This window comes from Oncorhynchus tshawytscha, linkage group LG29, assembly GCF_018296145.1.
Source record: "Oncorhynchus tshawytscha isolate Ot180627B linkage group LG29, Otsh_v2.0, whole genome shotgun sequence".
Taxonomy (NCBI): Eukaryota; Metazoa; Chordata; class Actinopteri; order Salmoniformes; family Salmonidae; genus Oncorhynchus; species Oncorhynchus tshawytscha.
The window spans coordinates 36,000,787-36,072,875 of NC_056457.1; the positions used below are offsets into that span (position 1 = coordinate 36,000,787).

At 43.6% G+C, this 72,089-nt stretch overlaps 2 protein-coding genes across 2 annotated transcripts; both read right to left on the reverse strand.

The window, feature by feature from the left end:
* Nucleotides 1–27,669: 27,669 nt before the first annotated feature.
* Nucleotides 27,670–60,366, reverse strand: LOC112240730 (probable ubiquitin-conjugating enzyme E2 W-B). The gene is made up of 6 exons (XM_042308583.1): nt 60,260–60,366; nt 59,390–59,481; nt 37,224–37,326; nt 30,733–30,888; nt 29,344–29,419; nt 27,670–28,957 (listed from the first exon to the last, which is right to left on the reverse strand). Exons 1-6 carry the CDS (start codon nt 60,290–60,292, stop codon nt 28,944–28,946), a joined length of 474 nt encoding a protein of 157 aa, XP_042164517.1. The 5' UTR covers nt 60,293–60,366; the 3' UTR covers nt 27,670–28,943.
* A 6,227-nt stretch (nt 60,367–66,593) lies between these two features.
* Nucleotides 66,594–69,232, reverse strand: LOC112241013 (elongin-C). The gene is made up of 4 exons (XM_024409203.2): nt 69,109–69,232; nt 68,626–68,659; nt 67,512–67,655; nt 66,594–67,012 (listed from the first exon to the last, which is right to left on the reverse strand). Exons 2-4 carry the CDS (start codon nt 68,627–68,629, stop codon nt 66,822–66,824), a joined length of 339 nt encoding a protein of 112 aa, XP_024264971.1. The 5' UTR covers nt 68,630–68,659; nt 69,109–69,232; the 3' UTR covers nt 66,594–66,821.
* Between the last annotated feature and the right edge of the window lie 2,857 nt (nt 69,233–72,089).

Genomic DNA, 72,089 nt, shown 5'->3' on the forward strand with positions numbered 1-72,089 from the left:
CTGTGTACCAGGGAGCTAGTTTCTTATGAGAAATGTTTTTAGTTTTTAGGGGTGCAACTGCATCTAGGGTATTGCGCAAGGTTAAATTGAGTTCCTCAGTTAGGTGGTTAACTGATTTATGTCCTCTGGCGTCCTTGGGTAGGCAGAGGGAATCTGGAAGGACATCAAGGAATCTTTGTGTTGTCTGTGAATTTATAGCACGACTTTTGATGTTCCTTGGTTGGGGTCTGAGCAGATTATTTGTTGCAATTGCAAACGTAATAAAATAGTGGTATATACACAATGTAATATCTTGGCTATATCCACAAGATAATAACGTGGCTATATACACAAGGTAATAACGTGGCTATATACACAAGGTAATATCTTGGCTATATACACAAGGTAAAATCTTGGCTATATACGCCGTAATAACTTGGCTATATACACAAGGTAATATCTTGGCTATATACACAATGTAATATCTTGGCTATATACACAATGTAATATCTTGGCTATATACACAATGTAATATCTTGGCTATATACACAAGAGAATATCTTGGCTGTATACACAAGGTAATATCTTGGCTGTATACACAATGTAATATCTTGGCTATATACACAATGTAATATCTTGGCTATATACACAATGTAATATCTTGGCTATATACACAATGTAATATCTTGGCTGTATACACAATGTAATATCTTGGCTATATACACAATGTAATATCTTGGCTATATACACAATGTAATATCTTGGCTATATACACAATGTAATATCTTGGCTATATACACAATGTAATATCTTGGCTATATACACAATGTAATATCTTGGCTATATACACAATGTAATATCTTGGCTATATACACAAGAGAATATCTTGGCTAAATACACAAGATAATAACGTGGCTATATCCACAAGAGAATATCTTGGCTGTATACACAAGGTAATATCTTGGCTATATACACAATGTAATATCTTGGCTATATACACAAGAGAATATCTTGGCTGTATACACAAGGTAATATCTTGGCTATATACACAATGTAATATCTTGGCTATATACACAATGTAATATCTTGGCTATATACACAATGTAATATCTTGGCTATATACACAATGTAATATCTTGGCTATATACACAATGTAATATCTTGGCTATATACACAAGATAATAACGTGGCTATATCCACAAGATAATAACGTGGCTATATACACAAGGTAATAACGTGGCTATATACACAAGGTAATATCTTGGCTATATACACAAGAGAATATCTTGGCTATATACACAAGGTAATATCTTGGCTATATACACAAGGTAATAACGTGGCTATATACACAAGGTAATATCTTGGCTATATACGCCGTAATAACTTGGCTATATACACAAGATAATATCTTGGCTCTATACGCCGTAATAATTTGGCTATATACACAAGATAATATCTTGGCTATATACACAAGGTAATAACTTGGCTATATACGCCGTAATAACTTGGCTATATACACAAGATAATATCTTGGCTATATGCAATGTAATATCTCTGCTATACACACACACCATGATAGATCCTTAGTGACGTGGACACCGAGGAACTTGAAGCTGTCGACCCGCTCCACTACAGCCCCGTCGATGTGGATGGGGGTGCGCTCAGACATCCGTGTCGTGCAGTCCATGCTCAGCTCTGTCTTGCTGACGTTGAAGGTTGTTTGCTGGAACCATTTGGAGTTTAATTTGCTTGTGTTTCATATAATTTTTTTTGCCCAATACAAATGAATGGTAAATAATATATTGTGTCATTTTTGGAGTCACTTTTACTGAAACGGCAACGTATTGTATTGTCTACGTATTGTAATAAACGTTACGGAAATGAAACGCTAGCAATTATTGTCGTATTAGACGCTATAAAGATTTACCACACACATTTAAATGTGTGAAAGCAACAGCCAACCGTTTGGAGAGCGGAGGTGAAGAACCGTGGCAATAATTCATTTTGAATCAATTCCAAATGCTTCAGTAGATTAATGACCCAATTAAAGTAATTGTTACAAACCAAAATATCCGTAGGTAATTTCCCATCTGTAAACAGCCCATCTGTAAACAGCCCATCCAACTACCTCAAGCCCATCTGTAAACAGCCCATCTGTAAACAGCCCATCCAACTACCTCATCCCCATACTGTACATAGCCCATCTGTAAACAACCCATCTGTAAACAGCCCATCTGTAAACAGCCCATCCAACTACCTCATCCCCATACTGTACATAGCCCATCTGTAAACCACCCATCTGTAAACAGCCCATCTGTAAACAGCCCATCCCAACTACCTCATCCCCATACTGTACATAGCCCATCTGTAAACAACCCATCCAACTACCTCATCCCCATACTGTACATAGCCCATCTGTAAACAACCCATCCAACTACCTCATCCCCATACTGTACATAGCCCATCTGTAAACAACCCATCCAACTACCTCATCCCCATACTGTACATAGCCCATCTGTAAACAGCCCATCCAACTACCTCATCCCCATACTGTACATAGCCCATCTGTAAACAGCCCATCCAACTACCTCATCCCCATACTGTACATAGCCCATCTGTAAACAACCCATCCAACTACCTCATCCCCATACTGTACATAGCCCATCTGTAAACAACCCATCCAACTACCTCATCCCCATACTGTACATAGCCCATCTGTAAACAGCCCATCCAACTACCTCATCCCCATACTGTACATAGCCCATCTGTAAACAGCCCATCAAACTACCTCATCCCCATACTGTATACAGCCCATCTGTAAACAACCCATCCAACTACCTCATCCCCATACTGTAAATAGCCCATCTGTAAACAACCCATCCAACTACATCATCCCCATACTGTACATAGCCCATCTGTAAACAGCCCATCCAACTACCTCATCCCCATACTGTAAATAGCCCATCTGTAAACAACCCATCCAACTACCTCATCCCCATACTGTACATAGCCCATCTGTAAACAGCCCATCTATCTACCTCATCCCCATACTGTATTTATTTATTTATCTTGCTCCTTTGCACCCCAGTATCTCTACCTGCACATTCATCTTCTGCCGATCTACCATTCCAGTGTTTAATTGCTATATTGTATTTACTTTGCCACCATGGCCTATTTATTGCCTTTACCTCCCTTATCTTGCCTCATTTGCACACACTGTATATATACTTTTTCTATTGTATTATTGACTGTATGTTTGTTTTACTCCATGTGTAACTGTGTTGTTGTTTTTGTCTCACTGCTTTGCTTTATCTTGGCCAGGTCACAGTTGTAAATGAGAACTTGTTCTCAACTGGCCTACCTGGTTAAATAAAGGTAAAATAAAAATTGCGTGTTAGGAATATGGGACCAAAATCCTACCGTTTAACTATTATATCTCATTTTCTTTAGGAGTGTCAATAACTTTGACCCCTGCCTTTTCGAGATAAAAAATATATATTATTTGTTTATCAAATTCACTTTCTCTGAGTAATTACATTACTATAAAATAATACCATTTATAATTTTATTGGAATATAGCTCAGTGTATCAATGATTTATTTAATACAGTCATTACTGCTCATCTTTATCAAGGCTGTCAATTTGGGATTAGGGACTGTACATACTGCTCTACTGTACATACTGCTCAGTGTTAGAATGTAGTGGGCAAGGCCATCACAGACACGCCCTAAATCAATCAATGCCTTAGTAGGCATGGCAACGACTCCCTTTGTCCACTCTTCGCAAACGGTGTTTCCATTCAAGGGTCTGACGAACCATCAGCAAACCCCTTACCTGAAGAAAATCAACATTCACCAAAACCAAACGTTATTAGATGGACTGAAGACAAAATGGATGAATAGAAAACTGAACATGGATAACAAACACTTTCCAGACCACTTCTTTACAATCAAGAGGAAACACGGATACACATACATCAATGTACAATATTGAAATATTGTCCACAATATCAAATCTTAGGAAAATAATCAAATAACCAATTAAAATCTCAAAAGAATTGCGGTTTGACAAAGAATGTATCTCCTCCAGAAAAGTTCAAAGAAATTCAGCTATATAAACTATATATGGACAAAAGTATATGGACAACCCTCCAGATTAGTGGATTTGGCTATTTCAGCCACTCCGTTGCTGGCAGGTGTATAGAATCGAACAAACAGCAATGCAATATCAATAGACAAAACAATTTGCAGTAGAATGGTCCATTCTGAAGAGCTCAGTGACTTTTAATGTGGCACCGTCATAGGATGCTACCTTTCCAACAAGTCAGTTCCTCAAATTTCTGCCGCAGTCAACTGTAAGTGATGTTATTATGGCACACTATTCCCTATGTAGTGCACTACCAATAAGGCTCTGGTCTAAAGTAGAGCTCTACATATAGGGAATAGGGTGCAATTTGGGATGGAATCACAGATCCTTTAGACCAGAGCCCTATGGCACCCTATACCCTATTTAGTGCACAACTTTTCACCAGGGCCCTGTAGGGTGGCAGTTGGGACGCACACCCAGTCAGTATCAGAAGGATCACAGCAGGAAATGTCAGGGGACTGGAGAAAGGGGAGAGCACCTGTAGGATGATTACAGAGCCTGTTATTCCAGCTGACATAATGTTACGGTCATACCCAAATCACCAGGAAAAACACCATCCAAATTCCAGATCCAGACGGCAGGAAGCAGTCGCGCATGGCTCACTGAAGGGGAGAGGAAAGCTGGGAAAGCTCCGGAATGACTCATCGGAATCAGGTTCTGTTCCAATGAGGACAGAGGAGACACCGGTATAGAATGACTCATCAGAATCAGGTTCTGTTCCAATGAGGACAGAGGAGACACCGGTATAGAATCAGGTTCTGTTCCAATGAGGACTGATGAGACACCGGTGTAGAATCAGGTTCTGTTCCAATGAGGACTGAGGAGCCACCGGTATAGAATGTCTCATCAGAATCAGGTTCTGTTCCAATGAGGACAGAGGAGACACCGGTATAGAATCAGGTTCTGTTCCAATGAGGACTGAGGAGACACCTGTATAGAATCAGGTTCTGTTCCAATGAGGACAGAGGAGACACCGGTATAGAATCAGGTTCTGTTCCAATGAGGACAGAGGAGACACCTGTATAGAATCAGGTTCTGTTCCAATGAGGACAGAGGAGACACCGGTATAGAATCAGGTTCTGTTCCAATGAGGACAGAGGAGACACCGGTATAGAATCAGGTTCTGTTCCAATGAGGACAGAGGAGACACCTGTATAGAATCAGGTTCTGTTCCAATGAGGACAGAGGAGACACCGGTATAGAATCAGGTTCTGTTCCAATGAGGACAGAGGAGACGCCGGTATAGAATCAGGTTCTGTTCCAATGAGGACAGAGGAGACACCGGTAAAGAATGACGCTACAGTAGAATGATAAAACTAGGTTTCTTTATGGTGCCGATGCAGACGGCTGCTATACAGACATGGAGACTGATTAAATACCTAGCCTACTAAGCGTTATTGACAATTTCAGAGGAGAACATTGTGTGTTAAAGAAATAATTTCAACTTCGATCACAATATTTCTGAATTTAAGGCCTTCCCATATACTGTCCGTAGGATTCAGTCTTTTACATTATCACATCACACTGTGATGTTACCAGATTAATATCCTGATATCAACCTGGCCAGATTAATATCCTTATATCAACCTGGCCGGATTAATATCCTTATATCAACCTGGCCGGATTATTATCAACCTGGCCAGATTAATATCCTGATATCAACCTTGCCAGATTAATATCAACCTGGCCAGATTAATATCCTGATATCAAATTGGCCAGATTAATATCAACCGGGCCAAATTAATACCCTGATATCAACCTGGCCAGATGAATATCCTGATTGATATCAATCTGGCCAGATGAATATCCTGATTGATATCAACCTGGCCAGGTTGTTCCATTTCCTTCACATACTACCATTGGTTTACAAGGCTCCTATAGGTCCGTCATTGGGATCGGCTCGTAACCCCAGCCCGCATTACACACAATAAAGGGTCAACAGTTCTGCCACTGACAGAACTCTGTGGGAGCCTACGACCGTACGTAACGGTACTTTATCAGCAGACCTAGACCCTGTCACACTGAACCAACCAACACCTCCGACAATCATCTACCAACCAAGAATTTGTCCACGTCGTGGACATTTTTGTCTGGGACGGCAAAATCGTAGCATACAACGGCCAAAATTATACAGTCTGTGCAGGCCTGAACCGAAACAGTTGTCCAACAGACAGCTTGAACAGTCTGTGCAGGCCTGAACCAAGACAGTTGTCCAACAGACAGCTTGAATAGTCTGTGCAGGCCTGAACCGAGACAGTTGTCCAACAGACAGCTTGAACAGTCTGTGCAGGCCTGAACCGAGACAGTTGTCCAACAGACAGCTTGAACAGTCTGTGCAGGCCTGAACCGAGACAGTTGTCCAACAGACAGCTTGAACAGTCTGTGCAGGCCTGAACCGAGACAGTTGTCCAACAGACAGCTTGAACAGTCTGTGCAGGCCTGAACCGAGACAGTTGTCCAACAGACAGCCTCGATACGCTTTGGGAAACAAATTGAACAATACACTCGAAGTGATCACAGTTGACCCGTTGATTAAAAGGATGACATAGCAGATGAGAAATCAGGCCCAGGTACATTAACCATAAACAAGATGAATTACGACCACCGTGAATGAGCGGCTTCACTTAATTACCATTTCCCCCCCATCAGGGTTCCTTTCTGTATTAATCAATACTGTTCTCTACGGCGATGATAAACATGATGGATCATGGGTATGACTGCCCTCTTAATGATACCGTGTTCCATCAACACGGCTCTTTATCCATCAAATTACATCATGACAGGAGGACTTCTGGACCATCACCTCCCCCCTGTCTGTATCAAAGTGATGGATCTGACCATCACGATGGTGCATCGTCTATCAGAGGAAGTAAGTGATTATGATTCAGTGGGCCGCTTTCTCTAATCATCCTCCTCTATCTATCTCTAATCATCCCCCTTCTCCTCTCTCTCTTTCTAATCTGTTCTGTTATAATCTCCACCCGGCACAGCCAGAAGAGGACTGGCCACCCCACATAGCCTGGTTCCTCTCTAGGTTTCTTCCTAGGTTTTGGCCTTTCTAGGGAGTTTTTCCTAGCCACCGTGCTTCTACACCTGCATTGCTTGCTGTTTGGGGTTTTAGGCTGGGTTTCTGTACAGCACTTTGAGATATCAGCTGATGTACGAAGGGCTATATAAATAAATTTGATTTGATTTGATTTGATTTAATAATCCCCCTCTCTTTCTCTCATCATCCCCCCTACTCCTCTCTCTCTAATCATCCCCTCTCCTTCTCTCTCTCTAATCATCCCCCTCTCCTTCTCTCTCTCTAATAATCCCACTCTCCTTCTCTCTCTAATCATCCCCCTCTCATTCTCTCCTTGTCTCATCATCCCCCTCTCCTCTCTCTAATCATCCCCCTCTCCTTCTCTCTTTCTCTAATCATCCCCCTCTAATTCTCTCTCTCTAATCATCCCCCTCTCCTTCTCTCTCTCTAATCATCCCCCTCTAATTCTCTCTCTCTAATCACCCCCCCTCCTCTCCTTCTCTCTCTAATCATCCCCCTCTCCTTCTCTCTCTCTATCTAATCATCCCCTCTCCTTCTCTCTCTAATCATCCCCCTCTCCTTCTCTCTCTCTAATCATCCCCCTCTCCTTCTCTCTCTCTAATCATCCCCCTCTCCTTCTCTCCTTGTCTCATCATACCCATCTACCTGCAATAGAAAACACAGTGACCTTCATGTCTTATAGAATATCTACTATTCTATATAACGTCTGTATTTCTGACATGGCTTGGCTTCCCCTCTCCCTCCCGTCCCCTTACTCTATACCCTCGCTTTGTCTCTTTCTCCCCCCCTTCCCTGCCGCACCCCCCTTCCCTGCCGCACCCCCCCTCTCTTCCTTCAGTGGGTCTCTGCACCAAAATGATGTAACGAAAAAGAAAAAAAGAAAAAACTAGGAGAGGAGAATTTTGCTACGGGCTCCGTAGAGTCTGAAGCTGCTCATAACCAAGACTGAATGCATCGACTGAAAACACACCTGGTGTTTCTTTACTTCACACAATCACCTGGTGTTTCTTTACTTCACACAATCACCTGGTGTTTCTTTACTTCACACACTCACCTGGTGTTTCTTTACTTCACACAATCACCTGGTGTTTCTTTACTTCACACAATCACCTGGTGTTTCTTTACTTCACACAATCACCTGGTGTTTCTTTACTTCACACAATCACCTGGTGTTTCTTTACTTCACACAATCACCTGGTGTTTCTTTACTTCACACAATCACCTGGTGTTTCTTTACTTCACACAATCACCTGGTGTTTCTTCTTCATCAAAGTATGGGAGATAGAAGTTAAGACATCCAAGAGATGCATTATTTATTTATTCACAGTAAAATATTATATATATATATTCACAGATTACCAATCACCAGTACAATAAAACAACTATGGAGAAAAGGAAAGTAAATCTGTTGATAAATAGCATAGATATAAACTCATATAAAGTACAATATATTGTCTTCTGATATATATATCTGTTCATGTCGTCAGTTACTTTGTGGTTGCAGAGCTTTTCAATCGACCACGTCGTATAAAGCTGTATTCCCAATGCTTTACTACAGTCAGAAGACTTCCACTGTAGGCTACCACACGTACCACTATTCATAACTTGCTACAAAATGGGTGCTCAATCCGTGTCCTTACACAAGCACATCTAGGGATGGTTTTAGAATTAGGCAGCACTGCCACCTAGTGGTGACATTAAAGGAAAACAGCCATCTGTTGGGGCGGTATGCGGATTGGAGTAGGGGTCTCGGGTGTCTGGGATGATGGTGTTGATGTGAGGCCATGACCAGCCTTTCAAAGCATTTCATGGCTACAGATGTGAGTGCTAAAGATGTGAGTGCTACGGATGTGAGTGCTACGGATGTGAGTGCTACGGATGTGAGTGCTACAGATGTGAGTGCTACCAAAGCCCTTCTACCCCGGAGAGAAGGGCGGCCAGCTCTAGGAAGACTCTTGGTGGTTCCAAACATATTCCATTTAAGAATGGTGGAGGCCCCCAGGCTGTGTCACAGCCGGCCTTGACCGGGAGACCCATGAGGCAGTGCACAATTGGCCCAGTGTCATCCGGGTTAGGGGAGGGTTTGGCCCAGCGTCGTCCGGGTTAGGGGAGGGTTTGGCCCAGTGTCATCCGGGTTAGGGAGGGTTTGGCCCAGTGTCATCCGGGTTAGGGGAGGGTTTGGCCCAGTGTCATCCGGGTTAGGGGAGGGTTTGGCCCAGTGTCATCCGGGTTAGGGGAGGGTTTGGCCCAGTGTCATCCGGGTTAGGGGAGGGTTTGGCCCAGTGTCATCCGGGTTAGGGGAGGGTTTGGCCCAGTGTCATCCGGGTTAGGGGAGGGTTTGGCCCAGTGTCATCCGGGTTAGGGGAGGGTTTGGCCCAGTGTCATCCGGGTTAGGGGAGGGTTTGGCCCAGTGTCATCCGGGTTAGGGGAGGGTTTGGCCCAGTGTCATCCGGGTTAGGGAGGGTTTGGCCCAGTGTCATCCGGGTTAGGGGAGGGTTTGGCCGGCCGGGATTTCCTTGTCCCATCGCGCTCTAGTGACTCCTTGTGGCAGGCAGGGCGCCTGCAAGCAGACTTTGTCCGCCAGCTGGACAGTTTTTCCTTCAAAGTATTGGTTCAGCTTCAGTGTGTCAAGAAGCAGTGTGGCTTGGCAGGGTCGTGTTTCGGAGGACGCATGGCTCTCAACCTTCACCTCACCCAAGTCCGTAAGGGAGTTGCAGCGATGGGAGAAGACTAACTACCAATTGGATATCACGGAAAACAGGTAAAAGTACCAAAACACTTTTATTGTAATTTTATTAAAGAAAGATGGAGGCCACTGTGTTCTTGGGGACATTCAATGCTGCTGACATTTTTTGGTAGCCTTCCCCAGATCTGTACCTCTACACAATCCTGTCTCGGAGCGCTACGGTCAATTCCTTCGACCTCATGGCTTGTTATTTTGCTCTGACATGCACTGTCAACTGTGGAACCGTAAGTAGACAGGTATGTGCCTTTCCAAATTGTGTCTAATTAATTGAATTTACCACAGGTGGACTCCAATCAAGTTGTAGAAACATCAAGGATGATCAATGGAAACAGGATACACCTGAGCTCAATTTTCAAGTGTCATAGCAAAAGGGTCTGAATACTTTTATGTAAATCTGTATTTTTATTTATAATACATTTGCAAAACAAACGTTAAAAAAACCTGTTTTCGCAAAGTCATTATGGGGTATTGTGATGTCATTATGGGGTATTGTGATGTCATTATGGGGTATTGTGATGTCATTATGGGGTATTGTGATGTCATTATGGGGTATTGTGTGTAGATTGATGAGGAAAAAAAAATATTTAATCCATTTTAGAATAAGGCTGTAACGTAACACAATGTGGAATAAGTCAAAGGGTCTGAATACTTTCAGAACGTACTGTACATACATACGGTCACCGTGGGGACGTCGTCATAGACACGCTTACTAACAACAAAGCCTTTGACTGATGGGAATGGTGGGATGGTGGCGGGATGGTGGGAAACTCCTAAAGGCTATCGGATTAACCCTGTTCTAGCGAAACAGCCCTGTCGCTAAGCGTCCGCTTCATCAGACCACTTCCGTATTGAGCGCGTCACTGGTACTTCCTGTTTGAGTTGTTGTTTGAAAGCAAGCATCAGGAGGATAGAGTTATGGTCAGATTTTCAAAAGGGAGGGCGAAGGAGAGCTTTGTAATGCGTCTCTGTGTGTGGAGTACAGGAAATCGAGAGTGTTTTCGCCTCTAGTTGCACAGGTGACATGCAGGTAAAAATTAGGTAAGAAGGTTTTCTGTTTTCCTGAATTAAAATTCCGCAGCATCTGGATGAGCATTTTCTTGTTTGCTTATGGCCTTATACAGCTGGCTGAGTGAGGTCTTATATCCCTATACAGCTGGCTGAGTGAGGTCTTATATCACTATACAGCTGGCTGAGTGAGGTCTTATATCACTATACAGCTGGCTGAGTGAGGTCTTATATCACTATACAGCTGGCTGAGTGAGGTCTTATATCACTATACAGCTGGCTGAGTGAGGTCTTATATCCTATACAACTGGCTGAGTGAGGTCTTATATCACTAATATCACTATACAGCTGGCTGAGTGAGGTCTTATATCACTATACAGCTGGCTGAGTGAGGTCTTATATCCCTGTACAGCTGGCTGAGTGAGGTCTTATATCACTATACAGCTGGCTGAGTGAGGTCTTAGTGCCCTGTACAGCTGGCTGAGTGAGGTCTTATATCCCTGTACAGCTGGCTGAGTGAGGTCTTAGTATCAGCATCGGTTTGTGATTAGAAATAGACAGCTACAAGAAATCTAGAAGAACACTCCTTTGGTAAGTAGTGTGGTCTACAGCATATCATGAGGTATTCTATCTCAGGCGAGCAGAACCTCCAGACTTCCTTAATATTAGAGATTAGCTGTTGTGTAACAGAGACACAACTCCTTCCTTGAGAATACCCGACGCTGTTGTTCTGTCCTGCCATAGAGAAACCAGCCACATGTATTGTATATAATCCACGTCCTTTGTGAGGAAAGACTCTGTGAAACAGGATATTACAGTTCTTCAGGTCGATAGGATAGTCTTGAATGGAGCTCGTCCAGTTTATTCTCCAGTGATCGTATGTCCCCAAATAGAACGGAGGGTAGAAGCGGTTTATGTACTCGAACAAAGTCGTTTCGTCACTTTTTCTTTTAGGTCTCTGGAATTAGGGCCTGGTTCGGGGTGAGCAGTCCTGCGCCTCCGATTCGTTGATGTAGAGATCTTCATCCAAATCGGGGTTAGGAATCGCTGTTCTGATGTCCAGAAGCTCTTTTTTGGTAATAGGAGATAAGCTCTTAACCCCCAAAAAATGTTTTTTAATTTTGTGACTAGGGGGCAGTATTTTCATTTTTGGAAAAAAAACGTTCCCGTGGTAAACGGGATATTTTGTCAGGACAAGATGCTAGAATATGCATATAATTGACAGCTTAAGATAGAAAACACTCTAAAGTTTCCAAAACTGTAAAAATATTGTCTGTGAGTACAACAGAACTGATGTTGCAGGCGAAAGCCTGAGAAAAATCCAATCCAGAAGTGCCTCATGTTTTGAAAGCTCTGCGTTCCAATGCATCCCTATTGAGCAGTGAATGGGCTATCAACCAGATGACTCTTTCTCCATATTCCCGAAGGTGTCTACAGCATTGTGACGTAGTTTTACGCATTTATGTTGAAGAATACCCTTAAGTGGCTACATTGCGCAAGTGGTCACCTGATGCTCTCAGAGTGATTCTCCCGTAAAATTCAGAGGTAGCCATTATTCCAATCGGTCCTACTGAAAAACTAATTGTCTGGGTGGATATATTATCGAATAGGTATTTGAAAAACACCTTGAGGATTGATTATAAACAACGTTTGCCATGTTTCTGTCAATATTATGGAGCTAATTTGGAATATTTTTCGCCGTTTTCATGACTGCGATTTCTCAGCCAAACGTGAAGAACAAACGGAGCTATTTCGCCTACAAAAATAATATTTTTTGAAAAAAGGAACATTTGCTCTAACTGGGTGTCTCGTGAGTGAAAACATCCGAAGCTCATCAAAGGTAAAAGATTTAATTCGATTGCTTTTCTGATTTCCGTGACCAAGTTACCTTTTGCTAGCTGGACAAAATGCTATGCTAGGCTATCGATAAACTTACACAAATGCTTGTCTAGCTTTGGCTGTAAAGCATATTTTGAAAATCTGAGATGACAGGGTGATTAACAAAAGGCTAAGCTGTGTCTCAATATATTTCACTTGGGATTTTCATGAATAGGAATATTTTCTAGGAATATTTATGTCCGTTGCGTTATGCTAATTAGTGTCAGTCGATGATTACGCTCCCTCATGCGGGATGGGGAGTCACTAGAGGTTTTAATAAGTTAGTCAAAACAACTTCCAATTATTTCCAAGAAGTCATAAATAAAACTTCAACTTCCTTGCCAGATTGTGTTTGAGTTGTAGACTCATCTTTAGGTTCATCTTTAGAGTTCTGTACTACAGCGGTTCTTATTATGATCTTCCATTCAACAATAGTTTCCCCGTCATATAACATTCCTTCCATGCTTCCTCCACAACGTGACTGACAGAAAGACAGGAGAGTGGAGTGAGAAGAGAACAACAGGACAGAAAGAGAGGAGAGTGGAGTGAGAAGAGAACAGAAAGAGAGGAGAGTGGAGTGAGAAGAGAACAGAACAGAAAGAGAGGAGAGTGGAGTGAGAAGAGAACAGAACAGAAAGAGAGGAGAGTGGAGTAAGAAGACAACAACAGGACAGAAAGAGAGGAGAGTGGAGTGAGAAGAGAACAGAACAGAAAGAGAGGAGAGTGGAGTGAGAAGAGAACAGAAAGAGAGGAGAGTGGAGTGAGAAGAGAACAGAAAGAGAGGAGAGTGGAGTGAGAAGACAACAACAGTACAGAAAGACAGGAGAGTGGAGTGAGAAGAGAACAACAGGACAGAAAGAGAGGAGAGTGGAGTGAGAAGAGAACAGAAAGAGAGGAGAGTGGAGTGAGAAGAGAACAGAACAGAAAGAGAGGAGAGTGGAGTGAGAAGAGAACAGAACAGAAAGAGAGGAGAGTGGAGTGAGAAGACAACAACAGGACAGAAAGAGAGGAGAGTGGAGTGAGAAGAGAACAACAGGACAGAAAGAGAGGAGAGTGGAGTGAGAAGAGAACAACAGGACAGAAAGAGAGGAGAGTGGAGTGAGAAGAGAACAGAAAGAGAGGAGAGTGGAGTGAGAAGAGAACAACAGGACAGAAAGAGAGGAGAGTGGAGTGAGAAGAGAACAGAAAGAGAGGAGAGTGGAGTGAGAAGAGAACAACAGGACAGAAAGAGAGGAGAGTGGAGTGAGAAGAGAACAGAAAGAGGAGAGGAGTGAGAAGACAACAACAGGACAGAAAGAGAGGAGAGTGGAGTGAGAAGACAACAACAGGACAGAAAGAGAGGAGAGTGGAGGAGAAGAGAACAACAGGACAGAAAGAGAGGAGTTATCTGAGAAGGGGGAAGTGGCGTTTCCTCTGTGAGAAGCATTCCAGTGGAGTGAGAAGAGAACAGAAAGAGAGGAGAGTGGAGTGAGAAGAGAACAGGACAGAAAGAGAGGAGAGTGGAGTGAGAAGAGAACAGGACAGAAAGAGAGGAGAGTGGAGGAGAAGACAACAACAGGACAGAAAGAGAGGAGAGTGGAGTGAGAAGAGAACAGGACAGAAAGAGAGGAGAGGGAGTGAGAAGACAACAACAGGACAGAAAGAGAGGAGAGTGGAGTGAGAAGAGAACAACAGGACAGAAAGAGAGGAGAGTGGAGTGAGAAGACAACAACAGGACAGAAAGAGAGGAGAGTGGAGTGAGAAGAGAACAACAGGACAGAAAGAGAGGAGAGTGGAGTGAGAAGAGAACAACAGGACAGAAAGAGAGGAGAGTGGAGTGAGAAGAGAACAGAAAGAGAGGAGAGTGGAGTGAGAAGAGAACAGGACAGAAAGAGAGGAGAGTGGAGTGAGAAGACAACAACAGGACAGAAAGAGAGGAGAGTGGAGTGAGAAAGAGAGGAGAGTGGAGTGAGAAGACAACAACAGGACAGAAAGAGAGGAGAGTGGAGTGAGAAGAGAACAACAGAACAGAAAGAGAGGAGAGTGGAGTGAGAAGAGAACAACAGAACAGAAAGAGAGGAGAGTGGAGTGAGAAGAGAACAGAAAGAGAGGAGAGTGGAGTGAGAAGAGAACAGAAAGAGAGGAGAGTGGAGTGAGAAGAGAACAGAAAGAGAGGAGAGTGGAGTGAGAAGAGAACAACAGGACAGAAAGAGAAAAAGAGAAAAAGAACCACCATTTTAATTCTGATTCTAAACACCATTATCCTTTTTTTTTCTATGTTGATATCATTATCTCACTTCGCTTTAGCAACTGTGGCCTTTGTCATTCACGCTAATAAAGCTTATCTGAAGGTGAATTAGTCTGAAAATCCCCTGGAGAGAGTTATCTAGCTGGAAGTGAGAAGGGAAGAGAAGCAGTGGTGTTTCCTCTGTGTCTTAATAAGGTAAAATGGCCTCTACCCTCTGCATTCCAGCACTCAGGGAGGGGGGTGTCCGTTAATCCAGAACCTCTGGCACTTTTATGGAGGTTTTGAAATACCGGAGAAGACTCTGCTGAAGGAGAGCTGAGAGACAAGGGCCAAACTTACATCTGTTTAGAAAACACTCGCTTACGTCCTGACGTTAAGAATTCCCCGACCGACACATCTGGGTCACACACACACACCTGTTTCATATATATATACATATATATACAGTACCAGTCAAAAGTTTGGACACACCTACTCATTCAAGGGCTTTTCTTTTCTAAACTATAAAATAACACATGGAATCATGTAGGAACTAAAAACCTGTTAAAACAAAATATATTTTATATTTGAGATTCTTCGAAGAAGTCACCCTTTGCCTTGATGACAGTTTTGTGTTATTTTATAGTTTTGATGTTTTCTGTAGAAAATAGTCAAAATGAAGAAATGAATAGGTGTGTCCAAACTATTGACTGTACTGTACACACACATTAACACACACACACACACACACACACACACACACACACACACACACACACACACACACACACAAAAAAAAAACATCACACACACTACTGTTATACACACACACACACACACAACTTATACACATTAAACATCACACACACTACTGTTATCCACACACACACACACAACTTATACACATTAAACATCACACACAATACTGTTATATATATACACACACACACACACACACACACACACACACACACACACACACACACACACACACACACACACACACACACACACACACACACACACACACACACACACACCTTGCTATGTGAGAAAATATCCACATTTATTGGGGAACAAGATGCCCACACCCATGATCACTTCAAGTACGAGATGTTGAAAGAGCAGTCGGACTTACGTCTAAATCCACAGAGCTCACCCAGCCCTTACCTCTATATCCACAGAGCTCACCCAGCCCTTACCTCTATATCCACAGAGCTCACCCAGCCCTTACCTCTATATCCACAGAGCTCACACAACCCTTACCTCCCGATCCACAGAGCTCACCCAGTCCTTACCTCCAGATCCACAGAGCTCACCCAGCCCTAGCTTCTATATCCACAGAGCTCAGCCAGCCCTTACCTCCAGATCCACAAATCAAAATCAAATCAAATTTATTTATATATTGCCCTTCGTACATCAGCTGATATCTCAAAGTGCTGTACAGAAACCCAGCCTAAAACCCCAAACAGCAAGCAATGCAGGTGTAGAAGCACGGTGGCTAGGAAAAACTCCCTAGAAAGGCCAAAACCTAGGAAGAAACCTAGAGAGGAACCAGGCTATGTGGGGTGGCCAGTCCTCTTCTGGCTGTGCCGGGTGGAGATTATAACAGAACATGGCCAAGATGTTCAAATGTTCATAAATGACCAGCATGGTCGTATAATAATAAGGCAGAACAGTTGAAACTGGAGCAGCAGCACGGTCAGATGGACTGGGGACAGCAAGGAGTCATCATGTCAGGTAGTCCTGGGGCATGGTCCTAGGGCTCAGGTCCTCCGAGAGAGAGAAAAAAAGAGAGAATTAGAGAGAGCATATGTGGGGTGGCCAGTCCTCTTCTGGCTGTGCCGGGTGGAGATTATAACAGAACATGGGCAAGATGTTCAAATGTTCATAAATGATCAGCATGTTCGAATAATAGGAGTCATCATGTCAGGTAATCCTGGGGCATGGTCCTAGGGCTCAGGTCCTCCGAGAGAGAGAAGGAGAGAATTAGAGAACGCACACTTAGATTCACACAGGACACCGAATAGGACAGGAGAAGTACTCCAGATATAACAAACTGACCCTAGCCCCCCGACACATAAACTACTGCAGCATAAATACTGGAGGCTGAGACAGGAGGGGTCAGGAGACACTGTGGACCCATCCGAGGACACCCCCGGACAGGGCCAAACAGGAAGGATATAACCCCACCCACTTTGCCAAAGCACAGCCCCCACACCACTAGAGGGATATCTTCAACCACCAACTTACCATCCTGAGACAGGGCCGAGTATAGCCCACAAAGATCTCCGCCATGGCACAACCCAAGGGGGGGGCGCCAACCCAGACAGGATGACCACATCAGTGAATCAACCCACTCAGGTGACGCACCCCTTCCAGGGACGGCATGAGTAAGCGAGTGACTCAGCCCCTGTAATAGGGTTAGAGGCAGAGAATCCCAGTGGAAAGAGGGGAACTGGCCAGGCAGAGACAGCAAGGGCGGTTCGTTGCTCCAGAGCCTTTCCGTTCACCTTCCCACTCCTGGGCCAGACTACACTCAATCATATGACCCACTGAAGAGATGAGTCTTCAGTAAAGACTTAAAGGTTGAGACCGAGTTTGCGTCTCTGACATGGGTAGGCAGACCGTTCCATAAAAATGGAGCTCTATAGGAGAAAGCCCTGCCTCCAGCTGTTTGCTTAGAAATTCTAGGGACAATTAGGAGGCCTGCGTCTTGTGGCCGTAGCGTACGTGTAGGTATGTACGGCAGGACCAAATCAGAGAGATAGGTAGGGGCAAGCCCATGTAATGCTTTGTAGGTTAGCAGTAAAACCTTGAAATCAGCCCTTGCTTTGACAGGAAGCCAGTGTAGGGAGGCTAGCACTGGAGTAATATGATAACATTTTTTGGTTCTAGTCAGGATTCTAGCAGCCGTATTTACCACCAACTGAAGTTTATTTAGTGCTTTATCCGGGTAGCCGGAAAGTAGAGCATTGCAGTAGTCTAACCTAGAAGTGACAAAAGCATGGATTAATTTTTCTGCATCATTTTTGGACAGAAAGTTTCTGATTTTTGTTACGTAGATGGGAAAAAAGGTGTCTTTGAAATTGTCTTGATATGTTCTTCAAAAGAGAGATCAGGGTCCAGAGTAATGCCGAGGTCCTTCACAGTTTTATTTGAGACGACTGTACAACCATTAAGATCCACAGAGCTCACCCAGTCCTTATCTCCAGATCCACGGAGCTCAGCCAGCACTTACATCCAGATCCACATACCTCACCCAGCCCTTACCTATAGATCCACAGAGCTCACCCAGCCCTTACCTATAGATCCACAGAGCTCACCCAGCCCTTACCTATAGATCCACAGAGCTCACCCAGCCCTTACCTATAAATCCACAGAGCTCACCCAGTCCTTACATCTATATCCACAGAGCTCACCCAGCCCTTACCTCCAGATCCACAGAGCTCACCCAGTCCTTACATCAATAGCCACAGAGATCACAAAAGCCCTTATCTACAGATCCACAGACCTCACCCAGCCCTTACCTCTATATCCACAGAGCTCACCCAGTCCTTTCCTCTATATCCACAGAGCTCACCCGGCCCTTGGCTCCAGATCCACAGTGCTCACCCAGCCCTTACCTCCAGATCCACAGAGCTCACCCAGCCCTTACCTCCAGATCCACAGAGCTCACACAGTCCTTACCTCTATATCCACAGAGCTCACCCAGCCCTTACCTCCAGATCTACAGAGCTCACCCAGTCCGTACCTCTATATCCACAGAGCTCACCCAGCCCTTAGCTCCAGATCCACAGAGCTCACCCAGTCCTTACATCTATATCCACAGAGCTCACCCAGCCCTTACCTCCAGATCCACAGAGCTCACCCAGTCCTTACATCAGCCACAGAGATCACAAAAGCCCTTATCCAGATCCACAGACCTCACCCAGCCCTTACATCTATATCCACAGAGCTCCAGCCAGCCCTTACCTCCAGATCCACAGAGCTCACCCAGCCCTTGGCTCCAGATCCACAGAGCTCACCCAGCACTTGGCTCCAGATCCAGAGCTCACCCAGCCCTTACCTCCAGATCCACAGAGCTCACCCAGTCCTTACATCTATATCCACAGAGCTCACCCAGCCCTTACCTCCAGATCCACAGAGCTCACCCAGCACTTGGCTCCAGATCCACAGAGCTCATCCAGTCCTTAGCTCCAGATCCACAGGGCTCACCCAGCCCTTACCTCTATATCCACAGAGCTCACCCAGCCCTTGGCTACAGATCCAAGGAGCTCATGCAGCCCTTACCTCCATATCCACAGAGATCACCCAGCCCTTATTTCCAGATCCACAGAGCTCACCCAGCCTTTACCTCCAGATCCACAGAGCTCACCCAGCCCTTGGCTCCAGATCCACAGAGCTCATCCAGCCTTACTTCTATATCCACAGAGCTCACCCAGTCCTTACCTCTATATCCACAGAGCTCACCCAGCCCTTACCTCTATATCCACAGAGCCCACCCAGTCCTTACCTCTATATCCACAGAGCTCACCCAGCCCTTGGCTCCAGATCCACAGAGCTCACCCAGCCCTTGGCTCCAGATCCACAGAGCTCACCCAGCCTTACTTCCATATCCACAGAGCTCACCCAGTCCTTACATCTATATCCACAGAGCTCACCCAGCCCTTATTTCCAGATCCACAGAGCTCACCCAGCCCTTGGCTCCAGATCCACAGAGCTCACCCAGCCCTTGGCTACAGATCCACAGAGCTCACCCAGCCCTTGGCTCCAGATCCACAAAGCTCACCCAGCCCTTGGCTCCAGATCCACAGAGCTCACCCAGCCCTTGGCTCCAGATGGGCCACCAGGGGGGTCAGGAGGGTCACCAGGAGGGTCACCAGGAGGGTTACCAGGAGGGTCAACCAGGAGCATCAAGAGGGATCAGGAAGGTCACCAGGAGCGTCAGGAGGGATCAGGAGGGTCACCAAGAGGGACCAGGATGGATCAGGAGGGTCACCAGGAGGGATCAGCCAATGAATTTGTAAGTCCCACCCAGTTGACCACATTAAAATGGTGGAAGCCCCATGACCCTGCCAATACAAATACTGCCTTTTGGCCACTAGAGGCCTCTAACTGAGCTAAACGACTACCGCCCCGTAGCACTCACATCCGTCATCATGAAGTGCTTTGAGAAACTAGTCAAGGACCATATCACCTCCACCCTACCTGACACCCTAGACCCACTCCAATTTGCTTACCGCCCAAATAGGTCCACAGACGATGCAATCTCAACCACACTGCCCTAACCCATCTGGACAAGAGGAATACCTATGTGAGAATGCTGTTCATCGACTACAGCTCGGCATTCAACACCATAGTACCCTCCAAGCTCGTCATCAAGCTCGAGACCCCGCCCTGTGCAACTGGGTACTGGACTTCTTGACGGGCCGCCCCCAGGTGGTGAGGGTAGGCAACAACATCTCCTGCTGATCCTCAACACTGGGGCCCCACAAGGGTGCGTTCTGAGCCCTCTCCTGTACTCCCTGTTCACCCACGACTGCATGGCCACGCACGCCTCCAACTCAATCATCAAGTTTGCGGACGACACAACAGTGGTAGGCTTGATTACCAACAACGACGAGATGGCCTACAGGGAGGAGGTGAGGGCCCTCGGAGTGTGGTGTCAGGAAAATAACCTCACACTCAACGTCAACAAAACTAAGGAGATGATTGTGGACTTCAGGAAACAGCAGAGGGAACACCCCCCCATCCACATCGATGGAACAGTAGTGGAGAGGGTAGCAAGTTAAGTTCCTCGGCATACACATCACAGACAAACTGAATTGGTCCACTCACACAGACAGCATCGTGAGGAAGGCGCAGCAGCGCCTCTTCAACCTCAGGAGGCTGAAGAAATTCGGCTTGTCACCAAAAGCACTCACAAACTTCTACAGATGCACAATCGAGAGCATCCTGGCGGGCTGTATCACCGCCTGGTATGGCAACTGCACCGCCCTCAACCGTAAGGCTCTCCAGAGGGTAGTGAGGTCTGCACAACGCATCACCGGGGGCAAACTACCTGCCCTCCAGGACACCTACACCACCCGATGCTACAGGAAGGCCATAAAGATCATCAAGGACATCAACCACCCGAGCCACTGCCTGTTCACCCCGCTGTCATCCAGAAGGCGAGGTCAGTACAGGTGCATCAAAGCTGGGACCGAGAGACTGAAAAACAGCTTCTATCTCAAGGCCATCAGACTGTTAAACAGCCACCACTAACATTGAGTGGCTACTGCCAACACACTGTCAATGACACTGACTCTACTCCAGCCACTTTAATAATGGGAATTGATGGGAAATGATGTAAATATATCACTAGCCACTTTAAACAATGCTACCTTATATGTTACTTACCCTACGTTATTCATCTCATATGCATACGTAGATACTGTACTCTATATCATCGACTGCATCCTTATGTAATACATGTATCACTAGCCACTTGGTTTACATACTCATCTCATATGTATATACTGTACTCGATATCATCTACTGTATCTTGCCTATGCTGCTCTGTACCATCACTCATTCATATATCCTTATGTACATATTCGTATCCCCTTACACTGTGTATAAGACAGTAGTTTTGGAATCGTTAGTTAGATTACTTGTTCGTTATTACTGCATTGTCGGAACTAGAAGCACAAGCATTTCGCTACACTCGCATTAACATCTGCTAACCATGTGTATGTGACAAATACAATTTGATTTGATTTGATTTATTCTTCTGTGTGGGAATGGAACATTATGGTAAACAACACGGGAGCTGATTGGCTGACACTGACATTAGAAAAATAGCTAGCCATCAGGACAAAACGGGCAGTTTTCTGGGAAAACTAGCAGTATTTCAATCTTGTCAATGTATTAGTGTGGAAAAAGGCATAATTTGGAGCACACTGGCATATCCCATTCCTGCAATGAGGTACATTTTCCTGACCCATATCTGGCACAGGCTCCACAGTGACTCCAACCCCAGTGCAGTTCAGAGTTAACAAGCATAAAGGTAGGGTGGGCATCTTCTGGCAAGGTTCAGTCTTGTTTCCAGTCTCTTTAGACAGCCAGCTGCCAGGGTTTGGTTTCCAAGACGAGTAGGTACACAGGACCAGCTGAGCAGAGACCTTCAACACAATCAACGTAGCCATCAAGTTTAATGAAATGATTCATTTATAAAAATCGGTAGCCAAATGCCAGCTGAGTGATTATAATATTAAAGTGTGTTGTACTTATAAATGTAAGCATTTATTTTAAATGATAAATTAAATTAGTTGTGTCTAGTGATGGAGCAAGAATGCAATGTTTCTGTTGCAAGTAGACTTGGAAATGTCTGATTTGACCATTTGGATTTAGTCAGTCACCAACCCAAAACCTACAAGGACTCGATGCACTCGTGTTGTTGACTTGGGTTATTATGATCAGAAAGACATGTTGTCCTTGGAAATGTAGGGCTTAAGAAGCAGATAAATATTCAACTGGAGCCTGTCCTGGTCCAACTGACCATTTCACCAAATAGAAATAAGAAATCATTCCCGAGGGGTTGTGGTACGTGGCCAATATACCACGGCTAAGGGCTGTTCTTATGCACGACACAACACGGAGTGCCTGGATACAGGAATTAGCCGTGGTATGTTGGCCATATACCACAAACCCCAGAGGTGCCTTATTGCTATTATAAACTGGTTACCAACGTAAAAAGAGCAGGTAAAAAAATAATAATAATGTTTCGTCATACCCGTGATATATACACAGCTGTCAGCCAATCAGCATTCAGGGCTCGAAACACCCAGTTTACAATATACATCACATACACAATGCCACTACTAGTATAAGTAATATAATAAACTATTAACCTGTAATAGATCAGCCTGCCACGACTAGAAATAATTTTAGTAAAACACAGGCAATATATAAATGTAACCCCCAAATACATAGGGGGCATTTGGGATGTGGTCTTCCTCCCACATAGGGTACTAAGTTTGACCAGAGTCCCATAGGCTCTGGTGAAAAGTAGTGCACTCTTCAGGGATTAGGGTGCCATTTAAGGATGTTTTTACACTTTCACCCAATTTTTGTGAACTCAGTGCGGTTCCCTTAATTGTTTGTGCAGTGTGAACATGATAAAAGGATCTCAAGGCCCCTCATGTAACTCTGACCACAGCAACACCGTTTCCCCGTAAATCCCTCACATTGGTGCTACAAAAAGAGACACGTTTTTTTTGGGGATATTGATTAGCGATTGTCAAGGAGGCACAGAAATTCCAAAATCTGTGGTTTTGTACTGACACAATGTTCAGATTATTTGTAATATGTCGATCTATTGGCTTCATCAACCGTTTATTGATTGTGGGGTTTGAATAGTGATGAGAAGAGAACCACATATTTGGTGAGAATCACTACACAAGGTACACGATCAAGGTCCTTTCTATCCGGAGACCTCGGGACATCCCAACTCTGACATAACCATTTTAAAAATGTACACTTCAAATGGTGGTAAAGGTTAAGGGTTAAGATTTAGGGACGTCCCAAGGATCCCCGATAGCACTAACCACAACATGAAGGCTAGCCCTTAAAGGGGCAGTAACCTACCTGGGCTGTACAATTTTCGCTTACAGCATTATTTAATCTGCAGTTATTCTATTAACTATTATGTTACTAATAAAAATGTACATGTTAATATCATCTTCTGATTATAATAATTGAACATATTTTAACTAAATACAATCTATTAGCTTCTAAAATGTAAGTAGGTATAGCTAGCCAATAACCTGATGGGAAGGCTTGTCCTGCACACTGTAAACAACCCACAATGCATTGAGTGAATGTTGGAAAAATATCTTAGTTCCTTTTTAAACATAGCAGTGTGAATACAGAGGCCTCGCACCACAGAATAGGTGAATGGAGTTGAGTCCTCATCTAAAGGGCAGTGTGAATGCAAAGAGGCCTCGCACCACAGAATAGGTGAAGGGAGTTGAGTCCTCATCTAAAGGGCAGTGTGAATAGAGGCCTCGCACCACAGAATAGGTGAAGAGAGTTGAGTCCTCATCTAAAGGGCAGTGTGAATAGAGGCCTCGCACCACAGAATAGGTGAATGGAGTTGAGTCCTCATCTAAAGGGCAGTGTGAATAGAGGCCTCGCACCACAGAATAGGTGAAGAGAGTTGAGTCCTCATCTAAAGGGCAGTGTGAATAAAGAGGCCTCGCACCACAGAATAGGTGAAGAGAGTTGAGTCCTCATCTAAAGGGCAGTGTGAATAGAGGCCTCACACCACAGAATAGGTGAAGGGAGTTGAGTCCTCATCTAAAGGGCAGTGTGAATACAGAGGCCTCGCACCACAGAATAGGTGAATGGAGTTGAGTCCTCATCTAAAGGGCAGTGTGAATACAAAGCAAATGGTTATTTCCCTTTAGAGAGGACTGTATGGTGAAAACACCCTATAAGACACATAATCGACTCCATTCAAAAATCAGCAAAGTGTTCGAGACAAGGACGAATTAAAAGTTAAATCTCTGCTTTTTATTATAGATTATTGAAATGAACTCCTCTGACATGGAGCTTGTACGTCCCCGGAGAGAGAAGAAAAACAATTATATTCTCAAAATATATTATAAATATAATAACCCCCACCCTTCATTAGTGCTGATCACTCACACAACAATATGTCGGCCAAGGAATCCAAGCCACGTTAAAAAGGACAACCTAATAAAACCAGGAAAATACAAGGAGAGAAAATGAGAGAGACAATCCAAACTATGATTTTACATATCCACTCATTTGTGGATACAGGCTTTTTGTCCCTGCACTAATACCATACTGCGACAGACACAATCAAACCCAGTCCAGCAGCACAAACCTCTTCTACAGTGTCATAAAAAATAAAGAATAAATCATTGGTTAAATAGTCTTTATATAGTAATATGGTTCCTAGATACCAGTGTGTCATGGTCATATAACCAGTCACTTCAGAAGGTTGATATTGTGAAGAAATAGCTCCTCTATAGACCCAAAGGAAACAAGCAAATACAACACCAACCAGCATGGGAAGAGATGCATCTCTTCCCATGCTGGTTGTTGTTGCATCTCTTCCCATGCTGGTTGTTGTTGCAACACCAACCAGCATGGGAAGGATACAACACCAACCAGCATGGGAAGGATACAACACCAACCAGCATGGGAAGAGATGCAACACCAACCAGCATGGGAAGGATACAACACCAACCAGCATGGGAAGGATACAACACCAACCAGCATGGGAAGGATACAACACCAACCAGCATGGGAAGAGATGCAACACCAACCAGCATGGGAAGAGATGCAACACCAACCAGCATGGGAAGAGATGCAACACCAACCAGCATGGGAAGAGATGCAACACCAACCAGCATGGGAAGAGATGCAACACCAACCAGCATGGGAAGGATGCAACACCAACCAGCATGGGAAGGATCCAACACTAACCAGCATGGGAAGAGATGCAACACCAACCAGCATGGGAAGAGATGCAACACCAACCAGCATGGGAAGGATAAAACACCAACCAGCATGGGAAGGATACAACACTAACCAGCATGGGAAGAGATGCAACACCAACCAGCATGGGAAGGATAAAACACCAACCAGCATGGGAAGAATGCAACACCAACCAGCATGGGAAGGATACAACACCAACCAGCATGGGAAGAGATGCAACACCAACCAGCATGGGAAGGATGCAACACCAACCAGTATGGGAGGGATTTTCTGAATGAATGGCGACAGGACAGAACTACAGGAATAGAGTGGTTGAAGTCAGGAAACGACGAGAGAGCACCTGCAACACACAGGCTGAATCCACAAAATGGCACCTGACCTATTCCCTTCATAGTGCATTACATTTGAGTCCATAGGGTTCTGATCTAAAGTAGTGCACTATATAGGGAATAGGGTGCCATAGGGTTCTGATCTAAAGTAGTGCACTATATAGGGAATAGGGTGCCATAGGGCTCTGATCTAAAGTAGTGCACTATATAGGGAATAGGGTGCCATAGGGCTCTGGTCTAAAGTAGTGCACTATATAGGGAATAAGGTGCCATAGGGCTCTGGTCAAAAGTAGTGCACTATATAGGGAATAGGGTGTCATAGGGTTCTGGTCTAAAGTAGTTCACTACACAGTGAGCCATAGGGTTCTGGTCTAAAGTAGTGCACTACACAGGGAGCCATAGGGTTCTGGTCTAAAGTAGTTCACTACACAGTGAGCCATAGGGTTCTGGTCTAAAGTAGTTCACTACACAGTGAGCCATAGGGTTCTGGTCTAAAGTAGTTCACTACACAGGGAGCCATAGGGTTCTGGTCTAAAGTAGTTCACTACACAGTGAGCCATAGGGTTCTGGTCTAAAGTAGTTCACTACACAGTGAGCCATAGGGTTCTGGTCTAAAGTAGTTCACTACACAGTGAGCCATAGGGTTCTGGTCTAAAGTAGTTCACTACACAGGGAGCCATAGGGTTCTGGTCTAAAGTAGTTCACTACATAGGGAATAGGATGCCACAGCAGCTGATTCCCTCCCATTGTAACCAACAACAACATAAGATGGTATGTACATAGCAGTGGAGGCTGCTGGGAACAACTATAGGAAGACAGGGTCATCACTTGATGTGTTTTATATCGTTTTAATTTAATCCATCCCAGCCTCCTATAGCTCCTCCCACCAATGTCCTGTGGTAGAGAGTTACACTGCGGGTGCATTTACACAAGCAGACCAGTTCTGGTCTTTTACCACTAAATGGTATTTTGACCAATCAGATCAGCTCCTTTGCCACTAATTGGTATTTTGACCAATCAGATATTGTGTGGGTATATTGGGCTTGCCTGTATAAATGCAACCTATGAGTGTTGTAACCAAGTGTGATAACGAAGAGAAATAGCAAGGTGCTTCCCTACAGTTCTTAACTGCCCTTCAGACCAACAGTAGATGTGTTGATGAGAAACTACATCCAGGGGAAAAGGGTTCAATTCAGGAAGAACACCGAAATGACAATTCTAATTTCAATTCCATTCAATGCTGTTCAATGAGGAAAATGTGGATTTTTTTTTCTTCAAATTTTGGTTTACTTTCTGAATTGACTGGAATTGAAATGGAATCTAACCGACGACAGCGTACTATTTAGCAGAAACACTAAAGAGGAAAATAATAAAAACGCTCCTATTAAAATAGTCACACAGCTACAACATGCGGAAAATGAATCCATTCCTTACTTCATCTCATTCATCTCCACGATTTCTAAAGAAAGTGTATATATGTATATAGCAACAATAGTTTCAGACATGTTATAGATTTCACAACATAACAAGTCCCTTTTGGTGAAAATATAGTTAATTTCAAAATATCTCACAGGATTTTTTTCTTCTTCTCTTCTCGTATTGTCAAAAAAACAAAACAAAAAGCAACCGAGTCAATCTGTGACCAGGGAATCAATCTAGCCTCGTCTTAACAGTAGTCAAATTAATTTCACTGTTACTACCACTAGATTTTAAATTAAACAAGGCATTAAAACATACAACCATAAATCATCCTTCCCCTTTAAAAAAAAAAAAGTGTCAGCTAGCTGAAAAAAACCACACAAAAAAAAGACAAAGACAAACATGGTAAAATAATTTTTTGTTGTTGTTGATAAAAGCAACTAAATCTCATCAAGACAAATACTAAATCAAACAAATAAAAATGGACGACAACACAGACATTCGTTGAATGGCCTTACACCTCTTTACAGAATGGACCTGCGAACACCAGTACATGAGTTCAGACCATATTATTGTGAAGAGGTACATAAAGGCTGCGTTTACACAGGCAGTCCAATTATGGGCAAAATATCCGATCCGATTGGTCAAAAGACCAATTAGTGGCAAAAAAAAAAAAAAGTCAGAATTGGTCTGCCTGTGTAAACGCAGCCTAAAGAGTTATAACCATCATCAACCTGGTCAGTACCAATACTCTAGTCCAGCGTTTCCCAAACTCGGTCCTCAGGACCCCAACATTTTGGTGTTTGCCCCTAACACTACACAGCGGATTCAAATGATCCAAGCTAGATGATTCGAATCATCTGTGGAAGTGTCAGTGAAAAAAAAAAACTAAACGTGCACTGGGGGGGCCCCAGGACCGAGTTTGGGAAACGCTGCTATAGTCAAAACAAGACAGACAACTTCTGAAATCAAGTCTGTCCTTGAAAGATGGAAGGCGGAGAGGAAGAGAACTGTACTACTCTTGATTAAACAGTGAAATGTAAAACAACTTGAAAACCCCCTTCTATCAGCTGCAGAGAAGTGGTGTTGTTTGTGGTTTTACAGTAGAAGTTGAACCTTTGGAATAATAACATTGAGCTGATGTAGCTCTACATATCGTCACAGTGCATTGAATATCAGACCAAAAAAAAAAAAAAAAAAAAAAAAAAAAAGCTGAAGTATTTTCTGGGGGTTAAGATGCTGAAATCCCTTCCAGATATCTTTGTTAGGGCCCAACCATGCATCCACTGTTGTATTGCACAGCACATAATGACAACCTTTTAAATGTACCCAAACAAACACAAAAGGAAACAAGAATCATCTTAAAACGATAACAATAATAATCTCACTACGAAACCATTTTTTCTCGCTGGCTGCATAGTGACCTTTTTTGTTGCAAAAACAATCCATTGTTGGTACACGTAACGATTCTTAATTTATTTTATTTGTATATTACAACCGGCTAAAAACATGCACCCAACTGCCCTCTGGGAAATGCAGTTCAAACAGTCTCTCCAGCGCATCATGGTGTCCATTGTTCCAGTCAAAAAGGTCAGAGTTCAGTGACTGTCGTATGATTCAAAAGTGCTTTATGCGGTTCAGTAGGCCTTCTTTCTTCTGGAACTATTACAACGTTTATTAGCACGTATCATCTGTGAAAGAAAACACACTTTCAGTATCAAATACACTGACATGAGTGTTTCCTGTTGCTTACGTACCGATTCATTACATAATCTAGTCTGGATTTAGGTACACTCCCCCCCTCCCCATTACCATCAACTAGACAGGATTACCTGTCTAACGTCTGAGTGAGGATGGAATGTTTTAACACCTTACATATTACACATGCTTATCTAATACCTGGCTACAGGGCAGGTAGCCTAGTGGTTAGAGCGTTGGGCTAGATCGAATCCCCAAGCTGACAAGGTCAAAATCTGTGGTTCCAACCCCTGAAACTCACTGTTCCCCTGGTACGTCGTCATTGTAAATAAGAATTTGTTCTCAACTGATTTCCCAAGTTAAATTAATAATTACTCACCGTGATACCACCATTTTGTTTTCTTTGGGTTTTTGTTACATGTTCTTACGTAAAAGGAGTTATCGGGTGGCCGTCTCTGCAGAGAGAAACAGAGAGAGAGAGAGACACAACCGTCACCATCAGAGAAGTGCTGGTATAAACACGGCATGCAGAGAGGCAACATCATTCAGAGTAGGGTCCATAAGAACTGATCTGGGGTTAGTTCTGCATTTCCCTCACAAATGGTTAAGGTTAGGATTGGCGAAAGGGGAAGCTGATCCTCGATCTGTACCTAGGTGAAACTTCACCACAGAGCACATCATTATATGCACTACTATTAGGATTATTTTCACACAGTGAGATCAGTGAACACCAGCTGTGATGCCTGATTAACAACAGCAGGGGGCTCTACTGAGTTTAGACAGTGAACACCAGCTGTGATGCCAGTTCTCTATACTCAGCAAGTAACCGTAGTTCTCTCTATTCTCAGCTAGTAACCGTAGTTCTCTCTATACTCAGCTAGTAACGGTAGTTCTCTCTCTATACTCTATATACTTTGTTCCTAAAGTAGGCCTGTCATTTGAATAATTTTGTTCCCCCATCTCAAAACAAGACGCTGCCCCTATAATATATCTTTCCAAAAGAGATATTGACATGTCTACAGTAGGCTAGCAGAGAGGAATGCTAGGAGTCTTTTTGCAGACTATCAACAGTAGTCACTAGCTAGCATATTGACATGTATACAGTAGGCTAGCAGAAAGGAATGCTAGGCACTACTAGCTAGCATATTGACATGTCTACAGTAGGCTAGCCAAGAGGAATGCTAGGAGCTACTAGCTAGCATATTGACATGTCTACAGTTGGCTAGCAGAGAGGAATGCTAGGAGTCTTTTTGCAGACTATCAACAGTAGTCACTAGCTAGCATATTGACATGTATACAGTAGGCTAGCAGAGAGGAATGCTAGGCACTACTAGCTAGCATATTGACATGTCTACAGTTGGCTAGCAGAGAGGAATGCTAGGAGCCACTAGCTAGCATATTGACATGTCTACAGTTGGCTAGCAGAGAGGAATGCTAGGCACTACTAGCTAGCATATTGACATGTCTACAGTTGGCTAGCAGAGAGGAATGCTAGGAGCCACTAGCTAGCATATTGACATGTCTACAGTTGGCTAGCAGAGAGGAATGCTAGGCACCACTAGCTAGCATATTGACATGTTTTATTAGAATGTGCATCTCTCCTCCATAGGGATTGGCTCGCTCACAGCGAAACAGGGACAGGCATTTATTTTCATATGGTTTATTTATGGTCAATTGCCCATTACAGTTTGAATAAATAATAATACACTTTTTTTTTTTTTAAATAGTCACTCTATCGATCCCCAAGGGTCTGTTGTTGCCCCATTACCTTTTCATTGCAGCTGGACAACATGCTGATAATGCTGAGACAGACTGACTGCACTGAGAGGGCTGGTGACCAGTCTTCAGTTAGTATGGATAGACAGATGTGACCGTTGCTATAAACGTGAGGATGTACAGGTATATTCTCTCCCGTGAACATTACCTGAACAGGGGGACAGAAAAACAACAACAACATCAAGATTAGACACATCAATGTTCATAGTTTAAAAAGAGAGATCCATCTACTTTGCATCTGTACAACGGCATGTTATGTTTTGACCTCTATTTGTAGGCTTGTGTGGGTTGGGGGGGGGGAAGCTGAATTAGGAAAATAGTCGGCCGGAATGAGTTTAGATTTTCACATTAATAGCAAAAAATAATGAGCCTTGGACTGTAAGCCTGGGCTTAGCTCTATACAGCAACATGAGGCTGGGGGATTAGGAGAAGAGTGCCTCACATGATGGGAGGAGAGAGAGGGGAGGGGGAAAGAGAGAGAGGGGAGGGGGAAAGAGAGAGAGACAGAGAGAGGGGAGAGAGAGAGACAGAGGGAGAGAGAGACAGAGAGAGAGAGATTGACAGAGAGAGAGACAGAGAGAAAGAGACAGAGAGAGATATATATTTTAAGAGCCACGTGTACACACACACTGATACATCCATTCACTTACAACACCCAAACAATTACAAACACACCCAATCTGTGGTGTGTTGTTGTGCTGGGGGTATGAGGTGGTAGTTATCTATGGTGTGTTGTTGTGCTGGGGGTATGTGGTGGTAGTTATCTATGGTGTGTTGTTGTGCTGGGGGTATGAGGTGGTAGTTATCTGTGGTGTGTTGTTGTGCTGGGGGTATGAGGTGGTAGTTATCTATGGTGTGTTGTTGTGCTGGGGGTATGAGGTGGTAGTTATCTGTGGGGTGTTGTTGTGTTGGGGGTATGTGGTGGTAGTTATCTGTGGTGTGGTGTTGTGCTGGGGGTATGAGGTGGTAGTTATCTGTGGGGTGTTGCTGGGGGTATGAGGTGGTAGTTATTTGTGATGTGTTGTTGTGCTGGGGGTATGAGGTGGTAGTTATTTGTGATGTGTTGTTGTGCTGGGGGTATGAGGTGGTAGTTATCTGTGTGGGGGGTTGTTGTGCTGGGGGTATGAGGTGGTAGTTATCTGTGGTGTGTTGTTGTGCTGGGGGTATGAGGTGGTAGTTATCTGTGGTGTGTTGTTGTGCTGGGGGTATGAGGTGGTAGTTATCTGTGGTGTGTTGTTGTGCTGGGGGTATGAGGTGGTAGTTATCTGTGATGTGTTGTTGTGCTGGGGGTATGAGGTGGTAGTTATCTGTGGTGGGGGGTTGTTGTGCTGGGGGTATGAGGTGGTAGTTATCTATGGTGTGTTGTTGTGCTGGGGGTATGAGGTGGTAGTTATCTGTGGTGTGTTGTTGTGCTGGGGGTATGAGGTGGTAGTTATCTGTGGTGTGTTGTTGTGCTGGGGGTATGAGGTGGTAGTGTTGTGCTGGGGGTATGAGGTGTGGGGTGTTGCGCGAGAGAGGCGGCACGCGCGAGAGAGAGAGCGGCGCGCGCGAGAGAGGCGGCGCGCGAGAGAGAGACGGCGCGCGCGCGAGAGAGAGACGGCGCGCGAGAGAGAGGCGCGCGCGAGAGAGAGACGGCGCGCGCGCGAGAGAGAGACGGCGCGCGCGCGAGAGAGAGACGGCGCGCGCGCGCGAGAGAGACGGCGCGCGCGCGAGAGAGACGGCGCGCGCGCGAGAGAGAGAGACGGCGCGCGCGCGAGAGAGAGAGACGGCGCGCGCGAGAGAGAGACGGCGCGCGAGAGAGAGAGACGGCGCGCGCGAGAGAGAGACGGCGCGAGAGAGAGAGAGACGGCGCGCGCGCGAGAGAGAGAGACGGCGCGCGCGCGAGAGAGAGACGGCGCGCGCGCGAGAGAGAGACGGCGCGCGCGAGAGAGAGACGGCGCGCGCGCGAGAGAGAGACGGCGCGCGCGAGAGAGAGACGCGCGCGAGAGAGAGACGGCGCGCGCGAGAGAGAGACGGCGCGCGAGAGAGAGAGACGGCGCGCGCGAGAGAGAGAGAGAGAGACGGCGCGCGCGAGAGAGAGAGAGAGACGGCGCGCGCGCGAGAGAGAGAGAGACGGCGCGCGCGAGAGAGAGAGAGAGACGGCGCGCGCGAGAGAGAGAGACGGCGCGCGCGCGAGAGAGAGACGGCGCGCGCGCGAGAGAGAGACGGCGCGCGCGAGAGAGAGACGGCGCGCGCGCGAGAGAGAGACGGCGCGCGCGCGAGAGAGAGACGGCGCGCGCGCGAGAGAGAGACGGCGCGCGCGCGAGAGAGAGACGGCGCGCGCGCGAGAGAGAGACGGCGCGCGCGCGAGAGAGAGAGACGGCGCGCGCGCGAGAGAGAGAGACGGCGCGCGCGCGCGAGAGAGAGAGAGAGAGAGAGAGAGAGACGGCGCGCGCGAGAGAGAGAGAGAGAGACGCGCGAGAGAGAGAGAGAGAGAGACGGCGCGAGAGAGAGAGAGAGAGCGCGCGAGAGAGAGAGAGACGGCGCGCGAGAGAGAGAGAGACGGCGCGCGCGAGAGAGAGAGAGCGCGCGAGAGAGAGAAGACGGCGCGCGAGAGAGAGAGACGGCGCGCGAGAGAGAGAGACGGCGCGCGCGAGAGAAAGACGCGCGCGAGAGAGAGACGGGCGCGCGAGAGAGAGAGGCGCGCGAGAGAGAGACGGCGCGCGCGAGAGAGAGACGGCGCGCGCGAGAGAGAGACGGCGCGCGCGAGAGAGAGACGGCGCGCGCGAGAGAGAGACGGCGCGCGCGAGAGAGAGACGGCGCGCGCGAGAGAGAGACGGCGCGCGCGAGAGAGAGACGGCGCGCGCGAGAGAGAGACGGCGCGCGCGCAAGAGAGAGAAATTAATCATATAGAGGAGATCATAAATTAATATGATCCAGGGGAGTGAGTTCTAGAATAAATTAGTATGATCCAGGGGAGTGAGTTCTGGAATAAATTAGTATGATCCAGGGGAGTGAGTTCTAGAATAAATTAGTATGATCCAGGGGAGTGAGTTCTAGAATAAATTAATATGATCCAGTGGAGTGAGTTCTAGAATAAATTAATATGATCCAGGGGAATGAGTTCTAGAATAAATTAATATGATCCAGGGAGTGAGTTCTAGAATAAATGAATATGATCCAGGGGAGTGAGTTCTAGAATAAATGAATATGATCCAGGGGAGTGAGTTCTAGAATAAATTAATATGATCCAGGGGAGTGAGTTCTAGAAAAAATTAATATGATCCAGGGAGTGAGTTCTAGAATAAATGAATATGATCCAGGGGAGTGAGCTCTAGAATAAATTAATATGATCCAGGGGAGTGAGCTCTAGAATAAATTAATATGATCCAGGGGAATGAGTTCTAGAATAAATTAATATGATCCAGGGGAGTGAGTTCTAGAATAAATGAATATGATCCAGGGGAGTGAGCTCTAGAATAAATGAATATGATCCAGGGAGTGAGTTCTAGAATAAATTAATATGAATATGATCCAGGGGAGTGAGTTCTAGAATAAATTAGTATGATCCAGGGGAGTGAGTTCTAGAATAAATGAATATGATCCAGGGAGTGAGTTCTAGAATAAATTAATATGAATATGATCCAGGGGAGTGAGTTCTAGAATAAATGAATATGATCCAGGGGAGTGAGTTCTAGAATAAATTAATATGATCCAGGGAGTGAGTTCTAGAAAAAATTAATATGATCCAGGGAGTGAGTTCTGGAATAAATTAATATGATCCAGGGAGTGAGTTCTAGAAAAAAATTATATGATCCATGGGAGTGAGTTCTAGAATAAATTAATATGATCCAGGGAGTGAGTTCTAGAAGAAATTAATATGATCCAGTGGAGTGAGTTCTAGAATAAATTAATATGATCCAGGGGAGTGAGTTCTAGAATAAATTAATATGATCCAGGGGAGTGAGCTCTAGAATAAATGAATATGATCCAGGGGAGTGAGTTCTAGAATAAATGAATATGATCCAGGGGAGTGAGTTCTAGAATAAATTAATATGATCCAGGGGAGTGAGTTCTAGAATAAATTAATATGAATATGATCCAGGGGAGTGAGTTCTAGAATAAATTAGTATGATCCAGGGAGTGAGTTCTAGAATAAATTAGTATGATCCAGGGAGTGAGTTCTAGAATAAATTAGTATGATCCAGGGGAGTGAGTTCTAGAATAAATTAGTATGATCCAGGGAGTGAGTTCTAGAATAAATTAATATGATCCAGGGAGTGAGTTCTAGAAAAAATTAATATGATCCAGGGGAGTGAGTTCTAGAATAAATGAATATGATCCAGGGGAGTGAGTTCTAGAATAAATGAATATGATCCAGGGGAGTGAGTTCTAGAATAAATGAATATGATCCAGGGAGTGAGTTCTAGAATAAATGAATATGATCCAGGGGAGTGAGTTCTAGAATAAATTAATATGAATATGATCCAGGGGAGTGAGTTCTAGAATAAATTAGTATGATCCAGGGGAGTGAGTTCTAGAATAAATTAGTATGATCCAGGGGAGTGAGTTCTAGAATAAATTAGTATGATCCAGGGGAGTGAGTTCTAGAATAAATTAATATGATCCAGGGGAGTGAGTTCTAGAATAAATTAATATGATCCAGGGGAGTGAGTTCTAGAATAAATGAATATGATACAGGGAGTGAGCTCTAGAATAAATGAATATGATCCAGGGGAGTGAGTTCTAGAATAAATTAGTATGATCCAGGGGAGTGAGTTCTAGAATAAATTAGTATGATCCAGGGGAGTGAGTTCTAGAATAAATTAATATGACCCAGGGGAGTGAGTTCTAGAATAAATTAATATTCATAGCAACATACCCACTAAGGCAAATTACCTGTTACTAAGCAACATACCCACTCAGCCAAATTATCTGTTACTGAGCAACATACCCACTCAGCCAAATGACCTGTTACTAAGCAACATACCACTCAGCCAAATGACCTGTTACTAAGCAACATACCACTCAGCCAAATGACCTGTTACTAAGCAACATACCACTCAGCCAAACAACCTGTTACTAAGCAACATACCCACTCAGCCAAACGACCTGTTACTAAGCAACATACCCACTCAGCCAAACGACCTGTTACTAAGCAACATACCCACTCAGCCAAACAACCTGTTACTAAGCAACATTTTAATTTTTTTATTTTTATTTAACCTTTATTTAACCAGGTAGGCAAGTTGAGAACAAGTTCTCATTTACAATTGCGACCTGGCCAAGATAAAGCAAAGCAGTTCGACACAAACAAAAACACAGAGTTACACATGGAGTAAAACAAACATACAGTCAATAATACAGTATAAACAAGTATATATACAATGTGAGCAAATGAGGGGAGATAAGGGAGGTAAAGGCAAAAAAAGGCCATGGTGGCAAAGTAAATACAATATAGCAAGTAAAACACTGGAATGGTAGATTTGCAATGGAAGAATGTGCAAAGTAGAAATAAAAATAATGGGGTGCAAAGGAGCAAAATAAATTAATTAATTAAATACAGTAGGGAAAGAGGTAGTTGTTTGGGCTAAATTATAGGTGGGCTATGTACAGGTGCAGTAATCTGTGAGCTGCTCTGACAGTTGGTGCTTAAAGCAGCCAAAGAAAGAATTGGTTTTGGGGGTGACTAGAGAGATATACCTGCTGGAGCGTGTGCTACAGGTGGGAGATGCTATGGTGACCAGCGATCTGAGATAAGGGTGGGACTTTACCTAGCAGGGTCTTGTAGATGACATGGAGCCAGTGGGTTTGGCGACGAGTAGGAAGCGAGGGCCAGCCAACGAGAGCGTACAGGTCGCAATGGTGGGTAGAATATGGGGCTTTGGTGACAAAACGGATTGCACTGTGATAGACTGCATCCAATTTGTTGAGTAGGTTATTGGAGGCTATTTTGTAAATGACATCGCCAAAGTCGAGGATTGGTAGGATGGTCAGTTTTACAAGGGTATGTTTGGCAGCATGAGTGAAGGATGCTTTGTTGCGAAATAGGAAGCCAATTCTAGATTTAACTTTGGATTGGAGATGTTTGATATGGGTCTGGAAGGAGAGTTTACAGTCTAACCAGACACCTAGGTATTTGTAGTTGTCCACGTATTCTAAGTCAGAGCCGTCCAGTGTAGTGATGTTGGATAGGCGAGCAGGTGCAGGTAGCGATCGGTTGAAGAGCATGCATTTAGTTTTACTTGTATTTAAGAGCAATTGGAGGCCACGGAAGGAGAGTTGTAATGGCATTGAAGCTTGCCTGGAGGGTTGTTAACACAAACATACATACCCAAACATATCCACTCAGCCAAACTACCTGTTACTAAGCAACATACCCACTCAGCCAGCCTACTGACAGAGCATGGATCTTGTGTCATTGAGTGTCCTAGCTAACTGATTCAACAGAAATATACATGACTATTTATTAATGAGGAAGCGCTAGGCTAGCTAGCTACTTACCTGAGGTGAATCGAAAGGATACCGACTACTGAATTTGAAAAGCAGCTGAAATTTCTCTCCTTCGTAGAGCGTGCCCGTGGCTCCTTCCATATCTACAATCCACCTAGATGAATAAGGTAGAAGATATTAATATATTAAAATATATACACAAACACACACAGTACTAGTCAAAAGGTTTGGACACACCTGGATTGGGACTACCAGCTCTCTGTAACCTAGAGGGCAACCAGCGGGTCCATCTACCCTATACCATGTTGAGAGAATGTCAAGAGTGTGCTAAGCTGTCATCAAGGCAAAGGGTGGCTACTTGGAAGAACCTCAAATAAAATATATTTTGATCTGTTTAACACTTTTTTTGGTTACTCATCCCACACCCCATTTAGGCCCCCTCAGATCAGACCTATGCCCCTTCCTGCCCCCCACACTCTCACAAAGAGGGCCTCGACATGAAAGTCACACACATACGCCCAGGCCGTGAGCAGGCAAACAGGCCCAAGCCAATGGCATGTACCAGATGCGCAGCAGGCTCTGCTCACACTTACTGTCCTGAGGCCAAACCACAAGACTTAACAACATTGGACACTTTATGGAACACAAAGCCTTCATTGTCTCATCCTAGAATATCCAAGGCCTGAGATCATCTGCCTTTGGCCTAAAGAGCAGGACCCTGGACTTCACCAAAGAAATCAGAAATACAGACATGGTCATCCTACAAGAAACCTGGTATAGAGGAGACGGACCCACTGGTTGCCCTCTAGGTTACAGAGAGCTGGTAGTCCCATCCACCACACTACCAGGTGGGTGGTATAGAGGAGACGGACCCACTGGTTGTCCTCTAGGTTACAGAGAGCTGGTAGTCCCATCCACCAAACTACCAGGTGGGTGGTATAGAGGAGACGGACCCACTGGTTGTCCTCTAGGTTACAGAGAGCTGGTAGTCCCATCCACCACACTACCAGGTGGATGGTATAGAGGAGACGGACCCACTGGTTGTCCTCTAGGTTATAGAGGGCTGGTAGTCCCATCCACCACACTAACAGGTGGTTGGTATAGAGGAGATGGACCCACTGGTTGCCCTCTAGGTTACAGAGAGCTGGTAGTCCCATCCACCACACTACCAGGTGGGTGGTATAGAGGAGATGGACCCACTGGTTGTCCTCTAGGTTACAGAGAGCTGGTAGTCCCATCCACCAAACTACCAGGTCTGAAACGGGGTATAGAGGAGATGGACCCACTGGTTGCCCTCTAGGTTACAGAGAGCTGGTAGTCCCATCCACCACACTACCAGGTGGGTGGTATAGAGGAGATGGACCCACTGGTTGTCCTCTAGGTTACAGAGAGCTGGTAGTCCTATCCACCAAACTACCAGGTGGGTGGTATAGAGGAGATGGACCCACTGGTTGTCCTCTAGGTTACAGAGAGATGGTAGTCCCATCCGCCACACTACCAGGTGGGTGGTATAGAGGAGATGGACCCACTGGTTGTCCTCTAGGTTACAGAGAGCTGGTAGTCCCATCCACCAAGCTACCAGGTCTGAAACGGGGTATAGAGGAGATGGACCCACTGGTTGCCCTCTAGGTTACAGAGAGCTGGTAGTCCCATCCACCAAGCTACCAGGTGTGAAACAGGGAAGGGACTCAGGGGGTATGCTGATTTGGTATAGAGCAGACCTAACTCACTCCATAAAATTAATCAAAACAGAAACATTTTACATTTGGCTAGAAATTCAAAATGAAATTATCTCAACAGAGAAAAATGTCCTCCTGTGTGCTACCTATATCCCCCCACTAGAATCCCCATACGTTAATGAAGACAGCTTCTCCATCCAACCCAAACGGGTCACAACTCCTGCAGCTCTGTCGGACACTGGGTATGTACAAAGGAACTGAATAATATTAAGTAATTCATAGATGGAAGGAAAGTAGTGTGGAAACCTACCAAAAAACAATTAGGGAACAACGAATTCAATCCCTTCTAGAAAACTTCCTGGACAAAATGTTCCACTGTAATAGTAAAGGTGTGAACTTGGCAGGAGAACATCTAAACAGTATATTTGACCTCTCAGCTTCCCTATCAAATCTAAACAGTATATTTGACCTCACAGCTTCCCTATCAAATCTAAACAGTATATTTGACCTCTCAGCTTCCCTATCAAATCTAAACAGTATATTTGACCTCTCAGCTACCCTATCAAATCTAAACAGTATATTTGACCTCTCAGCTTCCCTATCAAATCTAAACAGTATATTTGACCTCACAGCTTCCCTATCAAATCTAAACAGTATATTTGACCTCTCAGCTTCCCTATCAAATCTAAACAGTATATTTGACCTCACAGCTTCCCTATCAAATCTAAACAGTATATTTGACCTCTCAGCTTCCCTATCAAATCTAAACAGTATATTTGACCTCTCAGCTTCCCTATCAAATCTAAACAGTATATTTGACCTCTCAGCTTCCCTATCAAATCTAAACAGTATATTTGACCTCTCAGCTTCCCTATCAAATCTAAACAGTATATTTGACCTCTCAGCTTCCCTATCAAATCTAAACAGTATATTTGACCTCTCAGCTACCCTATCAAATCTAAACAGTATATTTGACCTCTCAGCTACCCTATCAAATTTAAACAGAATATTTGACCTCTCAGCTTCCCTATCAAATCTAAACAGTATATTTGACCTCTCAGCTTCCCTATCAAATCTAAACAGTATATTTGACCTCTCAGCTTCCCTATCAAATCTAAACAGTATATTTGATCTCTCAGCTTCCCTATCAAATCTAAACAGTATATTTGACCTCTCAGCTTCCCTATCAAATCTAAACAGTATATTTGACCTCTCAGCTTCCCTATCAAATCTAAACAGTATATTTGACCTCTCAGCTTCCCTATCAAATCTAAACAGTATATTTGACCTCTCAGCTTCCCTATCAAATCTAAACAGTATATTTGACCTCTCAGCTTCCCTATCAAATCTAAACAGTATATTTGACCTCTCAGCTTCCCTATCAAATCTAAACAGTATATTTGACCTCTCAGCTTCCCTATCAAATCTAAACAGTATATTTGACCTCTCAGCTTCCCTATCAAATCTAAACAGTATATTTGACCTCTCAGCTTCCCTATCAAATCTAAACAGTATATTTGACCTCTCAGCTTCCCTATCAAATCTAAACAGAATATTTGACCTCTCAGCTACCCTATCAAATCTAAACAGTATATTTGACCTCTCAGCTACCCTATCAAATCTAAACAGTATATTTGACCTCTCAGCTACCCTATCAAATCTAAACAGTATATTTGACCTCTCAGCTACCCTATCAAATCTAAACATGTCAAACAGTAAAACAGAAGACAATGAACAACAATCACAAATGGTTTGACAAAGAATACAAAAACCTAAGAAAGAAATAGAGAAACCCGTCCAACCAAAAATATAGAGACCCAGAAAACCGGAGTCTACTCCTTCACTATGGTGAATCACTAAAACAATACAGAAATACACTACGGAAAAATCAGGAACAGCACGTCAGAAATCAACTCAATGTAATTGAAAAATCCATAGAATCTAACCACTTCTGGGAAAATTGAAGCACAATAATTGAATAATAACACAAAGAGTTATCTACCCAAAATGGAGATGTGTGGAGAAACCACTTCTCCAATCTTTTCAGGTTCTATAACAAAGAACAAACAGCAAACATATACATAATCAAATACAAATCTTTAGAATCAACTATTAAAGACTACCAGAACCCACTAGATTCCAGAACCCACTGGATTCTCCAATTACATTAAATGAACTACAGGACAAAATACAAACCCTCCAACCAAAAAAGGCCTGTGGTGTTGATGGTATCCTTATTGAAATGATAAAATATACAGACAACAAATTCCAATTGGCTGTACTTAAACTCTTTAACATCATCCTTAGCTCTGGCATCTTCCCCAAAATGTGGAACCAAGGACTGATTACCCCAATCCACAAAAGTGGAGACATATTTGACTCCAATAACTACCGTGGGATATTCGTCAACAGCAACCTTGGGAAAATCCTCTGCATTATCATCAACAGCAGAGTAGTACATTTCCTCAGTGAAAACAACATCCTGAGCAAATGTCAAATAAGGCTTTTTATCAAATTATCATACGACAGACGACGTATTCACCCTGCACACCATAACTGACAAACAAACAAAACAAAGTCTTCTCATGTTAATAAAAAATAAAAATCTTTAGACTCATTTGGCATGAGGGTTATACAAATTGATGGAAAGTGGTTGGGGGAAAAAATATTTGACATTATAAAAATCCATGTACATGTACACAAAAAAACACACTTCTTCACACTTTGCCGTGGGGTGAGACAGGGACGAAGTGTAAGAACAAACCTCTTCAAAGTGGGGTACAGTACCAGTCAAAAGTTTAAACACCTACTCATTCAAAGGTTTTTCTTAATTTTTACTATTTTCTACATTGTAGAATGATAGTGAAGACATCAAAGCTATAAAATAACAAACACATATGGAATCATGTAGTAACCAAAACAGTGTTATTAAGCTACTCAAAATATATGTTTTATTTGAGATTCTTCAAAGTAGCCACCCTTTGCCTTGATGACAGCTTTGCTATATGAACGAATTGGCGCGGGCACTAGAACAGTCTGCAGCACCCGTCCTCACCCTACTAGAATATGAAGTCAAATGTCTCCTGTTTGCTGATGATCTGGTGCTTCTCTCCCCAACAAAGGAGGGCCTACAGCAGCACCTAGATATTCTGCACAGATTCTGTCAGACCTGGGCCCTGACAGTAAATCTCAGTAAGACAAAAATAATAGTGTTCCAAAAAAGTTCTAGTTGCCAGGACAACAAATACAAATTCCATCTAGACACCGTTGCCCTAGAGCACACAAAAAACGTACCTCGGCCTAAACATCAGCGCCACAGGTAACTTCCACAAAGCTGTGAACGATCTGAGAGACAAGGCAAGAAGAGCCTTCTATGCCATCAAAAGGAACATAAAATTCAACATACCAATTAGGATCTGGCGAAAAATACTTGAATCAGTTATAGAACCCATTGCCCTTTATGGTTGTGAGGTCTGGGGTCCGCTCACCAACCAAGAATTCACAAAATGGGACAAACACCAAATTGAAACTCTGCATGCAGAAGTTTAACGTAGAACACCAAATAATGCATACACAGCAGAATTATGCTGTCACGCCCTGATCTTAGTATTCTTTGTTTTCTTTATTATTTTGGTTAGGTCAGGGGGTGACATGGGTGATGTGTGTGTTTTTGTTCCTGTCTAGGGGTTTTGTATGTCTATGGGTGTTTACTAGTCTAGGTGTTATGTACAGTGCCTTGAAAAAGTATTCGGCCCCCTTGAACTTTGCGACCTTTTGCCACATTTCAGCCTTCAAACATAAAGATATAAAACTGTATTTTTTTGTGAATAATCAACAACAAGTGGGACACAATCATGAAGTGGAACGACATTTATTGGATATTTCAAACCTTTTTAACAAATCAAAAACTGAAAAATTGGGCGTGCAAAATTATTCAGCCCCCTAGAATGCTATTTGGCCCTAAACAGAGAGTACACAGCGGCAGAATACCTGACCACTGTGACTGACCCAAAATTAAGGAAAGCTTTGACTATGTACAGACTCAGTGAGCATAGCCTTGCCTAGTGGTAAGAGCGTTGGACTAGTAACCGGAAGGTTGTTAGTTCAAACCCCCGAGCTGACAAGGTACAAATCTGTCGTTCTGCCCTTGAACAGGCAGTTAACCCACTGTTCCCAGGCCGTCATTGAAAATAAGAATGTGTTCTTAACTGACTTGCCTGGTTAAATAAAAGGTCAAATTAAAAATAAATTAAAAATTGAGAAAGGCAGACGTAGGCAGACATGGCTCTCAAGAGAAGACAGGCTATGTGCTCACTGCCCACAAAATGAGGTGGAAACTGAGCTGCACTTCCTAACCTCCTGCCCAATGTATGACCATATTAGATACACATATTTCCCTCAGATTACACAGATCCACAGAAAACGTCCAATTATGAGAAACTCCCATATCTACTGGGTGAAATACCAGTGTGCCATCACAGCAGCAAGATTTGTGACCTGTTGCCACAACAAACACCATTGTATATACAACCCATATTTATGTTAATTTATTTTCCCTTTTGTACTTTTAACTATTTGCACATAATATGACATTTGAAATGTATTTATTCTTTTGTGAGTAAGTTTTACTGTTACTTTTTATTGTTCTTTTCACTTTCGTTTATTATCTATTTCTCTTGCTTTGGCAATGTTAACATATGTTTCCCATGCCAATAAAGCCCCTTGAATTGAGGAGGAAAGAGAGCGAGACAGACAGACAAACAGATCGACAGACAGAGAGACAGACCGACAGACAGAGAGAGGGTGAGTGAGAGAGAGAGACAGAAAGAGACAGACACAGAGAGAGAGAGAGAGAGAGAGACAGAGAGACAGAGAGTCAGACAGACACAGAGAGAGAGAGAGAGAGAGAGACAGAGAGAGAGACAGACAGACAGACACGTGGCAACAGTTTGGGGAAGACCCTTTCCTGTTTGGGCATGACAATGCCCCCGTGCACAAAGCGAGGTCCATAATGAAGATGGTTTGAAAAGATCGGTGTGGAAGAACTTGCCATTGGGATTCATTTTTGGTTTTCTCCTCACCTTTATTTAACCACCAATTGGAACGGTGACTGCGAGTCGGGCCTAATGACCCAACGTCAGCGCCCGACCTCACTAACGCTCTTGTGGCTGAATGGAAACAAGTCCCCCCAGCAACATTCCAACATCGAGTGGAAAGCCTTCCCAGAAGAGTGGAGGCTGTTATAGCAGCATTGTTCCAACATCTAGTGGAAAGCCTTCCCAGAAGAGTGGAGGCTGTTATAGCAGCATTGTTCCAACATCTAGTGGAAAGCCTTCCCAGAAGAGTGGAGGCTGTTATAGCAGCAATGTTCCAACATCTAGTGGAAAGCCTTCCCAGAAGAGAGGAGGCTGTTATAGCAGCAATGTTCCAACATCTAGTGGAAAGCCTTCCCAGAAGAGTGGAGGCTGTTATAGCAGCAATGTTCCAACATCTAGTGGAAAGCCTTCCCAGAAGAGTGGAGGCTGTTATAGCAGCAATGTTCCAACATCTAGTGGAAAGCCTTCCCAGAAGAGAGGAGGCTGTTATAGCAGCAATGTTCCAACATCTAGTGGAAAGCCTTCCCAGAAGAGAGGAGGCTGTTATAGCAGCAATGTTCCAACATCTAGTGGAAAGCCTTCCCAGAAGAGAGGAGGCTGTTATAGCAGCAATGTTCCTACATCTAGTGGAAAGCCTTCCCAGAAGAGTGGAGGCTGTTATAGCAGCATTGTTCCTACACCTAGAGGAAAGCCTTCCCAGAAGAGAGGAGGCTGTTATAGCAGCAACGTTCCAACACCTAGTAGAAAGCCTTCCCAGAAGAGAGGAGGGGGGACCAACTCCTTATGAATGTCGATGAGCGTCTTATTCCAAATTCAACTTTTGGAATAATACTTTTGGTCATGTAGTATAAGTTTACATTACCAAAGCAAGTGAAATTTTTATTTTATTTTACCTTTATTTAACTAGGCAAGTCAGTTAAGAACAAATTCTTATTTTCAATGACGGCCTAGGAACAGTGGGTTAACTGCCTGTTCAGGGGCAGAACGACAGATTTGTACCTTGTCAGCTCGGGGATTTGAACATGAAACTTTTCGGCTACCCTGCCGCCCCTCCACTCTAACCACTAGGCTACCCTGCCGCCCCTCCACTCTAACCACTAGGCTACCCTGCCGCCCCTCCACTCTAACCACTAGGCTACCCTGCCGCCCCTCCACTCTAACCACTAGGCTACCCTGCCGCCCTCCACTCTAACCACTAGGCTACCCTGCCGCCCCTCCACTCTAACCACTAGGCTACCCTGCCGCCCTCCACTCTAACCACTAGGCTACCCTGCCGCCCCTCCACTCTAACCACTAGGCTACCCTGCCGCCCCTCCACTCTAACCACTAGGCTACCCTGCCGCCCCTCCACTCTAACCACCACTAGGCTACCCTGCCGCCCCTCCACTCTAACCACTAGGCTACCCTGCCGCCCCTCCACTCTAACCACTAGGCTACCCTGCCGCCCCTCCACTCTAACCACTAGGCTACCCTGCCGCCCCTCCACTCTAACCACTAGGCTACCCTGCCGCCCCTCCACTCTAACCACTAGGCTACCCTGCCGCCCCTCCACTCTAACCACTAGGCTACCCTGCCGCCCCTCCACTCTAACCACTAGGCTACCCTGCCGCCCCTCCACTCTAACCACTAGGCTACCCCCATATAAATAAACAAAAAAACAAAAGTGAGATTTTTTTTTTTTACATAACAAAATGTACAGTAAACATGGCACTCAAAAGTTTCAAAAGGATAACGACATTTCAAATGTTATATTAACAGCTATGAAGATAACGTTCCTGTGAACACAAAGCTATTCGCAATGGTAACGCTACATCAATAACATGGAAACAAAATGGCGGCCATTGAAAGGGCGAAGCAACACTGTTGGACTTAGTGTTGCACGGTATCCCGAAACCTCAGTACTTTTCCTATACTAGAACATGAAAAACGACACTGTTCTTCTAGAAGTCATGTTACTTTCAGTGCTTCTGTCTAAATGTGTCTCGCATCATACGTGGATTAAGAGGATCAGGTCTGTCAGGTCATTTATCTGAATTCTCAGTCGTAAACTAGCCAGGCTACATCAGCATGCAGCTGACACAGCGAGCCAATTTTGAGAAGCAAGCGAGAGAGTAAATGTAGACAGCAAGGCTTCTAATGAAAACATACCTCCATCTTGTTGACAAAATTGGCTCCAGAAGCAAACTATGGGAATACTTCGCTGACAGAGCAGATGAGGCCCAAACCACCAAAACAAAAGGTGGTTTAAAGCAATGCAGAGGGAGGTTTAGTTCCAAAAGAAGACATGAAAAAAAAAACTACTTCACACATGACATGTTACATTATACTAATGGCAACTAAATTTGAATAATTTTTGACAAGGTTAAACTAGGTTAATATGGGGGTAGGGTTAAACTAGGTTAATATGGGGGGTAGGGTTAAACTAGGTTAATATGGGGGGTAGGGTTAAACTAGTTTAATATGGGGGGTAGGGTTAAACTAGTTTAATATGGGGGTAGGGTTAAACTAGGTTAATATGGGGGTAGGGTTAAACTAGGTTAATATGGGGGTAGGGTTAAACTAGGTTAATATGGGGGTAGGGTTAAACTAGGTTAATATGGGGGGGGTAGGGTTAAACTAGGTTAATATGGGGGGGGTAGGGTTAAACTAGGTTAATATGGGGGTAGGGTTAAACTAGGTTAATATGGGGGTAGGGTTAAACATTAATAACAGGGTTAAACAAAATGGGGGCCAGGGTTAAACTAGGTTAATATGGGGGTAGGGTTAAACTAGTTTAATATGGGGGTAGGGTTAAACTAGGTTAATATGGGGGGTAGGGTTAAACTAGTTTAATATGGGGGTAGGGTTAAACTAGTTTAATATCAGGGTTAAACTAGTTTAATATGGGGGGTAGGGTTAAACTAGTTTAATATGGGGGTAGGGTTAAACTAGGTTAATATGGGGGGTAGGGTTAAACTAGGTTAATATGGGGGAAGGGTTAAACTAGTTTAATATGGGGGTAGGGTTAAACTAGGTTAATATGGGGGGTAGGGTTAAACTAGTTTAATATGGGGGTAGGGATAAACTAGTTTAATATGGGGGGGTAGGGTTAAACTAGGTTAATATGGGGGGGTCAGGGTTAAACTAGTTTAATATGGGGGGTAGGGTTAAACTAGTTTAATATGGGGGGTAGGGTTAAACTAGTTTAATATGGGGGTAGGGTTAAACTAGTTTAATATGGGGGTAGGGTTAAACTAGTTTAATATGGGGGTAGGGTTAAACTAGTTTAATATGAGGGGGTTGGGTTAAACTAGGTTAATATGGGGGTTAAACTAGTTTAATATGGGGGGTTAAACTAGTTTAATATGGGGGTAGGGTTAAACTAGGTTAATATGGGGGGAGGGTTAAACTAGGTTAATATGGGGGTAGGGTTAAACTAGGTTAATATGGGGGGGGTAGGGTTAAACTAGTTTAATATGGGGGGTAGGGTTAAACTAGTTTAATATGGGGGGTAGGGTTAAACTAGGTTAATATGGAAAGGGTTAAACTAGTTTAATATGGGGGTAGGGTTAAACTAGTTTAATATGGGGGTAGGGTTAAACTAGTTTAATATGGGGGTAGGGTTAAACTAGTTTAATATGGGGGTAGGGTTAAACTAGTTTTACAGGGTTAAACTAGTTTAATATAAATTGGGGTTAAACTAGTTTAATATGGGGGGGGGTTAAACTAGTTTAATATGGGGGGGGGTTAAACTAGTTTAATATGGGGGTAGGGTTAAACTAGTTTAATATGGGGGATAGGGTTAAACTAGTTTAATATGGGGGTAGGGTTAAACTAGGTTAATATGGGGGTAGGGTTAAACTAGTTTAATATGGGGGTAGGGTTAAACTAGTTTAATATGGGGGTAGGGTTAAACTAGTTTAATATGGGGGTAGGGTTAAACTAGTTTAATATGGGGGGTAGGGTTAAACTAGGTTAATATGGGGGGGTAGGGTTAAACTAGTTTAATATGGGGGGTAGGGTTAAACTAGTTTAATATGGGGGGGTAGGGTTAAACTAGTTTAATATGGGGTAGTAGGGTTAAACTAGTTTAATATGGGGGGGTAGGGTTAAACTAGGTTAATATGGGGGGGTAGGGTTAAACTAGTTTAATATGGGGGTAGGGTTAAACTATGTTGGGGGGTAGGGTTAAACTAGGTTAATATGGGGGGTAGGGTTAAACTAGTTTAATATGGGGGTAGGGTTAAACTAGGTTAATATGGGGGGGTGGTAGGGTTAAACTAGGTTAATATGGGGGTAGGGTTAAACTAGGTTAATATGGGGGTGTAGGGTTAAACTAGTTTAATATGGGGGGTAGGGTTAAACTAGTTTAATATGGGGGTAGGGTTAAACTAGTTTAATATGGGGGTAGGGTTAAACTAGTTTAATATGGGGGGTAGGGTTAAACTAGTTTAATATGGGGGGGGTGGTAGGGTTAAACTAGTTTAATATGGGGGTAGGGTTAAACTAGGTTAATATGGGGGGGTGTAGGGTTAAACTAGTTTAATATGGGGGGTAGGGTTAAACTAGGTTAATATGGTGGGGGTGGTAGGGTTAAACTAGGTTAATATGGGGGGGGTAGGGTTAAACTAGTTTAATATGGGGGTAGGGTTAAACTAGGTTAATATGGGGGGGTGGTAGGGTTAAACTAGTTTAATATGGGGGGTAGGGTTAAACTAGTTTAATATGGGGGTAGGGTTAAACTAGTTTAATATGGGGGGTAGGGTTAAACTAGTTTAATATGGGGGGTAGGGTTAAACTAGGTTAATATGGGGGGTAGGGTTAAACTAGGTTAATATGGGGGTAGGGTTAAACTAGGTTAATATGGGGGGGTAGGGTTAAACTAGTTTAATATGGGGGTAGGGTTAAACTAGGTTAATATGGGGGGTTAAACTAGGTTAATATGGGGGGTTAAACTAGGTTAATATGGGGGGGTAGGGTTAAACTAGTTTAATATGGGGGTAGGGTTAAACTAGTTTAATATGGGGGGTAGGGTTAAACTAGGTTAATATGGGGGTAGGGTTAAACTAGGTTAATATGGGGGTAGGGTTAAACTAGGTTAATATTTTCCTTGTTTACATTGGCCCGAGGAGCACGCACTCGGGTGACGTCATGACACAGTGGTATCTAATGCTACTATCATACAGATGTGTAAAGACGGGGACACCGACCCACAACACCACGTCGCCCTCTCTTCCTCACCCCTCTCTTCCTCCTCCCGACCCACAACAACACGGCAGGAACAACATCTAGAGACAGAGAGTACTCACTCACACACACACACACAGTTCCATAAACATTAACACATGCTACCGTATCTCTGTTTGACCTCAATCACACGGACGCCATTGATTTGCTTGGGTGCTTCTCATGGAGAAAGATTATATCAGAAGCCAATGTTTTTGAAACAGACAAGAATGGATGGCTGTTACTGGGAAGGATATCAAAACAGAACTAAAACAAGGAGGCATGCCGCTAACCAGTGTGTCTGTCAGTCTGAATATCCCTTAGAGCAAACAGACAGAATAAAGCACTCTGCAACGGGAAAACGGGTTAGCAACAACAACAAAAAACGAGAGCTACTCTTTGGTCAAATTCAGTTCTTCCACGTTTCTTTCCGCTTGCTTCTGTCTGGTTTTTAGTAGTTGTCGAGTGGAGGAAGGTTAATATGGGGGGGGTAGGGTTAAACTAGTTTAATATGAGGGGGGGTAGGGTTGTCGAGCGGAGGAAGGCTCATAAAAATGGCTGGAACGGAGTCACATGGAATGGCATCAACCACATGGAAACTCCCGAGCGATGCAGTGGTCTAAGGCACTCCATCGCAGTGCTAGAGGCGTCACTACAGACCCGGGTTCGATCCCGGGATATATCACAAACGGCTGCGATCGGGAGTTCCATTGGGCGGCGCACAATTGCCCCAGCGTCGTCCGGGTTAGGGGAGGGTTCAGCAGAATTCTGTGAACACGTCTACAGTAACATTTCCTCAAAAACGTGACACTTCCTGTCCAAATCAGCGTTCTATCTTTACGAGATTGTAGAATTCTATACTAGCACTCAACGGACTAACATTCGTTTGATTACCCTTTCGAACTTGGTCAGAAACACAATGGGGGCAAGAACCAAAACCAGTTCTGTGAGCCATTGCCAAAAGCTATGAAATCTGGTTGACTGAAAATCCTTATCCTACTTTGAAGCAACAATAACATTACATTTGGCATATATAAAAAGCTAAAATGTAGTCTGTATACTTGAAAATACACACAAAGGTATATATGAATATGTTTAATAAGGAAATAACCAATTTTGGAGGGGTTGAACTTGGTTGAACTAACCCTAGCAATAACCCATGGAATTGCCCATTTAAAGCTTCGACAAACACAAATATATCAGTCCATCTACTGAACCACAGAAACCTAAAATAATTCTATATTATTCACTCCCTGCCAATTTAGTTATGCTACAATACTTACCCTAAATACACTGCAGCGCCACCCTCACGCTACACTGCCGCGCCACCCTCACGCTACACTGTCGCGCCACCCTCACGCTACACTGCCGCGACACCCTCACGCTACACTGCCGCGCCACCCTCACGCTACACTGTCGCGCCACCCTCACGCTACACTGCCGCGCCACTCTCACGCTACACTGCCGCGCCACCCTCACGCTACACTGCCGCGCCACACTGTCGCACTACACTGTCGCACACACTACACCGTCGCACACACTACACCTCGCACACACTACACCGTCGCACACACTACACCGTCGCACACACTACACGTCGCACACACTACACTGTCGCACTACACTGTCGCACACACTACACTGTCGCACACACTACACTGTCGCACTACACTGTCGCACTACACCGTCGCACACACTACACCGTCGCACACACTACACTGTCGCACTACACTGTCGCACACACTACACTGTCGCACACACTACACTGTCGCACTACACTGTCGCACTACACTGTCGCACACACTACACTGTCGCACACACTACACTGTCGCACACACTACACTGTCGCACTACACTGTCGCACTACACTGTCGCACTACACTGTCGCACTACACTGTCGCACTACACTGTCGCACACACTACACTGTCGCACACACTACACTGTCGCACACACTACACTGTCGCACACACTACACTGTCGCACTACACTGTCGCACTACACTGTCGCACTACACTGTCGCACTACACTGTCGCACTACACTGTCGCACTACACTGTCGCACTACACTGTCGCACTACACTGTCGCACACACTACACTGTCGCACACACTACACTGTCGCACACACTACACTGTCGCACACACTACACTGTCGCACACACTACACTGTCGCACACACTACACTGTCGCACACACTACACTGTCGCACTACACTGTCGCACTACACTGTCGCACTACACTGTCGCACTACACTGTCGCACTACACTGTCGCACTACACTGTCGCACTACATTGTCGCACTACACTACACTGATATACTAACCTCACTACATTCACACTAGTTAGTAGGTTACTGGCAACGAGATGGCCAGAGTGAATTATTTACAAACGCAACCTAAACGCATCGGTAGAAAATATCTAACCACCTGTACCTGGCATGTGTGTAGCTATGAGGTATAGGTCCATACTGATGAGTACTGACCAGGTAGTTGGTGTGTTACAAAACAAGACATGAATACCCACATACCTCAGCAAGCTGCATCCTGGTGTCCACTACCGGGTGTACACTACTGATGTACACTACTGGTGTACACTACTGGATGTATACTACTGGGTGTATACTACTGATGTACAGTGCCTTGCGAAAGTATTCAGCCCCCTTGAACTTTGCAACCTTTTGCCACATTTCAGGCTTCAAACATAAAGATATCCGTACTTCCGGCGCCGACAGAGATGGCCGCCTCGCTTCGCGTTCCTAGGAAACTATGCAGTTTTTTGTTTTTTTACGTGTTATTTCTTACACTAGTACCCCAGGTCATCTTAGGTTTCTTTACATACAGCCGACAAGAACTACTGAATATAAGATCAGCGTCAACTCACCATCAGTACGACCAAGAATATGTTTTTCGCGACGCGGATCCTGTGTTCTGCCTTACAACCAGTGTAACCGAGTGGATCACATGCAGCGACAAAAAAAAAAACGACTCAGAAAAAGAGGGAAACGAAGCGGTCTTCTGGTCAGACTCCGGAGACGGGCACATCGTGCACCACTCCCTAGCATTCTTCTTGCCAATGTCCAGTCTCTTGACAACAAGGTTGATGAAATCCGAGCAAGGGTAGCATTCCAGAGGGACATCAGAGACTGTAACGTTCTCTGCTTCACGGAAACATGGCTAACTGGAGAGACGCAATCCGAAGCGGTGCAGCCAGCGGGTTTCTCCACGCATCGCGCTGACAGAAACAAACATCTTTCTGGTAAGAAGAGGGGCGGGGGCGTATGTCTTATGGCCAACGTGACATGGTGTGATGAAAGAAACATACAGGAACTCAAATCCTTCTGTTCACCTGATTTAGAATTCCTCACAATCAAATGTAGACCGCATTATCTACCAAGAGAATTCTCTTCGATTATAATCACAGCCGTATATATCCCCCCCCCCAAGCAGACACATCGATGGCTCTGAACGAACTTTATTTAACTCTCTGCAAACTGGAAACGATTTATCCGGAGGCTGCATTCATTGTAGCTGGGGATTTTAACAAGGCTAATCTGAAAACAAGACTCCCTAAATTTTATCAGCATATCGATTGCGCAACCAGGGGTGGAAAGACCCTGGATCATTGTTACTCTAACTTCCGCGACGCATATAAGGCCCTGCCCCGCCCCCCTTTCGGAAAAGCTGACCACGACTCCATTTTGTTGATCCCTGCCTACAGACAGAAACTAAAACAAGAAGCTCCCACGCTGAGGTCTGTCCAACGCTGGTCCGACCAAGCTGACTCCACACTCCAGGACTGCTTCCATCACGTGGACTGGGAGATGTTTCGTATTGCGTCAGACAACAACATTGACGAATACGCTGATACGGTGTGCGAGTTCATTAGAACGTGCGTTGAAGATGTCGTTCCCATAGCAACGATTAAAACATTCCCTAACCAGAAACCGTGGATTGATGGCAGCATTCGTGTGAAACTGAAGGCACGAACCACTGCTTTTAATCAGGGCAAGGTGTCTGGTAACATGGCTGAATACAAACAGTGCAGCTATTCCCTCCGCAAGGCTATCAAACAAGCTAAGCGCCAGTACAGAGACAAAGTAGAATCTCAATTCAACGGCTCAGACACAAGAGGTATGTGGCAGGGTCTACAGTCAATCACGGACTACAGGAAGAAACCCAGCCCAGTCACGGACCAGGATGTCTTGCTCCCAGGCAGACTAAATAACTTTTTGCCCGCTTTGAGGACAATACAGTGCCACTGACACGGCCTGCAACGGAAACATGCGGTCTCTCCTTCACTGCAGCCGAAGTGAGTAAGACATTTAAACGTGTTAACCCTCGCAAGGCTGCAGGCCCAGACGGCATCCCCAGCCGCGCCCTCAGAGCATGCGCAGACCAGCTGGCCGGTGTGTTTACGGACATATTCAATCAATCCCTATACCAGTCTGCTGTTCCCACATGCTTCAAGAGGGCCACCATTGTTCCTGTTCCCAAGAAAGCTAAGGTAACTGAGCTAAACGACTACCGCCCGTAGCACTCACATCCGTCATCATGAAGTGCTTTGAGAGACTAGTCAAGGACCATATCACCTCCACCCTACCTGACACCCTTGACCCACTCCAATTTGCTTACCGCCCAAATAGGTCCACAGACGATGCAATCTCAACCACACTGCACACTGCCCTAACCCATCTGGACAAGAGGAATACCTATGTGAGAATGCTGTTCATCGACTACAGCTCGGCATTCAACACCATAGTACCCTCCAAGCTCGTCATCAAGCTCGAGACCCTGGGTCTCGACCCCGCCCTGTGCAACTGGGTACTGGACTTCCTGACGGGCCGCCCCCAGGTGGTGAGGGTAGGCAACAACATCTCCTCCCCGCTGATCCTCAACACTGGGGCCCCACAAGGGTGCGTTCTGAGCCCTCTCCTGTACTCCCTGTTCACCCACGACTGCGTGGCCACGCACGCCTCCAACTCAATCATCAAGTTTGCGGACGACACAACAGTGGTAGGCTTGATTACCAACAACGACGAGACGGCCTACAGGGAGGAGGTGAGGGCCCTCGGAGTGTGGTGTCAGGAAAATAACCTCACACTCAACGTCAACAAAACTAAGGAGATGATTGTGGACTTCAGGAAACAGCAGAGGGAACACCCCCATCCACATCGATGGAACAGTAGTGGAGAGGGTAGCAAGTTTTAAGTTCCTCAGCATACACATCACAGACAAACTGAATTGGTCCACTCACACAGACAGCATCGTGAGGAAGGCGCAGCAGCGCCTCTTCAACCTCAGGAGGCTGAAGAAATTCGGCTTGTCACCAAAAGCACTCACAAACTTCTACAGATGCACAATCGAGAGCATCCTGGCGGGCTGTATCACCGCCTGGTATGGCAACTGCACCGCCCTCAACCGTAAGGCTCTCCAGAGGGTAGTGAGGTCTGCACAACGCATCACCGGGGGCAAACTACCTGCCCTCCAGGACACCTACACCACCCGATGCTACAGGAAGGCCATAAAGATCATCAAGGACATCAACCACCCGAGCCACTGCCTGTTCACCCCGCTGCCATCCAGAAGGCGAGGTCAGTACAGGTGCATCAAAGCTGGGACCGAGAGACTGAAAAACAGCTTCTATCTCAAGGCCATCAGACTGTTAAACAGCCACCACTAACATTGAGTGGCTACTGCCAACACACTGTCAATGACACTGACTCTACTCCAGCCACTTTAATCATGGGAATCGATGGGAAATGATGTAAATATATCACTAGCCACTTTAAACAATGCTACCTTATATAATGTTACTTACCCTACATTGTTCATCTCATATGCATACGTTGATACTGTACTCTATATCATCGACTGCATCCTGCATGTAATACATGTATCACTAGCCACTTTAACTATGCCACTTGGTTTACATACTTATCTCATATGTATATACTGTACTCGATATCATCTACTGTATCTTGCCTATGCTGCTCTGTACCATCACTCATTCATATATCCTTATGTACATATTCTTTATCCCCTTACACTGTGTATGACAGTAGTTTTTTTTGGAATTGTTAGTTAGATTACTTGCTCGTTATTACTGCATTGTCGGAACTAGAAGCACAAGCATTTCGCTACACTCGCATTAACATCTGCTAACCATGTGTATGTGACAAATAAAATTTGATTTGATTTGATTTGATTTATAAAACTGTATTTTTTGTGAAGAATCAACAAAAAGTAGGACACAATCATGAAGTGGAACGACATTTATTGGATATTTCAAACTTTTTTAACAAATCAAAAACGGAAAAATTGGGCGTGCAAAATTATTCAGCCCCCTTAAAACCTCTTAGCGTCCCCTGAGACGTCTGCGTCCCACCCAGCCATCTGGAAATGCAAATGCGCTACGCCAAATGCTAATAGCACTCGTTAAAACTCAAACGTTCATTAAAACACACATGCAGGGTACTGAATTAAAGCTACACTCGTTGTGAATCCAGCCAACAAGTCAGATTATTAAAATGCTTTTCGGCGAAAGCATGAGAAGCATGAGAAGCTATTATCTGATAGCATGCAACACTCCGAAATACCTGAAGGCGACGTAAACAAAAGAATTAGCGTAGCCGGCGCTACACAAATAGCAGAAATAAAATATAAAACATTCATTACCTTTGACAAGCTTCTTTGTTGGCACTCCTATATGTCCCATAAACATCACTATTGGGTCTTTTTTTCGATTAAATCGGTCCATATATACCCAAAATATCGATCTATGAGAAGTGTGTGATCGAGAAAAAAACACAGTTTTAAAACGCTACGTCATTTTTTAAAATCAAAAAAGTTGACGATAAACTTTCACAAAACACTTCGAAATACTTTTGTAATCCAACTTTAGGTATTAGTAAACGTTAATAATCTATCAAATTGATCACGGGGCGATGTGTATTCAATAGCTCCACGTCTTCAAATCATGTTCGGAAATCTCTCTTCCAAAACTTCCTGTCGGAGACCGGATAGAAAGGGGTCTCTCTTCTTCGTTTGACCAAGAAACAACCCCCAGGCAATTCACAAGACTGGCGACATCGTGTGGAAGCTGGAGGACTTGCAATCTCAGCCCCATTTAATTTGGTGTCCCATAGACAATACATGCAAGTGGCGCATTGATATTTTTTCCAGTTTTCAGTGATCAGTTTTTCTTGCGCTTTTCGATGAAACACACGCTCTGTTATAGTCACAGCCGTGATTTAACCAGTTTTAGAAACGTCAGTGTTTTCTATCCACACATACTAATCATATGCATATACTATATTCCTGGCATGAGTAACAGGACGCTGAAATGTTGCGCGATTTTTAACAGAATGTTCGAAAAAGTAGGGGGTAGGATTAACAGGTTTTAAGTTAATACTTTGTAGCGCCACCTTTTGCTGCGATTACAGCTGTAAGTCGCTTGGGGTATGTCTCTATCAGTTTTGCACATCGAGAGACTGAATTTTTTTCCCATTCCTCCTTGCAAAACAGCTCGAGCTCAGTGAGGTTGGATGGAGAGCATTTGTGAACAGCAGTTTTCAGTTCTTTCCACAGATTCTCGATTGGATTCAGGTCTGGACTTTGACTTGGCCATTCTAACACCTGGATATGTTTATTTTTGAACCATTCCATTGTAGATTTTGCTTTATGTTTTGGATCATTGTCTTGTTGGAAGACAAATCTCCATCCCAGTCTCAGGTCTTTTGCAGACTCCATCAGGTTTTCTTCCAGAATGGTCCTGTATTTGGCTCCATCCATCTTCCCATCAATTTTAACCATCTTCCCTGTCCCTGCTGAAGAAAAGCAGGCCCAAACCATGATGCTGCCACCACCATGTTTGACAGTGGGGATGGTGTGTTCAGGGTGATAAGCTGTGTTGCTTTTACGCCAAACATAACGTTTTGCATTGTTGCAAAAAAGTTCAATTTTGGTTTCATCTGACCAGAGCACCTTCTTCCACATGTTTGGTATGTCTCCCAGGTGGCTTGTGGCAAGCTTTAAACGACAATTTGTATGGATATCTTTAAGAAATGGCTTTCTTCTTGCCACTCTTCCATAAAGGCCAGATTTGTGCAATATACGACTGATTGTTGCCCTATGGACAGAGTCTCCCACCTCAGCTGTAGATCTCTGCAGTTCATCCAGAGTGATCATGGGCCTCTTGGCTGCATCTCTGATCAGTCTTCTCCTTGTATGAGCTGAAAGTTTAGAGGGACGGCCAGGTCTTGGTAGATTTGCAGTGGTCTGATACTCCTTCCATTTCAATATTATCGCTTGCATAGTGCTCCTTGGGATGTTAAAAGCTTGGGAAATCTTTTTGTATCCAAATCCGGCTTTAAACTTCTTCACAACAGTATCTCGGACCTGCCTGGTGTGTTCCTTGTTCTTCATGATGCTCTCTGCGCTTTTAACTGACCTCTGAGACTATCACAGTGCAGGTGCATTTATACGGAGACTTGATTACACACAGGTGGATTGTATTGATCATCATTAGTCATTTAGGTCAACATTGGATCATTCAGAGATCCTCACTGAACTTCTGGAGAGAGTTTGCTGCAGTGAAAGTAAAGGGGCTGAATAATTTTGCACGCCCAATTTTTCAGTTTTTGATTTGTTAAAAAAGTTTGAAATATCCAATAAATGTCGTTCCAGTTCATGATTGTGTCCAACTTGTTGTTGATTCTTCACAAAAAAATACAGTTTTATATCTTTATGTTTGAAGCCTGAAATGTGGCAAAAGGTCGCAAAGTTCAAGGGGGCCGAATACTTTCGCAAGGCACTGTATACTACTGGGTGTATACTACTGGATGTATACTACTGGGTGTACACTACTGGGTGTATACTAGTGGGTGTATACTAGTGGGTGTACACTACTGGGTGTACACTACTGGGTGTACACTACTGGGTGTACACTACTGATGTACACTACTGATGTACACTACTGGATGTATACTACTGGGTGTATACTACTGGATGTATACTACTGGGTGTATACTACTGATGTATACTACTGGATGTACACTACTGGATGTATACTCACTGGGTGTATACTACTGGATGTATACTCACCGTGTGTATACTACTGGATGTATACTCACCGTGTGTATACTACTGGACGTATACTACTGGGTGTACTCTACTGGGTGTACTCTACTGGGTGTACTCTACTGGGTGTACTCTACTGGGTGTACTCTACTGGGTGTACTCTACTGGGTGTACTCTACTGGGTGTACACTACTGGGTGTATACTACTGGGTGTATGCTATTGGGTGTATACTATTGGGTGTATACTACTGGGTGTATACTACTGGGTGTATACTACTGGGTGTATAGTATTGGGTGTATACTATTGGGTGTACACTACTGGGTGTACACTACTGGGTGTACACTACTGATGTACACTACTGGATGTATACTACTGGGTGTATACTACTGGGTGTATACTACTGGGTGTATACTACTGGGTGTATACTACTGATGTATACTACTGATGTACACTACTGGGTGTATACTCACTGGGTGTATACTCACTGGGTGTATACTCACTGGGTGTATACTCACTGGGTGTATACTACTGGATGTATACTCACCGTGTGTATACTACTGGATGTATACTACTGGACGTATACTCACCGTGTGTATACTACTGGACGTATACTACTGGGTGTACTCTACTGGGTGTATTCTACTGGGTGTACTCTACTGGGTGTACACTACTGCATGTACACTACTGCATGTACACTACTGCATGTATACTACTGGATGTATACTGCTGGGTGTATACTACTGGGTGTATACTATTGGGTGTATACTACTGGGTGTATACTATTGGGTGTATACTACTGGGTGTATACTACTGGGTGTATACTATTGGGTGTATACTACTGGGTGTATACTATTGGGTGTATACTACTGGATGTATACTGCTGGGTGTATACTACTGGGTGTATACTACTGGGTGTATACTACTGGGTGTATACTACTGGGTGTATACTATTGGGTGTATACTACTGGGTGTATACTATTGGGTGTATACTACTGGGTGTATACTACTGGGTGTATACTATTGGGTGTATACTACTGGGTGTATACTATTGGGTGTATACTATTGGGTGTATACTACTGGGTGTATACTACTGGGTGTATACTACAGGGTGTATACTACTGGGTGTATACTATTGGGTGTATACTACTGGGTGTATACTCACTGTGTGATGGTATTCTGGACACTTTTCTCATTGAGAGTCATTCCAGGGGGCGGATCATTTTGCAAAGCCATTAGTTCCTTTTGTAGCCTTTTCTGTAAGGATAGAAAACAAGTTTCAGCTGTAGCTGGGATACAATAATAGGAGGTGTCTTTTAAGTTGAAAACTACTCGTGTAAACATGATGCGACCGATCGGAGACACAATCCTTGTTCGACAATGAACTAGACAGACTAACAGCTAGCTGAATGTCTCGTAATATCGTCTAATTTAAAGATGAAAATCAAAAAGCTCGGTGTTATTAACACTACAGCTAGTACAGCCTACGCAGTGTTTACCATCGGCTTTGATAGCAACTAGAGGGTTGGATATGAACATTTAGGGTTTCAGCTGGATAAGGTTTCAGGGAATGCAGAAGTAACATCATTAAACTAGTTAATCCACCTAATGAATATCAAGACAAGTTTACCCAGCCGGACTACTACATAATACCGTAAATAGACAAACCACCGTAACGTTAGTCCGCTATCCAGTTTCGCTAGTTCTGCTCCTGGCTGGCATGTCACTACACTCATAATTCGATTTTTATTCCGGTAATCTCGTAAATGACGGTCTCCAACCGAGCACATAACGTTTTAGCTCGATAGTTAGTTATTAAAAACACACTGTGTCAGGTGCAGTGGGGTTTTTTAATTCTATTGATGGTAGGTGCAGGCGTCGAAGTGACACAGTAAACAAATCAGTATACATAATAATACAATTAAAATAATAAATAATGTCTTAACTTGACTTGAAATATCAAATGGAAGAAAGAGAGAGGGGGGAAAAAAAGGAGATATCAGATGAAAATGGAACCTCCGTCAGTAGGTCTTACCTGCATCGACGCCATGATGGAACCCCCCCGCATCAGGACGACGCTACGGCCTCATGTCGTCACATGGGCTGGGGGGGGGGGGGTGTGTTCACAAAACAAAACAGAAATGAATGCACTGAAAACAGTGTTGCCCTTCCCAGTACTGTGTCCGGATGACAGAAAATATAACCAGAGATGCTCGAATGAATCCAGAGTAAGCGCAGTGTAATCGAAAATGTGAATTGGGGGGTGTCACAGAGGGGTTAGAGACAAGCCAGCACGGGGTTGGGGGGGAAAAAAGATAACTGAAGGTCAATGACCTCTAGTAGTGTCAGTGAAATAAAGGGCCCTTTCAAACTGTTTCTCAGATTCCACAGATTTTCCTGGAGATAAATCATAACCAATTTTATGTGTGGAACAGTGAAGAGCATTGATGGTTGTAACAACAGGCTGTTGAATGTCAGCCTACCAACACGATAATCATACCTCAGTCAGCACACAGAGATACATTTTTTTAGCACAAATTCCCAGATATGGTTATTTTTCATTCTGAACATCAAATCAAATGTATTTATATAGCCCTTCGTACATCAGCTGATATCTCAAAGTGCTGTACAGAAACCCAGCCTAAAACCCCAAACAGCAAGCAATGCAGGTGTAGAAGCACAGTGGCTAGGAAAAACTCCCTAGAAAGGCATAGATTTTTCTGGGTGAACCAGTGTGTTAGCTGTGAATATTCTCTTCACTTCACGGGCCCATTTGTCCTGTTGTCTCTGCCCAACAAGGTTTGTACCATGTTTTGTGCTGCTTCCATGTTGTTGTCATGTTGTGTTGCTACCATGTTGTTGTCATGTTGTGATGCTACCATGTTGTTGTCATGTTGTGTTGCTACCATGTTGTTGTTTGTGTTGCTACCATGGTGTTGTCATGTTGTGTTGCTACCATGGTGTGTTGTCATGTTGTGTTGCTACCATGGTGTTGTCATGTTGTGTTGCTACCATGGTGTGTTGTCATGTTGTGTTGCTACCATGTTGTTGTCATGTTGTGTTGCTACCATGGTGTTGTTGTCATGTTGTGTTGCTACCATGTTGTTGTTTGTGTTGCTACCATGTTGTTGTTGTCATGTTGTGTTGCTACCATGGTGTTGTCATGTTGTGTTGCTACCATGTTGTTGTCATGTTGTGATGCTACCATGTTGTTGTCATGTTGTGTTGCTACCATGTTGTTGTTTGTGTTGCTACCATGGTGTTGTCATGTTGTGTTGCTACCATGGTGTGTTGTCATGTTGTGTTGCTACCATGGTGTTGTCATGTTGTGTTGCTACCATGGTGTGTTGTCATGTTGTGTTGCTACCATGTTGTTGTCATGTTGTGTTGCTACCATGGTGTTGTTGTCATGTTGTGTTGCTACCATGTTGTTGTTTGTGTTGCTACCATGTTGTTGTTGTCATGTTGTGTTGCTACCATGGTGTTGTCATGTTGTGTTGCTACCATGTTGTTGTTGTCATGTTGTGTTGCTACCATGGTGTGTTGTCATGTTGTGTTGCTACCATGGTGTTGTCATGTTGTGTTGCTACCATGGTGTGTTGTCATGTTGTGTTGCTACAATGTTGTTGTCATGTTGTGTTGCTACCATGGTGTTGTTGTCATGTTGTGTTGCTACCATGTTGTGTTGCTACCATGTTGTGTTGTCATGTTGTGTTGCTACCATGTTGTTGTTGTCATGTTGTGTTGCTACCATGGTGTTGTTGTCATGTTGTGTTGCTCCCATGTTGTTGTCATGTTGTATTGCTACCATGTTGATGTCATGTTGTGTTGCTGCCATGTTGTCATGTTGTGTTGCTACCATGTTGTTGTCATGTTGTGTTGCTACCATGCTGTGTTGTCATGTGTTGCTGCCATGCTATGTTGTTGTCTTAAGTCTCTCTTTATGTAGTGTTGTGTTGTCTCTCTTGTCATGATGTGTGTTTTGTCCTATATTTTTATTTTATTGATTTGTATTTTTAATCCAAACCCCGGAGGAGGCGTTTCGCCTTTCGGTAGACCGTCATTGTAAATAAGAATTTGTTCTTAACTGACTTGCCTAGTTAAATAAAGGTTCAACTGAATTCAAATAAAACGATCAGTCCCCGTGCCTTCAGAAATTATTCATACCCCTTTACTTATTCCACATTTGCCATGTTACAGCCAATTCAAAATGGATTAAATATACACGTAATACCCCATATTCACAAACTGAACACGTTTTTGACATTTCAGAAAATGAATTAGAGAAATATCTCATTTACATACAGTACCAGTCACACATTTGGACACACCTACTCATTCAAGGTTTTTTTTTTTTTGTAAAAAATAATACAATTTCTACATTGTAGAACAATAGCGAAGACATCAAAACTATGAAATAACATATAAGGTATCATGTTGTAACCAAAAAAGTGTTAAACAAATCAAAATATATTTTATATTTGAGATTCTTCAAAGTAGCCACCCTTTGCCTTGATGACAGTTTTGCATACTCTTGGCGTTCTCTCAACCAGCTTCATGAAGTAGTCACCTGGAATGCATTTCAATTAACAGGTGTGCCTTGTATTTCTTTCCTTTTTGTTGCATTTGAGCCAATCAGTTGTGTTGTGACAAGGTAGGGCTGGTATACAGAAGATAGTTTTATTTGATAAAAACACAAATATACTTTATGAACTGCTCAAATAAGCAAAGAGAAACAACAGTCTATCTTTACTTTAAGACATGAAGGTCCATAAATATGGAATATTTCAAGAACTTTTAAAGTTTATTCAAGTGCAGTCGCAAAAACCATCAAGCGCTATGATGAAACTGGCTCTCATGAGGACCGCCACAGGAAAGGAAGACCCAGAGTTACCTCTGCTGCAGAGGATAAATTCATTAGAGTTACCAGCCTTTGAAATTGCAGGCCAAATAAATGCTTCACAGACACTTCTCAACATCAACTGTTCAGAGGAGACTGTGTGAATCAGGCCTTCATGTTCAAATTGCTGTAAAGAAACAACTACTAAAGGACACCAAATAGAAGAAGAGACTTGCTTGGGCCAAGAAACACAAGCAATGGACATTAGACCGGTGGAAATCTGTCCTTTGCTCTGATGAGTCCAAATTTGAGATTTTTGGTTCCACTGCCGTGTCTTTGTGAGATGCAGAGTAGGTGAACGGATGCTCTCCACTTGTTTGGTTCCCACCGTGAAGCATGGAGGAGGAGGTGTGATGGTGCTTTGCTAGTGACACTGTCTGTGATGTATTTAGAATTCAAGCCACACTTAACCAGCCTGGCTACCATAGCATTCTGCAGCGATACGCCATCCCATCTGGGTTGTGCTTAGTGGGACTATCATTTGTTTTTCAACAGGAAAATGACCCAACACACCTCCAGGCTGTGTAAGGGCTATTTTACCAAAAAGGAGAGTGATGGAGTGCTGCATCAGATGACCTGGCCAGCACAATCACCAGACCTCAACCATATTGAGATGTTTTGGGATGAGTTGGACCACAGAGTGAAGGAAAAGCATCCAACAAGTTCTCAGCATATGTGGAAACTCCTTCAAGACTGTTAGAAAAGCATTCCAGGTGAAGCTGGTTGAGAGAATGCCAAGAGTGTGCAAAGCTGTCATTTATGGCAAAGGGTGGCTACTTTGAAGAATCTAAAATATGAAATACATTTTGAATTTGCTTAACACTTTTTTCATTACTACATGATTCCATGTGTGTTATTTCATAGTGTTGATGTGTTCACTATTATTCTACAACGTAGAAAATAGTAAAAAATAAAGAAAAAACCCTTGGATGAGTAGGTGTGTCCAAACGTTTCACTGGTACTGTAAGTATCCACACCCCTGAGGCAATACATTGTAGAAGCACCTTTGGCTTATGGATTACAGCTGTAAGAGCTTTCCACACCTGTATTGTGCAACATTTACCTGTTATTTTATGAACATTCTTCAAGCTCTGTCAAATTGGTTGTTGATTTTTGCTAGACAATAGTTTTCAGGTCTTGCCATAGATATTCAAGTAGATTAAAGTCAAAACTGTAACTCGGCCACTGAGGAACGCTCTTCCTTGTAAGCAACTCCAGGTGTAGATTTTTGCCTTGTGTTTTAGGTTATTGTCCTGCTGAAAGGTGAATTCATCTCCCAGTGTCTGGTGGAAAGCAGACTGAACCAGGTTTTCCCTCTAGGATTGTTCCTGTGCTTAGCTCCATTTTTTTTTTTTATGCCCGTAAAACTCCCCAGTCCTTAACAATTATAAGCATACCCATAACATGATGCAGCCACCACTATTCTTGAAAATATGGAGAGTGGTACTCAGTAATGTGTTGGATTTGCCCCAAACATAGACATTTGTTTTAAGGACAGAAAGGTAATTGCTTTGCCAATATTTTTGCCTTGATGCAAACAGGATGCATGTTTTGAAATATTTTGTTATTCTGTACAGGTTTCCTCCTTTTCCCTCTGTCAACTAAGTTAGTAGTGTGGAATAACTACAATGTTGTTGATCCATCCTCAGTTTTCTCCTGTCACAGTCACTAAACTCTGACAGTTTTTAAGTCACCATTGGCCTCATTTGTTAAAACCCTGAGCAGTTTCCTTCCTCTCTGGGCAACTGAGTTAGAAAAGACACCTGTATCTTTATAGTGACTGGGTGTATTGATACACCATCCAAAGTGTAATTAATAACTTCACCATGCTCAAAGGGATATTCAATGTGTACTGTTGTTTTTTTTACCCATCTACCAATAGGTGTCCGTCTTTGCGAGGCATTGGAAAACCTCCCTGGTCTTTATGGTTGAATCTGTTTTTGAAATTCACGGCACAACTGAGGGACCTCACAGATAATTATATGTGTGGAGTACAGATATGAGGTAGTCATTCAAAACTCATGTTAAACAATATTATTGTACAATACGATTATGTCCATGCAACTTATGCAAATTGTTAAGCACATTTTTACTCCTGAACTTTAGGTTTACCATAACAAAGGAGTTGAATACTTATTAACTCGAGACATTTCATTTATAATTATTAAAATGTATTCCAAATCAAATCGTATTTCATTGGTCGCATACACATATTTAGCAGATGTTATTGCGGGTGTAGAAAAATGCTTGTGATCCACTTTGACTTTATGGGGGTGATGTGTGTAGGCCAGTGACATCTAAATTTAATCTATTTTATATTCAGGCTGTTACACAACATAATGTTGAAAAGGTCTAGGAGTGGGGAATAATTTCTTCAGGCACTATGCCAGCTGTGTTTTTGCAGACAGCCAGATAATGTGACTCCAAACGTTGTTGAGGACCTTTTAAGGTCATACGCACAGCCTCTCCTGCGATGAGAAAGAGTCAGGAGCGCTGGTCGGATGTCTAAGAGGCTTCAGTGAAATTAGTGCAGGGGGAAAAAAACACTCTCTCTTCTCCTATGAGGGAGAACATTGCTACAATGTTGAACAGTGTCTCCACCTATGGAGGCTGGTGAGAGGAAGCATAGGAGGACCGGCTCATTGTCATGGAATATATGGGCCGGTATCAAAGACATCAAACACACAGAAATTCCATTTCAATGAGCCCATCCTCCTATATCTCCTCACACCAGCCTCCACCGGTCTTCTCTCTGATGTAATAAAGAGATGTGATCCATTGTCATTATATTATTTCGTCAATGGAGTCATCAGACATAAAGGTAGCTGACTGTCTTAGTCTGCCTCGATACATGAGGTTTTATGTTGCGAGATACTCATCAGCCCCTATTTATCTAGCGTCTCAGAGAAGCCGTGCTGATCTGGGATCAGGTCCACCCTGCCCATGTTATTTTATTATCTAAAACGCAAAAACTGAGGCTACACTCTACTGGAGGCGTGTGATATGACATCATGAACCCGTCTATGGACGGGTAATCCAGTCACACCAGTATGACCCTATGAACACATTATCAGGAACAGATAACTGAACTCCCAGAGGTTGATGGCCCAGGGGAACAACACCTTTATATTAGGTTAGACTACTCTGCCAGGCTTGTGTCCACTAGAACCTAAATGGATAAATATGGACTGAAACAGGGGAAGGACTACCCGAGCATGTCCTATAAGAAACTTGTTTTCATCATAAAACATTTTGACATGGTTTGCTAGTGTGCACTAATGAATATAAACCAGGCCAACAGACCTTCAATATCTATTCTGTTCTAATTCAATGTACAAGTTGTAATCACTAAACATAAAAGGGGAGCCATTTGGCACCAAAACACTCAGGCATACTTTATTGTGGTGGGGAGGTAAAGGGTACGACAGGGGGAGGGGGGGAGGTAAAGGAATGATTGGGTACGACGGGGGGAGGGGTAGCCACTTTGTCACATTCTAGAGCAGCCATATCAGTTTATTAAGATTCAAATCTTTACTACCAGAATGTAGACAAAGCATGGTGCAAAAAACAAAACAAAAAACATTTTACATCCAACTTACTCATCATTCACTTTTGTTTTTATATCTGAAGCAACAAACAAGTTAAATAGTCAAAAAAACATTTTTTTTTTTACACTGCTACATTTCTATTGAAGTTTTTAACAATCCAAGAAGTTGGCAGCCATGAGTAGTTCCAGGGCGATCTCAGGGGCGATGGGGAACTCTGGGATTTCTGTGGAGCTGTTGGTGTAGCGGACCTTGTAGGTGAAGTACATGCACACCTTGGACAGGACATGGGAGGGGATCTCTCTGAAGTTCACTTCGTTGGTTTCATTCTCTGCAAACTGACCTGGAGAAAAGGGAGAAGTGACCCATTAGGATGATGTAAATCCCAACACATTATCCTGAATGTCTGCTTACCTCCTGGCCCACTCAACCAAATCAGAGGTTAGATAGGAGCTAGATGAGAAACCTGTTTTTTTGTTGTCATGTAATGCAGCTTGATGTACATCTCCTGGACAGGACACAAATCTATCGCAAGGGTCTTACCCCTTAATGCCGAGTGCCAAGCACCGTTTCCCATTTTAAACACTTTGGAATGACTCGGCCAGGGATCAAACTCTCAACCTTCCAATCTCAGAGCAGACACTAACCACTAGGCCACTGAGTTGGTAGACCAGCACCAGGTACAATATTTGCTAAATCAAACACTGCTTACCTGGCGTTGATGGTCCCTGAAGTCAAGGGCTTACCTGGTCCACTCAACATGACGTTGATGGTCCCTGAAGTCAAGGGCTTACCTGGTCCACTCAACATGGCTTGGATGGTCCCTGAAGTCAAGGGCTTACCTGGTCCACTCAACATGGCTTTGATGGTCCCTGAAGTCAAGGCGTGTTCCCTCTTCACTATGAATTCATGGCCATCAGAAGAGATCAGCTTCACATACATGGCATCTGGGCCCTCACAGCCACCGTAGGTCTTCTCTTCACCATCTAATGAGGGGCAGAGGCAAAAGTAAGACTGCTGAAACTGGGGTGGCAGGTAGCCTAATGGTTAGAGCGTTGGACTAGTAACCAAAAGTTTGCAAGATTGAATCCCTGAGCTGACAAGGTAAAAATATGTCGTTCTGCCCCTGAACAAGGCAGTTAACCCACCATTCCTATGCAGTCATTGAAAATAAGATTTAGTTCTTAACGGACTTGCCTAGTTACATAAAGGTCAAATAAAACCCTAATTTCAATTTGTTGGTAATTTTTTGCATTATCCATTATATTAACCAGACACTCAAGTGGCCGCTGCAACAATGGAAACATTTCTTAAACAGAAGGCAAGATCAAATCAAATTTGATTTAGTCGTATATGCGCCGAATACAACAGGTTTTCACCTTACAGTGAAATACTTACAAGCCCCTAACCAACAATTCCATTTAAAAAATAAGAAATAATTTGAACATATAATTAAACAGCAGCAGTAAGGTACAAATAGTGAGTGGGGGGGGGGTTTAGAAGTCTATTGGACCTAGACTTGGCGCTCCGGTACCGCTTGCCGTGCGGAAGCAGAGGGAACATTCTTTGACTGGGGTGGCTAGTGTCTGACGCTTCTTAGGGACATCCTCTGACACCGCCTGGTATAGAGGTCCTGGATGGCAGGAAGCTTGTCCCCAGTGTGGGACCATTCTAGTCATTGAGCAGAGTGTTTTTTCTCAAATTTAACCAGGATGTCAAGAGTCCCACATATCAGTACAACTTTTATTTTAGCAAATAAGCAATAAGACACCATTGACCTCCTTAAAAAAAAAACACACGATACTGCTACCTGCTGGAGAATATAGATTTTGGGCCCAGTTATCCCTCTCGCCTTGCTCTCTTTGCTAGTAATTATTTTTTCCACGAGGTGCCATTTTTTCATTCATTATCTTGACAACAAACATTGAAACATGTCAACTGAACAATTCCACTCACCCATGTTATCTTCAAAATCGAAAAACTCTTGTCCCTGAAACAAACAGACGACTTCTGTTAAAAATCACACTTGGTCACACTTCAAAATGTCTAATTGCAGGTGGCTGGCTAGATACCGTTAGCTGGCTAATTAATAACAAACATTGAAGCATTTTATTTGGTAGCTAAACGCGTTACATATTTTTTATATATTTTACATGGCATCCCTCAAATAGTTGAAAGCCTGAATCGGAGACCATGATCTAACCCCTACCCGTAAAAACACAGCTGAAGCACCAAGCTATCAGAAGGTAGCTATGTTAGCTAGTTGGCTAACCAGTCGTTACCTTCCAGTTGGACAAACAATCAAGGTACCAAAAATACAGCTATATATTCTGATGACAAATACATCTTACAATATAGTGAATTACGTGATTATTATTAATGATATAGTGTCATATCAAAAATATAATTATAATTATGTTCATTAATTATGTTCATTACCACACAATAGTTGAATGTTGAGGTGTCGGCTAGCAAGATATTTTGACACAGGAAACGGTTCCGCTAAATAGTGTTGCGCGTCTGTAATTCAATCCGGAGGATACCGCACAATAGGTGATACAAGTTCCCTCTTACATTGGTTCCGGTCTGACATTTGTTGACATAAATAAATCTAATCTGGTGGTGGAATGTATCATATATTTTCAAGGTTTAATAGAGGTGCATTTAACAAAGCAAAACATTTATAGGGTTTCTTGACTTTTTTACCTTCATTTTCAAGATATCTGATGCATGGTTTTGCAATGTAGAATGGGGCGACACCGCAGCTCGGTGGCAAAAAAGCAGTATTACAAAAAGGTTACATTTTAATTTCACTAGGCAAGTCAGTTAAGAACAAATTCTGTTTTTCAATGACGGCCTAGGAACAGTGGGTTAACTGCCTGTTCAGGGGCAGAACGACAGATTTGTACCTTGTCAGCTCAGGGATTTGAACTTGCAACCTTTCGGTTACTAGTCCAACACTCCAACCACTAGGCTACCCTGCCGCCATAGAACAACAACAATAGCAGCAACACTGTAAAGGAAGTAGTATGATAATATTTCGTTATAGTAGATGTTTCCATACGGTTAGAGGGAATTATCCTTCATTGGGCCATCGATATGATTAATCCAAGTTTGTTTAATTTCAACATCCCCTATTATGTCATAATTTTACTAAACTGGTGCAGTGCATAATAGAATTGTTAACCCAACTGTCTCTCCAGGGGGTTAGCCTGCTGCTCCATTCAGAAGGCTTGGTCTCCATCCTAAATGGCACCCTATTCTCTACACAGAGCACTATGCCCTATGGGCCCTGGTCAAAGTGGTGTGCACCCTATTCCCTATGGGCCCTGGTCAAAGTGGTGTGCACCCTATTCCCTATGGGCCCTGGTCAAAGTAGTGTACACCCTATTCCCTATGGGCCCTGGTCAAAAGTAGTGCACTATAAAGGGAATAGGGTGCCATTTTAGGACGTACCTTTGTTCTGGCTAGGCTAACACGCTAATGTAGCGCTGGCACTGCTGTTCAGGCCTGTCAGCCCTAGCCCTGACAGGGGACAGCAACTGCTGGCGGACAGACACACACCCCAACAGCCCCCTGCCCTACCACAGGCCCTATCAATATAGGCCTGAGAGAGAGGAGACACACACAGAGAGAGGGAGGGGGTGGTGGTGGTGAATGTGTGTATGACATCTGTATCTAGGCTTACAACAGTGTTGTTTTGTGTATTTGTACTGATAAGATATTTATACTTGTCAGACCAATAGAGCACTTTGAATTGTCAATGTGTGTGTTGGCTGAGAGGGAGAGAAGCAATGAGAGAGAGAGGGTAGAGAGAGAGAGTGAGACAGAGAGGGTAGAAAGAGAGAGAGAGGAAGAGGTAGAGCGAGAGAGAGAGAGCAGAGACAGAGCGAGAGGGCGAGGTAGAGAGAAAGAGAGGGTGAGAGAGAGAGGGTAGAGAGAGAGAGTGTAGAGAGAGAGGGAGAGGCAGAGAGAGAGAGAGAGAGGAAGAGAGAGAAAGGGAGAGAGAGAGAGAGACACAGAGAGAGAGAGAGAGAGACACACAGAGAGAGAGAGAGAGAGAGAGGGATATGGAGTGAGAGTGATAGTGTGGGTTACAGGTGGATAGGTTGGCAGGGATCTGCTGAGCGTGTCAAACAGGAAAGTGTGACCTTAGTCATGATGAGTGTGGATCACCCATACTAGCCAAGTCAGCGACCTCACTTTAGTAAGTGCGACATACACGTGTCAAAGACAGAGAGAGAGAGAGAGAGAGAGAGGGGGGGAGTGTGTGTATCACTGTTCTCTCTCATGTGTGTGTGTGTGTGTGTGTGTGTGTGTACTCGTGTGTGTGTGTGTGTGTTCTACTACATGCTTCATACTGTATCTCATTCCCTCATCATATTGTTTGGGATTGATCATGTCTCATGTACAGTTTAGCATGGTTCTCAGTTAGAGCCTGAGTGGATCATCTGATACAACAAACACATTATATTACTAACACATTATAATAACACATTATACTACTAACACAATATACTACTAACACAATATACTACTAACACAATATACTACTAACACATTATAATAACACATTATACTACTAACACAATATACTACTAACACATTATACTACTAACACAATATACTACTAACACAATATACTACTAACACAATATACTACTAACACAATATACTACTAACACAATATACTACTAACACAATATACTACTAACACATTATAATAACACATTATACTACTAACACAATATACTACTAACACAATATACTACTAACACAATATACTACTAACACATTATAATAACACATTATACTACTAACACATTATACTACTAACACATTATAATAACACATTATACTACTAACACAATATACTACTAACACATTATACTACTAACACAATATACTACTAACACAATATACTACTAACACATTATAATAACACATTATACTACTAACACATTATACTACTAACACAATATACTACTAACACATTATAATAAACACATTATACTAACACATTATACTACTAACACATTATAATAACACATTATGATAACACATTATACTACTAACACATTATAATAACACATTATACTAACACATTATACTACTAACACATTATACTACTAACACATTATACTAACACATTATACTACTAACACAATATACTACTAACACAATATACTACTAACACAATATACTACTAACACATTATAATAAACACATTATACTAACACATTATACTACTAACACATTATAATAACACATTATGATAACACATTATACTACTAACACATTATAATAACACATTATAATAACACATTATACTACTAACACATTATAATAACACATTATGATAACACATTATACTACTAACACATTATAATAACACATTATACTAACACATTATACTACTA

Bases quoted from the DNA above. Each gene is read 5' to 3' on its own strand.
- LOC112240730 (XM_042308583.1), bottom strand. From the start codon at position 60,292: ATGCGGGGGGGTTCCATCATGGCGTCGATGCAG. The intron at 37,327-59,389 runs GTGAGTATACAC...TTATTCATCTAG, and splicing joins GTCCAGAATACCATCACACA to GTGGATTGTAGATATGGAAG. The intron at 30,889-37,223 runs GTAAGTAGCTAG...CCCCCTGTTCAG, and splicing joins ATCCTTTCGATTCACCTCAG to GTAATGTTCACGGGAGAGAA.
- LOC112241013 (XM_024409203.2), bottom strand. The intron at 67,013-67,511 runs GTAAGCCCTTGA...CCTTTTCTCCAG, and splicing joins AGCCATGTTGAGTGGACCAG to GTCAGTTTGCAGAGAATGAA.